Source organism: Notolepis coatsorum (genome assembly GCF_963971535.1).
Source record: "Notolepis coatsorum genome assembly, chromosome: 16".
NCBI lineage: Eukaryota > Metazoa > Chordata > Actinopteri > Aulopiformes > Paralepididae > Notolepis > Notolepis coatsorum.
The window spans coordinates 83797555-83869643 of NC_140180.1; the positions used below are offsets into that span (position 1 = coordinate 83797555).

The 72089-nt window shown below is 43.8% G+C and overlaps 1 protein-coding gene across 1 annotated transcript; it reads left to right on the top strand.

Annotated features, from left to right (window-relative positions):
* Positions 1–2454: 2454 nt before the first annotated feature.
* On the top strand, positions 2455–58077 carry mchr2b (melanin concentrating hormone receptor 2b). The gene is made up of 2 exons (XM_084331237.1): positions 2455–3193; positions 57386–58077. The coding sequence occupies exons 1-2, from the start codon at positions 2787–2789 to the stop codon at positions 58017–58019; spliced, it is 1041 nt and encodes a 346-aa protein (XP_084187363.1). The 5' UTR covers positions 2455–2786; the 3' UTR covers positions 58020–58077.
* Positions 58078–72089: the final 14012 nt, after the last annotated feature.

Sequence of the window (72089 nt, forward strand, 5' to 3'; positions counted from 1 at the left end):
AGGTGTGCAACGTGTTGTGTCATTCAGCCACATGGTGACGCTGTTCACAAAATTACAACTCTCTGTGACAACTACGAGTTGACCAAATGGTGAAGTGGCTTTGAAAAGCCATTACTTGTACACCATACATCCGACTGACGCAACACATTGTACACATATTCAAGTATTCTTGGTCAACAGCAGTGACTCTCAGCCTGGGACGTCGCCAGGTGATTTGGGTGGGTTGTGAAAAGCTAAACAAACAAACGGCTTCCTGCTGCTCGTCCCAGACAGCATGGAGGGAACGTTGTCTGGTGTTTTTTATTAGAATTCACCATTGATGTGTTTCGGGTTCTCGACGTGCATATAGCGCTGGCCCTGGGTGCTTTCAATGTGGAACCACATTATGGGCTGGCGCGCCTTGGTTGCCCAATTCATAGAAACAGCGTTTTTTATGCGGGCGGCTGGGAAGGAGATTTTATCTCTACCGAGCACCAGTGCACTAGGTTAGACTTGACGGCTCAAGTACATCTCCGGGGGGAGATGACGGAGTAGATCAATACATTGGCGGAGGGGTCTCACGCCCGTGAGGTGGGCCACCAGGAGCAGTGCATTCGCGTACTGACCGTCTTGGTGGCGCCCTCTGTGATGTTGAATCAAAACGCGTACCTACCCCCCTCTTAGGACTGGGGATGGCTGCGTGACTAGGACGCGGGACTGGTTCTGGTCGCGCCGGACCAGGTCAGTTAACCCGTTGTCCGCCGGGGGGCAGATCTGCTGTTCTGGTACCCCGAAGGACTTTGTGCTTTTCCGGGGGGGAAATGCCGGGTCAGCCCGGGCGTCACGGGGATTGATGTTGTGGATGTGTGTGTCATATGTATGCCACTACGAGTTGCCCTTAACAGTGACGTGCTTGGTCCATACTGTGTTGTACCTTGCGCTGTGTTAGGGGGCCTGGTCCTTTTCCATTTGTTTCACCCCTCCCTCCCCCTGCTGGGCGGGGATGGGAGGGGGCTGTCTGGGAGGTTGCTGTCAACCCCTCTAGGCATCCCTGTGTAGGTCCCGGTCCACCAGGCCCAGGTCCGAACTCGTTCTCGTCGACCTGTTGGCCTGGGTTAACCCTTTGAAAATTGAAACACTTGTACTGCTTGTATAGCCTGTGTATAAGGGGGAAGGGGGGAAGGGCCTGCTCTTGATTTGGGCCCTGTCCGATACGCTGGCGATGTGGGGGGTGATGTCACCAGTGACTGTCTGGTGGGGTCCTGATGCTGCAGCCTCGTTGGCCTCACCAGGCCCATTTTTTCAGGGGGTCCTAGCCCACAGGTTGTCCTGGGGCTGGACCTCCTCCGCACTCTGCTGCTGCAGCCTTGCCACAGGGTTGGGTTCTTGACCTTCGACCCCGTGATGTTGGGGGCTGTGACGGGGGTGTTTTGCTTCCCGTCCGTTCCCTGGTGGCATGTGGGATGTGCGCCCGAGTGGTCGCGGGTCCTTCTGAACGAAGGTAAGTCCCACGTCTGCTCACCCTGTGCGTTTGAGGTGCTAAACCCTCTTCGCACAGTCGGATCCGAACTCCCTCCCGTCCTCCACTAGGGAGGACCGGGGGGCTCGGGTCCTCCCCGGTTCTGATGGTTGTAGGGGGCCTCAGCGGGTACATCTGTCGAGCTTTTCGCTCTGCTCAGCTCCTGTGTTCCAATAGAGCAGAGCGTAAAGCTATACGATCTATAACGTAAGGTTATCCTATAACCCTAGTTATATGAATATAGCGAGCGCTCTGAGGACCCCATGGTCTTCGCCTTCGGTGGTGAAAGACTTGGAAAGGAGCTGATTGTGTGGCCACGACCCGCTTGTGGGTGTGGCCAGGCGGAGGTAAATAGGTGTGTATACATGTGGAGAACGTTTTTCATTGTTAGAATGGATAAAGGGATAGTTCCAATATAGGCGCTTGCTAAACTCATATAACTAGGGTTATAGGATAAGCTTACGATATGAGTGCTTTCCTGGAGCCACATTGGTCACAGCTCATTATGAATCTTGGCTTATTTTATTCTTATTAATGTATTATTATTATTATTATTATTATTATTAAGTTACATTTATTTTACATTTAAGTTAAAGTTAATGCTTATTATTAGGCCTGTTATTATTAATAATTATATCAATATATTATTAGTATTAGTATTAGTATTAGTATTATTATTATTATTATTATTATTATTATTATTATTATTATTATTATTATTATTATTATTATTATTATTATTATTATATTTACTTAATTATCCAATGTTAAACCGCCTCTTTGACCACATCAAGCGCCTCAGACATTTACTCGTGTGTGTCTTTAAGTTCCATCAAGTGAAAGAGGAGTGATCTTTGAAGGGAGGACCTTACACTTAAGAAGACTCGACGCTGTATGTTATATTGATAACGCGCACGGCGCAATAGTAATAAGTTATTGTGTCACATCCATCGATAAATAGCTATGCGTCAAGACGTCTTATTTCGCTTTCATGGTCGGACCTACAGTGGTGTCAGGTGGCCTCTCTCTCCCTATTTAATGATCGAATCTAGTTCAAAATAATCTCACGTGATATAATTGACTAAACCAAGGAGAGGATCCGTGCGTCCTTGGAGTGAGGAGCGCGTCTGGAGAGGATCCGTGCGTCCTTGGAGTGAGGAGGAGCGCGTCTGGGTTACTTGGAGAACTTTGGAGAAAATACGCTCCAGTTCGGCGGCGCCAGTGCGCATAATCGGTGGCTGCATTGTTGCAGGTTCGTTCTCAATTAAGGCGATAATACGATTTAAAGATGAACGATACAGACGTATATTGCAAACATGAAGACATCGACAATTTGACGAACCCGTTGTGTTCGAACAGAACCGTGTCACCCTACAACAGCCACATCGACATAGCGACTTTTATGCACATATTGCCATCGATCTACGGCCTCATTTGTTCGGTTGGAGTTCTGACCAACGGACTGGTTATCTATGCCGTGGCCACGTGTAAGAAGAAGATGGTCTCGGACATTTACGTGCTGAACTTGGCCATAGCCGACATGCTGTTCGTGCTGGTGATGCCCTTCAACATCCACCAGCTGGTCAGGGACAGACAGTGGGTCTTCGGGAACTTCATGTGCAAGGCGGTCGTGGTGGTGGATGTGAGCAATCAGTTCACCACGGTGGGCATCGTTACCGTCTTGTGCATTGATAGGTGAGTCGCTCTCTGCAGAATGCATTATCTGTTGTCAATTTAATTAAAGTTATAGCCTGCAACAGATACATTTACATTTAGTAATTTTTTTAGCTGACGCTTTTAACCAAAGCGACTTACAAGTTCTGTACGACAAGTCATCAAGTCAGATGTTATGTTTGTCATTGTACTAATACTACAACTCTGTACATAAATATATTACCATTACACTTTACCGTTACATTTGCACTCTGGTTGGATGTCAAACTTATTTTCGTTGTACACTTATGCTGTTACTGTATGATGGCAAACAATACATTTGAATCGAATCGAATTAAAGTTGTAGCCTGCAACACTGGCTGCAAATGTTATTAAGATTAAATGAACATATTTCAGTATGTTTTGAGAACATCGTTTAAAGCAATTAGATTAGATACCTACTCTGATGCAGGCAAATTATTTAGACATTTTGGTAAGGCCATTGTGAATTATTGTGTTCGCCTTCTACAACACAATTGATTAGATGGTATGGTGACATCATGCATAGATGTCTCCTTGTGCCAAGTGCACTATATTCATAAAACTGAAATCCATGTTTCTTGGATTATTTTATGTGGCCAGGCCACGTGATGAATGTCATCCACACACCTTCAGAACTAGTGTGTCTATAGGACCTATGTCTTCTGTGGCTTATTGAGTCGTTTTTGCTCATTTTCAATGATTCCATTTTCGATTATGTTTCATGTTTCCTTTTAAATGACTTAATCGTATTGTAAATCAATATGAATGTCAAGTCAAAGTTTGCGTGTAAGAAACATTGCATTATCTATTGATCCCTCGTTGTTCTTGTGTGTTGATGAACACTTTGTTGTGAAGGAACGCGACAGCTGCAGCAAAAGAACGTTTGAAACGTGTGACCTGAGAAGTATCTTCTTTTTTCCAGCACGTCGACTAACAGTAATTCAGTTAAAATCAAATCAAATCAAATTTATTTGTAAGGCCCGACAACACACGTTAATGTCCCCATGGGCCGTACACTTCTTCTTTAAACAAGTCAAGAAGAAACATCACAATAAGTCAAGAACAAAACAAGAACACCATAAGGTCCAAACATTTTAAAATAAATGCAAAATAAATAAATGCAACACTCCCAGACATACCCCACACGAAGGTAAGGAAAAACTCACTAAAACCTATCAATAGGAGGGGGTTAGAGAGTTCCCATGTTTGTAGTGGGCGGAGATGGAGCAATAAATACATGTAGTGAGCATATGCATACATGGTGACATAGAATCATAGTATATAAGAAAATTGTGAAATAGAGTAATAGATAGAACTACTGCAAGCATATGGATACAGGATGAGATACAAGACAATAGCTCAGGGCCGTATGCCCCGTGGGGGCAGGAGAAGTCACTCAGAGGGTTCAGCACTGCAGGCCAGACAGAAGACGGTATGAAGCTGTTCCATGGGACCGGTTGAGACAGAGGTTAAAAGGTTCTCCTATGTCTGCAGAAAAGCAGACAAGGGAGCAAATAGACATCCTAACTAAACTAGACAGATTAATCTAAGGGTCAGTCCCCGACCAGGAGAGATCAGGGTAGGTTGAAGGAGAGAGAGAAAAGATGGGTAATTTGTTCCACAGGTAGGGAGCGCGGTAGACAAAGGCTCTGTGGCCGGTGGATTTCTTTTTAACCCTAGGAATCGATAGAAGCCCCACATTTTGTGAGCGCAGAGCACGAGCGGGCGAGTATCGAGAGATGAGATCGGATAGATAGAGCGGTGCAAGCCCATTTAAAATTTTGTAGGTGAGGAGTAGCACTTTAAAGTCAGATCGGGCTTGAATAGGAAGCCAGTGTAGGGTGGACAAAACTGGTGTGATGTGATAAAATGTTCTAGTTTTAGTTAGTATCTGTGCAGCCGCATTTTGCACGAGTTGAAGATTTTTTATGCTTGAATTAGGTAGGCCTGAAAAAAGTGCATTACAGTAGTCTAGACGTGATGAGACAAAAGCATGAATTAGTGTTTCAGCATCAGCCAGAGTTAAAATGGGGCGAATTTTTGCGATATTACAAAGATGGAAGAAGACAATTTTGGTGAAATTGTTTATATGTGCATTAAATTAGAGGGATGAATCAAACATGACTCTGAGGTTTTCTTATGGTGGAGCTCTGGGATACATGACGAGTATCAAAGTTGAGGGAGATGTCCTGAAACAGGCCTCTGTGGTTTGGGGGGCCAACAATTAACATCTCAGTTTTATCTGCATTAAGGAGTAGAAAGTTTTGCGACATCCATTTTTTGACGGCAAGCAGGCAAGCCTCAAGATTTTGTAATTGGGAGGAATCATTTGGCTCAATAGGTATATATAATTGGGTGTCATCAGCGTAAAAATTTAAGTTTATGCCAAATTTGCGTATGATATTGCAGATGGGTAGCATGTAAATCGAAAATAGCAAAGGGCCCAGGACAGAGCCTTGTGGGACACCGCATTGCACTGGGAGGGTCTCAGATGTTAAATCATTATAGACCACGCAGTGTGTTCTATCAGTTAAATAAGATTTAAACCAAGCAAGTGTGTGACCCCGAATGCCAACATGATTCTCAAGCCGACCTAGAAGAATCGAATGATCGATAGTATCAAAGGCTGCACTGAGATCAAGCAATAAGAGCACAGAAGTTAGGTTTGAGTCAAGAGAGAGCAGTAAGTCATTTGTGACTTTGGTAACCGCCGTTTCGGTGGAGTGTAAGGCTCTAAAGCCAGATTGAAAAGATTCATTAAGATTATTGTTTGATTATTGTTCAAACCTTTATTTATTCTCGAAAGGACAATTGAGGTCACCCTCATTTCCAATGTCGTCGAGACATACAGATTATTCAACAAGTTAATAATAAACATTGATATATTCAAATAATAATAAAATATAAATACATTGATAAAGTGCAGAATAATGGGTAAAAAGACTAAAAACAATTGCAAATTGTTGCAGGCAGATCAGCAATTACATTTCTAAATCTCCCATAGGATATACTGTATGCATTACTCTTCATAATTAATCTTCCCTCCTCCTGGGTTGACTGACAGCTCCATGCTTCAGAAAGCAGCGGTCCCCATGCAAGATGAAGTCAGGGAATAGAAAGCTGTTATATTGCAATATATTATATTACTAATGTACATAACTAAAATATCTATGTATGGGGAGGTAGAGCGATTCTGATTCGATACCGGCTCCTCCTTCCGGCAGCGCGTCCGAAGTGTTCTTGAGCAATATACAAGACACCTAAGCCCTTACTGCTCCCGATGAGCACAGGTTTCCACCTTGCATTGTTGTCTCTGCTGTTGGTGTGTGAATGTGTGAATGAATGGGTGAATGTGAGGTATAAGTTGTAAAGCGCTTTGGATAAAAGCAGTTATATAAATTAGGGATGCACCGAATGGGAAATTCTTGGCCGAAACCGATACCGAAAATAGGAAACAGTTGGCCGAAAACCGAATGCCGAAAGGCCGAAAATGATTAATATAAATTGTTACAAAGGATCAGATTAAACCGAATATATATATTTATTTATTGATATATATTGCATAGTATTTGTATATCGTTTGATATCCCTTGTATATTCCTTGTACATATACACGGAATATCCCTTTAGTCCAGCCCATAATATTTCATTCTCCTATTGGACAGTGGTCCACCGGCGCCAGGGAATGGCCCCCGGAGCCAAGTTCAAAGTCACCGACACGACATGTCTGTACTTGCACGGCCCTTGCCCAGGGATACGGCGACAGAAATGAGAGTGGCACTATTTGTTCACCGTGCGTATAAATACGGCGCAGGTGAATGTAGAAGCCCCTTAGCCAGGCACGTGCACACATAGGGGTGAAGGGGTGCCCGGGCACCTGCCTTTTTCATTTTTCATTAGAAAGTGCCCTTTTTATGCCACCCTCTTTTTTTTTTTTTTTTTTTTTCTGTTGCACATATAGATATACTGCCCTGCCCTTCCAAATGAAAGATGTCACGATAGCATCTAAATATTAGGTAAAGAAAGAGAGAGAAATGCCACCCCTCTCGTAAATAATACGTCCTTCCAGCCTGGATTCGTTCTGACGGAGAAACAGAATAATTTTGATTGACAGTCGAGTCTGCCAATTACGTCACACCGCTTGTACCCGCCCTGCTGTTCTTAGCACCAATCGGCAAGCATTATCTTTTTTGACTTCCTGAATGTCCCATGTGCTGTAACCTCGTTCCCAGCTTTATCTCAAGAGATAATGTGTGCTGACAACAACAAAGCTACAGTGCTAACAATAAGCGATTTGGCTGGATGCAGTCTGGAGTCACAGTGGATAAACATCAAGACAACAGTCTGTGACTGTGGCCTGTGGGACAGTGGACATAATACTTCATCAAGCCCTGCTGACCTGGACCACGTTTCAACTAACAAGTGAGTTAATGCGGTCTCTCTCTCGCTCTCTCTCTCTCTCTGTCTCTCTCGCTCTCTCTCTCTCTCTCTCTCTCTCTCTCTCTCTCTCTCTCGCTCTCTCTCTCTCTCTCTCTCTCGCTGTCTCTCTCGCTCTCGCTCTCTCTCTCTCGCTCTCGCTCTCTCTCTCGCTCTCTCTCTCTCTCTCTCTTGCTCTCTCAACACAGCGCGCCCGCATGAATGAATGAATGAATGAAAACTGTATTAACAGATTGCAGAATGGGTACAGTACAGTACAGCTCAATACATACAATTGTTAAGGGGATGCAGACCAGAGAAAGACTTTCGTCTTGTTTACATCAGGGTCCCCCATTTTCAATTCATCGTAACATATATGACATACATGACATACATATAGACAGTACTGCTACTGCGCAGCTGTTGGTCTGGAGCGCATATTGTGTTATTAAAGGGACACTATGTAGTTTTGGTGACATCGGTGAAACTGAATGTACCATAGACTTGTATTAACCAAAAAAATCGGGCTCGCGCGCTTTGCGCGCTCGCATTTCATTTTATAAAATATGCCCTTTTCAACTTTTCAGGCACCTGCCTTTCTAAAGTCCTGTGCACGTCCCTGCCCTTAGCCCCTTACCTCCGTACCCTTCGTGCACTTAGCATGTTACCGATAAGTTGAAGCCTCACCCACGATACAACGTGCGGTGAAGTATGGCCTGTTTGGCCTCAGAATAGAGTATCGAGACCGTGTGCGAATTAATAACTGAATTGTCAGAGTTTGGCACTATACCGTCGAGTGCGACATATTTCTATTGAGTCTTTAATAGTCTATTTGTGTATAGTGTATCGTGCGGTTAGAATTCTATAGTGACCAGCATCTCCAACGCTTTCTCGTATTAGCTAGAGTTCTTATCCAGGCTGGGCCGACCGCATGGCGCCTTCACCCGAGGAGACCTAGGCGAGAACCGTGTGGACATGTACACTGGATTAATCTACCCGACGACTGCATAGCCTTTGCGGCTGGAATATATTTGCTTTGGTCCTATGATTTATGGAGCGGATAATCGCCGACGCCTGCACGTGTTGGATTTACCCCGAGAGGAGTCAAGTCGAGTCGGCGCTCAGAGAGCCTGAGGCCGCCTAGCTTTCTTCACTGTAGAGCTACAGTCTACAAGAGAACCAAGCTGTATTCGTCTGTGGATCAAGAGACTACTGCACCGGCTTCTGTACCTGAAGTCTCCCTAGTCATCGTTGACCAGACGTCCTACTACCGACAGATCTTCTACCCCCCTTGCTGGCTTACAACCAGTGGGAACCCCTTCCAGTATCTCCCGCTATCACTAGTGTACCATAGATATAATTCCTTAAGATTCAGGTTGTATAATTACCTCCTGCGTAACCAGAGAATGGACATTCGTTATTGATTTGCCTACGCATACTCCTTTGCCTTACAAGTGCATTCAAAGAATAATGTAAAGTATCCTATGTACCTTTTGCTCCATTAAATACTTGATTAATACCTTTGACTGGAACCGATTTCATTGTGGGAAGTGTTCATCATATTCATATATCGTGTACTGTATGGCCAGTAATTAAAGTACATAAAGCGGTAGTGGTTTAATGATACCATACTTATCAATACAGTCAGGGAATTGTACCCCTCAGTTACAATTGGTCCTTCGAGCCGGAGAATAACTAGTGTAATATTAATATAGTGGTATTAATATTGACATGGCCTATGATGAACACTCCACAAAACGGTTCTCCTAAGCTAGATCGCCCGCAGCGCAGACGGCAGCCACCTCCCTATCTAGAGGCATACACTGTCAGTCCAATACCTAGCTTTAAAGGGAAGTTAAATACGGATAAAGTAACTAAAGCGGATAGTAAAATTATGTCCGACCCTATCGCCCAGGCTACCCCGCCAGTAGAGACCCTAGTGGGTTCTAACGTAACTGACCAAGCTCACGGTAGGGACCAGGAGGGACCTGACACGACTTTACCCCCCGCCAAGACCGAAGAAGTAGTCCCCGGAGAGCTCCAGGATAAAGAAAGCCCTCCAGGGATGGAACCCGACCCACCACAAGAAGAGACGCGCACCCAGGAGATGGATCTCCTCGGTACGCGACAGGAGAACGGATCTCCAACGAGTACTGCCGGGAGCCGATCGCCTCGACCGGCGTCTTCCCCCAGCGAGGCGGACAAGATGCTGGCGCAGGCACTCATCGCCACCCTGGCAGCCTCCACCGAACGCGATCGACTCCAAGCACAGACGCTTAGTGAGCGCGAACATTCCTCCAGGGAAAGAGAACGCCTTCAGGCGCAGCAACGGAGCGACGAAGATCGCATAAGACTGGAGACCAGACGCCTTCAGACGGAAGAGAACATAGAAAGAAGCCGCGCCGATGCACAGCACGCCGCCGCCAATGCACAGCGCGACGTCGCAAATGCACAGCTCCACGCCGCCCATGCCAGCGCCAATGCCCAGCGCGACGCCGCCAACGCACAGCGCGACGCCGCCCAGGCCAGCGCCAATGCGCAGCGCGACGCCGCCAACGGACAGCGCGACGCCGCCCAGGCCAGCGCCAATGCGCAGCGCGACGCCGCCAATACCCAGCGCGAAGCAGCGCGCGACGCAGCCCATGCCCAGCGCGAGGCAGAGCGCGACCGGCTGCAGGCGCAGCTGATGGACAAATTGGTTGCCATGGCGACACCCCCTCTCTCCGCACGGAGCTCCCAGAGATCGTCACGACACGGGTCTAGGACGCATTCCCCTACCCGACCAAGCAACCCGGGACCCCGCCAACAGGAGGATCCTGTCCACGTCTCCGAACCCCTTCCCCGACCGGTCCATACGAGACCCAGCAACCGGGAAGAACCGGACCACGCCGAGAGACTGAACAGAAGACTCCAGGTCCTCGCAGAGGAAGAGGAGGAGGAAGAGGAGGAATGTCAAGCCGACCAGCAGCAACGTACTCTGGACCAGGAGGCCCAGTACAGCCCCGACCAGCAGCAACGTACTCTGGACCAGGAGGCCCAGTACAGCCCCGACCAGCAGCAACGTACTCTGGACCAGGAGGTCCAGTACAGCCCAGAAGTCAGCCCCGAGGCACTGCGCTACAAACCCCCGACTCAACTCACGGGTGAGTTTGACGCACCGCCAGCCCAGAGGAACAGCACCTGGGTACCAGGCCCTTGGTACCCACCAAGTACCAGCCCAAGACGACACGTAAGAGGAGACTCGCCTAGGAGGCCTCTCCCCCAACGCTCACCGATGTGCCAGTCATCCATGGCATCGTACCTTGGCGCACCGACGTTCCCGGACTTCACACACGAGAACAGAGCACAGTACACAGAGCTACGAATGTGCTTAGAGACAATGATGTCCGATGTAGTTGATGAACCGTACAAATATGCTATCCTACTGAAGCACCTCAAGGTGCCCCGAGCGCACAATATAGCGCTGGCCTATGCCACCTCTACTACCCCATACACCGCGGCTCTAGCAGCACTCGACCAAAGATATGGACGCATATGGGACTACGTAATACAAGAGATAAGGCATATTGACCGCCTACCCCCAGCCACAGACAATCGCTCACTAGATGACCTGTCTATCAAGGTACAATCCCTGGTAGGGATGCTGGGGGCGCAAAGAGAAAAGGGTATGCACGAACTGTACGCAAACTCTAATGTCGAGAGGATTTTAGAGAAGCTTCCGCCCGCCCGACAAGAGCGCTTCAGGCGGCAAAGAGACCACCGTGATCCTAACGGTCCCGAGCCATCCCTCCTAGACCTAGCCGACTTCCTGGCGAGAGAAGTCAACAGCCTACGGTTGGATACGTTCATGCGGAGCACACCAAGCTCCAGAGAGGGACCTAGGGGAGCAAACGATGGCCGCAGATTGGTGACCGTCATGCACCAATCAGAATCAGTACCGAGCAGCAAGAACCACAGTACCCCCTCGACGAAAGAGGACCAGTGGAAGATTGAGTGCCAGTACTGTGAGGGAGAACATCGGCTGTATCAGTGCGAAGATTTCAAGAAGCTGACCACGGATGATGTGAGTCAGTGGGTCAAGGACCACCGCCGCTGCTTCCGCTGCGCGCGCAGCCACCTAGCAGCTGAGTGCCGCTTGAAAAAGAAATGCAGCAGGTGCGGTGGCACCCACTTGGAGGTCCTGCATGACATCAACAGGCGTCAGCCAGGACAACAGAGTGGGCCCGTCGCGGTAATGTACCATGCCGAGGCGGTGGCACCAGCACCAGAGTTCCACCAGACCGCTCCCTGGTGTCCCGACTGCTACAGCAGACACTGGGAGTCGCGGTGCGACTCGCACCATATAGATTCTATGTCACCACCAACAGGAGTGCTCCACATTGACCAGCATAGCGGGACCCCCCGAGTGCTCCTCAAAGTGGTCAGAGTGCTCCTGAGCTACGAGGACAAGGTCCTGGACACTTACGCCGTCCTGGACGATGGGTCTGAAAAGACTCTCCTCCTCGCTTCCGCCACAGCCCAGTTGGGCCTGCGGGGTGTCAAAGATACCATGACCATACGCACCATCAGAAGGGACCAGAAGACCATAAAAGGTGAAAAGGTCTCCTTCAAGATAGCAGCGGTGGACCAGCCCGAGAAGCAGTATAATATAACCAACGTCTTCACCAGCCACGACATAGGCCTGTCCCAGTACACCTACCCCATCCCACAGCTGATGGAGAAGTATGTGCACCTACGTCAACTACCTATACCGCTTATCGACGGCGCCACACCGACCCTGCTCATCGGCTCCGACCACGCGGACCTCATTCTCCCAATTGGGGCGGCCCACATCGGACCCAAAGGATGCCCAGTCGCGGTTCAGACCTGACTAGGATGGACGCTCCAGGGCCCCCTCTACGGACTTGACAGTCAACCCACGTCTACACGCTGCCTACACACAAAGGCGAGCGACACCGGCCACTCCCTCGTACAGCAGAGGCTATTGACATTAAGCGAGAGGCCCGTGAGAGAACCGTGGGCACCAGAGGGAGTTCGGAACTCCACCCCCCTCAGCTGCGATTCAGACGTAGCTGACCTCGAACCCAGCACCCCAAGCGACTCCTTGACGGGGCGGCCAGGACCGGCCCCTCCTCAGACGGGGTACAGAGCAAACAAGAGAAACAGACGGAGGAGGAGGAGGCACAGCCAAGCACAGATCAAAGCAGTCTCAGGCCCGCTTCCTCCTAAGCCCCCCTTCATCCCGTCCAGTCGTCATGACCACAGACCAGTCACTACCCCGAGCTGCGTGGCCGGCCGGCCGCGTAAGCAAAGTGACCACTGGTGCCGACGGAAAGGTCAGAGTGGCAGAAGTGCTCGTCCAAGGGCGGACCTACAACCGACCCGTGGCGAGGCTGATAGAGTCGCCAAGGCTCCCCGACTCGCTCGATGACGACCATGACCCCATGACTGTGAACTGACTGACCCTCACAGCAGACATTGAGTAGTGGACAGTGCGGTTAATCTGTCTCTGCTTAGCTAATTAGGTGGGACTAATTAGGGGGCGGCTGTTACAAAGGATCAGATTAAACCGAATATATATATTTATTTATTGATATATATTGCATAGTATTTGTATATCGTTTGATATCCCTTGTATATTCCTTGTACATATACACGGAATATCCCTTTAGTCCAGCCCATAATATTTCATTCTCCTATTGGACAGTGGTCCACCGGCGCCAGGGAACGGCCCCCGGAGCCAAGTTCAAAGTCACCGACACGACATGTCTGTACTTGCCCGGCCCTTGCCCAGGGATACGGCGACAGAAATGAGAGTGGCACTATTTGTTCACCGTGCGTATAAATACGGCGCAGGTGAATGTAGAAGCCCCTTACCTCCGTACCCTTCGTGCACTTAGCATGTTACCGATAAGTTGAAGCCTCACCCACGATACAACGTGCAGTGAAGTATGGCCTGTTTGGCCTCAGAATAGAGTATCGAGACCGTGTGCGAATTAATAACTGAATTGTCAGAGTTTGGCACTATACCGTCGAGTGCGACATATTTCTATTGAGTCTTTAATAGTCTATTTGTGTATAGTGTATCGTGCGGTTAGAATTCTATAGTGACCAGCATCTCCAACGCTTTCTCGTATTAGCTAGAGTTCTTATCCAGGCTGGGCCGACCGCATGGCGCCTTCACCCGAGGAGACCTAGGCGAGAACCGTGTGGACATGTACACTGGATTAATCTACCTGACGACTGCATAGCCTTTGCGGCTGGAATATATTTGCTTTGGTCCTATGATTTATGGAGCGGATAATCGCCGACGCCTGCACGTGTTGGATTTACCCCGAGAGGAGTCAAGTCGAGTCGGCGCTCAGAGAGCCTGAGGCCGCCTAGCTTTCTTCACTGTAGAGCTACAGTCTACAAGAGAACCAAGCTGTATTCGTCTGTGGATCAAGAGACTACTGCACCGGCTTCTGTACCTGAAGTCTCCCTAGTCATCGTTGACCAGACGTCCTACTACCGACAGATCTTCTACCCCCCTTGCTGGCTTACAACCAGTGGGAACCCCTTCCAGTATCTCCCGCTATCACTAGTGTACCATAGATATAATTCCTTAAGATTCAGGTTGTATAATTACCTCCTGCGTAACCAGAGAATGGACATTCGTTATTGATTTGCCTACGCATACTCCTTTGCCTTACAAGTGCATTCAAAGAATAATGTAAAGTATCCTATGTACCTTTTGCTCCATTAAATACTTGATTAATACCTTTGACTGGAACCGATTTCATTGTGGGAAGTGTTCATCATATTCATATATCGTGTACTGTATGGCCAGTAATTAAAGTACATAAAGTGGTAGTGGTTTAATGATACCATACTTATCAATACAGTCAGGGAATTGTACCCCTCAGTTACATAAATATATATATGTTTTTTTTTTTTTTTTTTAGCTACCTGATTATGGCAAAAGACATGATTATGGCTAAACTTAACTTAAATAATATTAATAATCACTATTATGGGCCCATAAAACATTTATTCAGCACTTTTGAATGCATACATTAATTCCAGACTGTTAAGACTAAAAGACTACAACGATTGATGACGACTTCCTGTCCTCGCATTTCCATTTCCGGTTTAACGATACATTTTCAACAACAGATTGCTGCTAATTAAACACTTCATTTAAACGGAGTAACGTTAACGTTATGTCGAGTTCATACGTGTAGTGTAGTATGAACTCGTCATAACGTTAACATTACTCAGTGTCCACTGTTGCTGCCACCGTTGCGTCGCAGATGGATGGTACACTGTTAGCTCCGTAGCTAATCCGCTCCTAGACTACTGATAGCAGTACCGTTAACGTCGGAGCTGATCAATACTCCGGTTTTTTCTAATTTAGTTTAGAACCGGGTTTCGGGGGGCATCCCTACTCCCAAGAGGAGTTAGTTATCACAGGCTGTAGAATGCAGGAAGAGCTGCCAAGCTGCTCACGTTACATGTTGCGCATGCTACCGGTATGTCTGTAGTCGCGTTTTGATGACGTCATCACAACAACACGTTATTTGACTTTCGGTGATATATTTTCGGTGCTAAAACCCTTTCGGCCGAAAGCCGAAAGAGCAGTTTTAACCATTTTCGGCCGATAATTTTCGGTAGCCGAATTTTCAGTGCATCCCTAATATAAATGCCATTTACCATTTCTATTTACCATGTTAACTACACCTATAGACATAGTTAAGCATTACATCACGAGACAGAGTGGGTTATAGAAATTAGATCACGCCTATGGGTGGTTGTTAGGCCAGAGGCACAGCCGAGGGTCGTTAGACCCCCATAGGCATGATCTAATTTATATAACACACTCTGTCGTGTGATGTAATGCTTTTATACAATTGCCGAATTCATCCAACCTTATTGCTATACAATAAACACACATTAATTGAAGATTTATTGACAAAACCATCCGCAGAAAAAGTAGTTAAAATTTAAATTTTTTTATTAAAAGTGGCCTCCATGTGGAAGCAGCCCGGAGGTGCGCTGTTTCAAGGCAAGAATGCAGTGAGCGCAAATTTTATTAATGTCCGCCTTGTTTCGAACTGTTAAGAACTTCATTCTTAGATGCTTCTATAGAAAGTAGGTTAAAAAAAATATATATATATATTATTTGCCCTATATGAGGCAATCTTTTTTAACCTACTTTCTATAGAAGCAGCTGGGAGGTGCACTGTTTTAAGTGAGCGTGGGTTATTGAATTGATTGATTGAACATTTTATTAATGTCTGCCTTGTTTCGAACTGGTTATGCTTAAGCCCTCTTTCGAAGTCGCCCTCTTTCAAAGTCGGTTATGCTTAGAGTTTGGAATCAGGGCTGGTGGTCTATCGCTCTGCTCTAAAGATAAACTCTAAGCATAACCGACTTCGAAAGAGGGCGACTTCGAAAGAGGGCCTAAGCCTAACCAGTTTGAAACAAGGCGGACATTAATACAATTTCCAATCAATCAATCAATTCAATAACCCACGTGTTGTGTACTGATGTGCCACACTGTTACGTGGTTACGTCATAGGAGCTGACGCTGTGCGTGCACTCCAGAGAATGCATACCAAGAGCGAGTCTAGTGCGCGGGCACTAGACCGGAGAATGGAAATAAAGACTATTGTTTAAATACGGAGTTGATTCTTAAATGAAGTACTACTTAATATCTAACAAGGATAAACTCCGAAGTTGAATCTGTATAGAGTTATCACGTTGTTGAGACGAGAACATGGACAACTTGCCGAAGTTTGAATGCTACAATGAGCCGGCTACACTGGGACCAAGGTGGACCAGGTGACTAATGGCGTTTGAGCTTTACGCTGACGGGAAAGGGTTGATTCTGTCTGTCGGTGTGGACGCCACGGTGAGACAGAGAAGAAGGGCTATGCTCTTACATCATGCAGGTACGGACGTACAAGATGTATTCTCTACACTGCCCGACGGGGGAGGACCGACGGACTATGCTAAAGCTGTTAAGGCGCTAAATGACTACTTTGTGCTGCAGGTAAACACTGCATTTGCGCGCCAAGCTTTCTACCAAGTATCACAGAAACCGGGTGAAACTGTACAGCAGTTTGTGACGAGGCTTCGTCAGGCTGCCAGAGACTGTGCGTTTGCTGCGGACATTAGCAATCAAATAAGAGATGCGGTGCTGAGCAGGTGCACGTCAGACTATGTACGGAGAAAGTTGCTGGAGGAACCGCAACTGATGCTGCCGCACGCTTTGGCAATAGCGTCACAGTGTGAACGAGTGGAGACGCAAATGGCGGCGATGAAGATGAGTGACAGAGACGGCGCTGAGGGGAGAGAGACGTGAACCGTGTCTTCAAGAAGGAGGGACAATTCCAGAAGTGGAAACCATCGCCTCGTGGAGATTGTGGAGAAGGAAAAGAGAAATCCAAATCCGACAAAGTGTGCTACAGATGTGGACACAGGGATCATCTGGCCAATGATTCTGCATGCCCAGCAAAAGGACAGACATGCAGGAAGTGTAATGGAAAAGGCCATTACGTGAAAGTCTGTAAATCAAAAGGTAAAGAAAGACAGACTGTGAGATGTGTTGAAACTGATGACAAGAACACTGGGAACAGAGACTATGCATTTGTGGTTGAGGATGATTCAAATACTGAGAGGGTCACATTTGATGTTGGGGGAGTAGATCTACTTATGCTAATCGATTCAGGTGCATCAAGTAACATTGTAGATGAGAACACATGGGAAATGCTTAAGAGTAAAAAGATTAAATGTGTTTCTACCAAGGCAGCTAACAAACCGCTGTATACATACTCTTCCAAGGTGCCTCTTCCAGTAATGGGTGTATTCAAATGTCATGTTAAGGTGGGAAAGTGTGACACTGAAGCAGAGTTCACTGTAATACAGGGACGGGGGGAGCCACTGCTTGGCAGGAAGACTGCTATTGAGCTAGGTGTACTGAGGGTGGGTACAAACATAGCAGCAGTGACAGATGTTAAATCTGAAATACAGAGGCAATACCCCAAACTGTTTAAAGGTGTTGGTAAACTAAACACAAAGCAAATCAGTTTGCATATTGATGAGAGTGTAACACCAGTGGCACAACCCCTGAGGAGGGTGCCATTTCACCTAAGGGAAGCAGTAGAGAAGAAAGTAAATCAGCTGCTGGACATGGACATTATTGAGAAGGTTGAGGGACCTACACCATGGGTGAACCCTGTTGTAGTTGCACCAAAAGCAAATGAGGATGACATCAGGATGTGTTTAGATATGAGAAGAGCTAATGCAGCTATCATCAGAGGGAGATATCCAATACCCACAGTGGATGAGCTCTTACAGGGAATGAACGGGTCTGTCATTTTCAGTAAACTGGATTTGAAATGGGGATACCACCAATTAGAGCTCACACCAGAGTCCAGAGGTATCACTACGTTTGCAGTACACACAGGTACATACAGGTACAAGAGACTCATATTTGGAGTGTCATCAGCTAGTGAACAGTATCAGCATGAGATTGCCACAGCTACAGCGGGCATTGAGGGGGTAGAAAATATCTCCGATGACATAATTGTTCATGCCCCAGATCAGGAGACTCATGAAAAACGACTCCATGCAGTTCTGAAGAGATTAGAGGACTGTGGGCTGACTCTAAACAAAGAAAAGTGTCAGTTTAACATGGACAAGTTGATTTTCATGGGCATGTTACTCTCACAGAAGGGCATAGGCCCCACCACAGAAAGAGTGAGAGCAGTAGCAGAGGCACGAGAGCCTGAGAACGCCTCTGAGACCCGTAGTTTTCTGGGCCTAGCGGGGTATAGTAGCCGTTTTATACCACAGTTTGCTAGCATATCAGAGCCACTGCGGAGGCTGACCAAGAAAGACACAGCTTTCATATTCGGGCCAGAGCAAAAACAGGCATTTAGAACGCTGAAAGAAAAGCTAGCTGAGGCCGGCACTCTGGCATATTTTGACAAAGATGCTCCTACTAAAGTCATAGCGGATGCAGGACCAGTAGGAATAGGAGCAGTCCTAGTACAACAACAGCAGCAGGAAATGGTGCCCATATGTTATGCGAGTAGGAGCCTGACTGATTGTGAAACAAGATATTCACAAACTGAACGAGCAGCTCTCGCCTTAGTTTGGGCGTGCGAGAGGCTGCACCCATACATATATGGGAAAACGTTCGACCTAGTAACAGACCAAAAGGCTCTGGAAGCCATCTACAGTCCGACCTCTAAGCCATGTGCATTGAACGGTGGGTGCTGCGGCTCCAACCATAATGAGTTCAGAGTAATCCACATACCTGGAAAGGACAACATTGCAGATCCCCTGTCGCGACTGCTGGGAGAAAGCACGACAGACGGAAACCACAAGCACGGAGCGGAGGAATACGTGCGGTTTGTAGCCACACACGCTACGCCACGAGCACTGACCACCAGAGAGGTAGAGGAAGTCTCTGCAACAGATGAGGAACTCAGTGACCTGAGAATTGCAATACAGAGTGGATGTTTTGACAAATGCCAAGTGTATGCACGCATTGCATATGAACTGTGTGTAATTGGACAGTTGGTGTTAAGGGGGACACGCATTGTACTGCCACATGCACTCAGAGACAGAGCCCTGGAGTTGGCTCATGAGGGACACTTGGGGGTTGTAGGCACGAAGCAGCACCTCAGGAGTAAAGTGTGGTGGCCAGGTATAGATAAGGCAGCAGAGAAGTATGTGAGGTCATGTCACGGATGCCAAATAGTGTCAAGGCCTGATGTGCCTGAATCTTTGAGACCTACAGCACTTCCAGATGGGCCGTGGCAGGACTTAGCCACTGACCTACTAGGCCCATTACCGACAGGACACTCGATATTAGTTGTAATAGACTACTACAGCCGTTATTACGAGTACGATATCCTGCAGTCGACCACTGCTGAAAAGGTCATTAACAGCCTGGAGAATATCTTCAGCAGACATGGACTACCTATTTCCATACGGTCAGACTGTGGACCACAGTATATGTCTGCCCAGTTTCAAGCATTCTGCCACGGGAACGGAATTGAGCATGTGAAAACCACACCCAAGTGGGCACAAGCCAATGGGGAGGTGGAGAGACAAAACGCTTCACTGATGAAGAGGATTTGCATCGCACAGTCTGAGGGGCTGGACTTGAAGAAGGAGCTACGCAAGTATGTGACCATCTACCGGTCTATTGATCACTCCACAACAGGGAAAAGTCCTGCAGAGCTCCTGTTCAAGAGAAAGATCAGAGGAAAGCTTCCGGACATCACAACACCACAAAGAGACCTGGAGGTCAGAGACACTGACACAGAGAGAAGACAACAAGAACAGAGCAAAATACTCTGATGTGTCAGTGGGAGACCAAGTCTTACTAAAACAAGACAAAACAGACAAGTTTACAACAACCTTTGACAAGACACCACACAAGGTTATCAGTAAAGATGGTAACAATGTGGTTGTCCAATCACCAAGTGGAGCAACCTATTCTAGGAACACGACATTCGTCAAGAGATACTACACAGAGGATCCCGCTCCACAATCATCCAGCAAGACGCAAATGACATGGACTGAGGGTGAGGAGAAAGAAAACACACCTGACACAGAGTCCGATGCAGAGACTCACACTAGGGTGTCCACACCCAAGGCCACACCGCCACAGGCAGACCAAAATGCCTCAGAGATTGACGGATTTTGTCATTAAGTAAGAGGAGCCTGTCTGGCACACACACACACAAAAAAAAGAGAGTGAGTGCCAGATATTGTTATGCATTATTAGTCATGTTCAATGATGTTTACATGCATTTACTATTTTCAAGGGGGAGTTTTGTTCATGGTGAACCTTTGTTTATTTTTGATAACAGGGAGACATAGTGGGGAAAAAAGAATTGAAGTGTATTCTGTATGTGAAAAAAAAGTAATTGAATTCACTGATATTTCTGTACATGGTACATTGGAGTTTATGTCCTAGTAAGGAGGGGATGTTGTGTACTGACGTGCCACACTGTTACGTGGTTACGTCATAGGAGCTGACGCTGTGTGTGCACTCCAGAGAATGCATACTGAGAGCGAGTCTAGTGCGCGGGCACTAGACCGGAGAATGGAAATAAAGACTATTGTTTCAATACGGAGTTGATTCTTAAATGAAGTACTACTTAATATCTAACACCACGCTCACTTAAAACAGCGCACCTCCCAGCTGCTTCTATAGAAAGTAAAGTAAAAAAATATCTGCCTCCTATAGTGCAAAGAAAACGTTTTTTTTTCTTTTTTTACCTACTTTCTATATAAGCATCTAAAAATGAAGTTCTTAACAGTTCTTAACCAGTTCGAAACAAGGCGGACATTAATAAAATGTTCAATCAATCAATCAATCAATTCAATAACCCACGCTCACTTACAACAGCGCACCTCCGCGTGAGCGAGTGTTATTGGTTTGATTGATTGCTTGAAAATTGTATTAACAGTGAAATGAATGTCCTTTTGACAAATGGCAGACTTCCTGCGATTTATATTTTGTTCCACAATTACTCATGACCCACCAATTACATAATCCAACATTGTGTAAGAAACTGACACATTCGCCGTGACAGAATCGTTTTTGATTTAGTCGTTACGACTAGGGATGCTCGATATTGGCTTTTTTACCGATACCGATATAACGATATTGTCCAACTCTTAATTTCCGATACCGATATCAACCGATACCGATATATGCAGGGTTTCCCCCCCAAAAAACTTAATAATTTCAGGTAATTAACATTACATATCTCTTGTTGTGGAATTAACACAACATTATGCATACTTTTGACAATAAATAAAATCAGAATTTGTTCTTACTTGTTTGCCTGGGTAAATAAAGGTTATAGAAATGTAAAAAGAATATATATATATATATTTTCTTTTGAAAAACCGATACAGATATTTTCCGATATCACATTTAATGCCAATATCGGCCGATAATATCGGACATCCCTAGTTACGACGCTTTCAACATATCCATTCGTAAAGATTATTGTCCGCCATCTTGCTTTCATTTCTAAAACCACGAACGGCGGAGTGATTGTAATTCGGTTGTGGGCGGGTTCTGGGACCACGAGCGGGGGTTATAAGAAATAACCACGAGTAACTTGACTGTTTCAGCCAATCAGAATCGAGAAATTTGCATGCCATTGTATAATAGCCATTTAGCCTAACATTTAAATTAGGATCATGAAACTATTTAGATAGTATTATGATAGCTGTAAAAAAGCTGTCATCATAGATTTAAAAAGGGGAACAAGATACAAGATTATTGCCACACAACCAGGTTGGTGGTATTTGTGTTCGGTACAGAGTGTTTGAAGCTCTTGATATACAAACAGGAACATGGATACACTGTCCTAACTGGGGTGGGTAGTTCATTCCACCATTGTGGGGCAAGGACAGTTTGAGGTGGTTGGTCGTCATCCAGGCGGAGATGTCGGACAGACAGGCCGAGATCCGCTCAGAGACGTGGATATCTGAGGGAGGGAAGGAGAGGAAGAGTTGAGTATCGTCGGCATAACAATGATAGGAGAAGCCATGAGACGTGATAATGTTACCCAGTGATTTAGTGTAGAGGGAGAAGAGAAGGGGGCGGGTGGCCGACAGGGTCCCTCTCCATGACACTTGGTAAATAGGGAGGAGTCGTGCCATTGAGTGATTTAAAAACATTTAGGGCTAATTTAAAATCTATCCTGAACCGAACAGGCAGCCAGTGGAGCGAGGCCAGAACTGGGCTGATGTGCTTGTGTGTTTTTTTGTTTTGGTGAGGAGGCACGCGGCTGCACCAGCTGTAGGCGGCAGAGCAGGGATTTGTCAATGCCTGTGTAGAGGGCATTGCAGCCGTCTCTAGGTTGTTTTGAGAGAGGTATGCCTTTGTCTTCGCCAGGAGTCTGAGGTGGTAAAAGCTATTTTTGACTACGGTGCTGACCTGTTTATCGAATTAAAAATGGCTGTCAAAAATAACTCAGAGGTTCCTGACAGAGGTGGAGAGGTTTGGACCCAAGGGACCAAGTGCGTCGATGAGGGGGGCCGGGGGGGCACTATTAAAAACAATGACCTCTGTTTTCCCTTCGTTCAGTGTCAGGGAGTTTTCAGACATCCAGCACTTGATCTCTGCCAGGCAATCAAGTAGTGGTTGTATGGATGTTTTTCCCTTGGGTGGATTTTAGGGGGAGGTAGACCTGCACATCATCGGCGAAGCAATGGAAAGAGATGTTGTGTTTTGCCAAGATCTGGCCTAGGGGGAGTATAAGAGGAAGAGGGTGGGACCCAATATCGAGCCTTGGGGCACCCCACAGGTGAGGGGGGCCACAGAGGAGGTGAAGTCACCAAGTTGGACAGAGAAGGTCCGGTTGCTTAAATACGACCGGAACCAATCTAAGGCGGGGCCCCTAAGGCCTACGTGATGCTCGAGGCGAGCTAAAAGGATTTTAAGTTATTGTTGATGTGGGTGCCGAGGAATTTGAGTGTGTCCGTCAGGGTTATGGATTGGTCAGAGATTGATAGTGGGAGTTTGGGTGTTTTTTTGGCAGTCCTGAAATCAATGGCTATTTCTGTGGTTTTGGAGGTGTTGAGCAGGAGGTTGTTGATGGAGCACCATCTCGCTGCTCTGTCCACCTCTCGCCGGTATGAGGACTCATTGTTGTCTTTGATCACAGAGGATGGTGGTGTCGTCTGCATATTGAACATTTTGACTGAGCTGTCCAGGGAGATGAGTTGGTTAGTGTAGAGGGAGAAGAGCCAAGGGGAGAGGACACAGCCCTGGGGGGCACCAGTGCAGAGTGTCAGGGAGCGGGATGTGAGATTGTTCACCTTGACTTTTTGGGTTCTGTTGCTGAGGAAGTCAAGGATCCAGTAGTTTATGGCCGGGTTGATGTTCATGTCCTGTAGCTTGGAGAATAGCTTATTGGGGGAGATGGTATTAACGGCTGAGCTGAAGTCGATAAACAGGATGCGTGCGTACTGTAGGTGTTTCCAGGTGTAGGAGTGTGTGGAGGAGTGCCAAGCTAATGGCATCCTCTACTGACCTGTTGGCATGGTAAGCAAATTGGTATGGGTCTAGTTGGGATGATATTGAGGATTTGAGGTAGTCTAGGACCATATCAAGAATTCCAATATGTTACCGTGTTACCCAGTGGTAGGGCTGGGCAATATAGCCTATAAATGATATCGCAATATTTTTTGGCTATATCACGATACACGATATCGCAATATTTTGACATTTCCTCTAAAGCACTTAAAAATGCTTGATATACAGTCACACCAATCTGATGATTATAATAGTCCCTGCAACATATACATTAAACCATGAAGATGCTTTAAAAAATAATTAAATGAAGTTTAAAAAAAAGTGACTACTGACTCTCCCCCTCCCCCCCCCCCCCTCCTCAGTGTAGCTGGTCATCATAGCAAGGGTGCCGTGACGTCATCTTCAAATCTTCAACGCGACACACAGAGACAATAGAGGATTTCGAAGCTAGCTATGCAGCTATGAAACCAGTGCCTTATTAGTTAATGTAGGCTAGCCGCAATGCTAACGGTTATAATGGGAAATCCCAGTCACATTAGCACAAAAGCTAACACAATTTGCTATCTTATTTTTAGACTAAACTCTTTGTTCTTGGTGGCAAATTGTGTTGCTGTTGGTTTTGTTTCATCAATAAATAAGGCAGAATACACTGTGATTGTATCTTCTTTCATTTATTGCACTTTGTTCTTGCTGCAAACAAATAATGCTAATTCTAATGTTTAGTAGTCGCGAGGCTACTATTTTTTGGAACCAGTTCGTTCCGCCTCGGCGCCTCCCTATTCCATTGCCGTTTCTGAATAAAACACATAGGGCTAACTATATGCCCCAAACGATCGGCCAGCGATCGGCTGATATTCAGTATAAATATGAGATCGGTGAATTCCGATAATGCTTTATTTTCGCCGATCGTGAAAACTGATCGATGACACGCGCGAAAAACATGATCCAATTCTCAGCGGAGTTCTCACTCGCTGTCTCCTCTCACAGGAACACACAGCTGCTGCTTCTGCAGCAGTGCACGCCTCCCCCCCTCAGAGACCCATGTCAACAAATGCTCCGGGCTCCGGCAAGAGTCGAGTTGAGTGCAGCTCCTCTTTCAACATAACAAGCATTAAAGGCCAACTTGCAGGTTGTATTTTTGTTCAATAAACAATGTGGACTAGGCCAACGGTGACTTTCATGAAGAAGAAAAAAATATATATTGAAATTGACCCAGTTTTAACGTTTTTATCAAACATTTTGTCTGCCCAACACCATCACCACGCACATGGATATTTTAATCAATGGTTCATAACGTGCGCGTGTAATCGAAATTATGTCATCACGGCAGGTGCAGGGCACCTGAGAGTCTCACACACACACAGAGAGTCTGAGAGTCACACACAGCTAGTGGCAGGCAGAGAGCCTTGCTACTACTAGCCGAGGAGTAATGAATGAAAATGTATCTGTTTCACCTAACAACACTATTGCTCCCTGATCATAGCCATCCATCTCTAAAGCTAACCACTATTTGTAAAAGCCACAACCATGTTACCATATTTGTACTAATGAAAATCATTGTGTCGTTGTACATATTGTGTATACACCGTTAGAAGCTAGCTAAGTTAGCTAACGTAGCTTAGCTTAGCTTGGTAGCCGAAACTCATAACATCACCCGATTTAAAATGGTTCTCTCCTCTTTGTATAACTTTGTCATCACAAGTATTCTGCCAAGGAACTTATGGACACGACAATAGTAGTAGTTATAAGGTGTTTGAGCTTGTAGCGTTAGTTAGCTCATAGCTATAGTCACTGATGCACCGAGTGCAGCTAAAGGGGCTACTATCGTATCAACATGCCGGGGCGCATAGCTTGCTAGCCGGCAGGATGTGTGTGCAGCAGTGCTTTGCCTCACAGGTCTGAGAAGAGGACCTACACATTTTACTCGTTCCCAAAACTCTTTTACATGCACGACAGTAGACATAATGCTAACGTTAGCGGGGTAACGTTAGCCAGAGCCATATAGCCAGCTTGATACTATGACCCGGGGATAAGGCGACAGCCCACAGACCAGTAGCGCTGCTGTACTGAACAACCGGCTGCCTAGTGGTAAATGTAGTTCTTTTTTACGACATTAAAAACATTATAACTACCTTTGTTTCAACCAGTTGTAGCTGGTCCATCAAAGTCTCCCGACGATTAAACCCATTTGCGTCTTGTAAGGCGTCCATTTGGATCAAGGAAATAGCTTTCTGCACTCGTCAAAACTCCTTGTAGTGGATCAGAAGTAGGGGAAAGATACCTGACGTGACGTCATGGCCCTGATAGCTCTGATAAGCTTTTTTGATTCGTGCGTGCATGTTATTTGTGCATGGACCTTTTTACCCCTTTCGGAGTGGCATTTCCGGCGTCAAATGAAAAAAAAAAAAATTAAATTAGATACCAATGATGTAAACTACCCATAATTGAAGAGTAGGGTTTAACCTGCAAGTTGGGCTTTAAACAAAATGGTCCAGTCAACTATTCACTTTAGTTTAATGCATGAGGCGTTGTCTAATGCTATCTAGCTACTGATAGCTCCTGATATCAATGTCTGATATCATCAGTTTGGCATTTGTTTTCGCAGTTGTTGGCTAACTAGCTATTGTTCCGTGAGCTAACATTAGCTACCTAGCTAACGTTACTGTTTAAACAAAATGATCCAGTAAACTATTCACTTTAGTTTAATACATGAGGCGTTGTCTAACGTTATCTAGCCGGCTAGCAGTAGTTACAGATAGCTCCTGATATCAATGTCTTTTGACATCATTCATTTTTGCAGCTGTTGGCTAATTAGCTATCGTGCTTCATAGCTGTAACTGAACACTGAGAACATCTTATAAGTTTCAGTTCATAGGAAAATACTTTGACTATAATGGTCAGAAGTAAATTAACTTAGATACTGTTATGCTTAACACCCAGTACTATTCACTTTACTTAATTTCTAAGATTAGATTAGATAATTTAGACCGGACTTTGAGAATGCCTGTGTTAGACCTACATACCAGCTGCTATAAGAAAACCAAAAACGATCGGTATCGGCAGTGTATCGGCCGATATGACTCATAGACGATCGGTGATCGGTATCGGTGGCAAAAAACGTGATCAGGGCATCCCTAGGGCTAACGCTTAAACTCGCTAAACCCTCTTCACTTCTTTCACGCTCTCATATCCTCTTTCCTCCAAACAATAACAAACATGCACGCTGACTTGGCACCACCTCTCGTGCATATACGTGACGTAAATTGGGCGAGTGTGTGTGAGTTTCTTTTCTGTGTCTGAGAGGGAGAGAGGAAAGCGCTGCACTAAAGAAAGACTCATCTCAGCTGCGGCAGTTTAGAATCTGACGTGACAACATACTCGATGGGGAAAATAATGGAAAAGGCTTACAATAACATCCAAATACAGGGTTTGTGCAAAACATCGCGATGTCCACGATACATTTCAGAAGTGTATCGTTAATGCAACTGTACCCGATATTTATTTAATATTGTCATATCGCCCACCCCTACCCAGTGGTGGAAAGTAGAGATGTCCAATATTATCGGCCTACTGATATTTTATTATCGGCTGATATCGGCATTAAAATGTAATATCGGAAATGATCTGTATCATTTATTTTTATTCTTTTATTTTTTATTGAACCTTTATTTACCCAGGCAAGCAAGTAAGAATACATTTGTATATACAAAAGCAGCCTGACCAAAAAGCAAAAGCCTTTTGATGGAAGGGGGGCTGCAACAAAAACAAGGTTATGTACATGCATAAAAGTAAATAAATAAAAAAGAATTACAGTAGAAATAGTATACAAGGAAAATTACAATAAATAAGGGAGAGAGAAGGAAAGAGAGCGAGGGAAAAAGAGAAAGGTAGAGTGAGAACCAGAGGGAGAGAGAGAAGAAAAGGAGAGATGCACAGATAATGTTTACATTTAGAAGGCCTTGTTGAATGCATCCAGTGAAACTAACACATCAATGCATACTTTTATTGTAAAAAGTATGCATAATGTTGTGTTAATTCCATGACAAGAGATATGCAATGTTCGTTACCTGAAATTAATTCGTTTCTTTGGGGGGGGGGGGGGGGGACCCTGCATATATCGGTATCGGTTGATATCGGTATTGGAAATAAAAAGTTGGACAATATCGGTATATCGGATATAAAATTTAAAAAAGCCAATATCGAACATCCCTTGTGGAAAGTATTTTTATTCAAGTACTGTACTTAAGTACAATTTCAAGCTACTTGTACTGTATTTCTATTTTAGGGAACTTTTACTCCACTACATTTCAAGGGAAATATTGTACTTTTGACTTATTTATCTGAACCCATCAGTTACCAGTTACTTTGAAGAAAAGGATTTTGCACAGAAAACGGTGGTTATCCTATAACCCTAGTTATACGACTACTGGCAGAGCGTCTCACTCTGCCTATTGGACTACACTCCTGTGCCTATTGCACTCGCCTGAAAAAAATCATGCACCTTACATCTACCATAGCCACGCCTACCTCCGGTCGTTTATAGCCCAGTGTAGTGGCCATGCTCACCCTTCCGAGTCTGAATTTCACGTGAAAACAGCCAAGGGTCCTCAGGGCCGAAAAGCGAGACGCTCTGCCAGTGTCGTATAACTAGGGTTATAGGATAACCACTATTATACTTCCTACAGGCTTCGCATCTCGCTCCGCCTATTGGACTAAATGGGCGGAGCAGAGTGTGTAGCCATGATAAATGTACCCCCTAAGGTCCCTTATGACCATCAAAGCGGGGAGGGTCCTATCCCCACACTCGTCCTAACGAGGAGCGGGAGGATAGGACTCCGATACTATGCGTAATAGGGCGCCCTATTAGGGCTGTGTACGTTTAAGATATATCGCAGGCGCACGAATGGGACACAATAGGTGAAGGTAGGGCTGGGCGATATGGCCAAAAACGTTATCGCGATAAAATTATAAAATTATTTTCATATAACTCGATATCGATAATTATCGTCGATATAATGTCTGTCAAGTTTAATTAACTTCTTATGCCCGGCGCCGATGGACGGGCTATTAATAGACTTGTTTTGCTGCTGCGAATGTCTCGAGTTGATGTCGTCATCAGTCCGCGCACGTTAGCAGTTAGCCAGAGCAAGCGGTGTATCCCATGACAATGTACTAAATATGACCCTAAAATACTCATTTCCGCCCCAATACATTGCAACGACGTCCACCGCATACCCCACACTACTCTAACCGTGGCCTCAGAATTCACGCCACACACCCACTCGGCACGTAAACTATAAAATAGCGCCGTGCAAGCTAATTATCCTAGCCAGCCTTCTTCCAATGTACTAAATATCACCCTAAAATACTCTGTTCCGCCCCAATACATTGCAACAACGTCCACCGTATACCCCACACTACTATAACCGTGGTCTCAGAATTCACGCCACACACCCACTCGGCACGTAAACTATAAAATAGCGCTGTGCAAGCTAATTATCCTAGCCAGCCTTGTTTACTACTTGAGTCCTACCTCTCTACCCAGAGGTCTCCTTCCGCTGTCGGCCATCTCCTTCACTGATTGGTTGTTAGTGCGTGTGCTCATATCCAAGCTTGGAAAATCGATATATCGAAACTTTGCGACCACGTTTCATGTTTATTTCGAGGAAATAATTTATTGCGATAGTTATCGTTATCGTTTTATCGCCCAGCCCTAGGTGAAGGCTCCTTTCCACCTCACCTGCGTGAGGGGGAGGGTGAAAAGCCTTTAGCACAATATCCCTGGAGCGATAAGAGCTCCGGATATTTTTTGGCACAAAGGCTGGATTGGGCCTCAGAGTAACGCTGCTATTATCCCCCTATATATACAAGACACTCGGGCCGAACCGAAAGCGCGCATTATTCACCCGCGCGTTTAGCGGAGGTGACAACTGCACCCATGGGGGACCCCGACAGAAGGGGAGGGTTTTGAACCAGGGGAACACCCAACGTCATCTCTTTTTTATTACTTGTCCCAGAGGGATGATGATGCTGTTCCCCCTTTGAGCTGTGTCCCATCTTCGTGACACACTGGGGATCACCTGCTCTGCCGCTTGACATAAGGCACAGTGTAATCTTTTTAATCGTGATTACTTTTACACTGTAACCCTGCGATGGTATTACTATCATCCAAATTACGAGTGCCCCAAACTGAGCTGGGGGAACCCACACTGTGCCACAACATCGTGGTGACGCGGCCGGGGGTTCCCTCTCTGACAAGCGTAGTCAGGGAGACTCGCTCAGTCATCATGTGTTACGTCAGGAAGATTATGGCTTGCAGGGATCCCTGCGTCTAATGCAGACGGATAAGGATTATTAGCCTTACTCAAACTACCAGCCTTGTGTAAACGCACCCTACAAGGCTCATTGGGACACCGAGAAGTGGCACAAGCTCTGGGTCCATTATCACCAGAAACACACAATGTGCGTGTGTCAGAGGACGCAGACCCCGCTGGTCGCTGTCATCTCTGGGCTACGCTGTGTACACAGGAGCCGACATGAGAACCATTCAACTTCACAAGGGGGGGGGTCACCAGAAAGTGCCTCACTCTCACGGACAACCCCGGTCCCTGCAAGGACCTGGGTATGGCCCGCCGCCATGAGAGGTGATTTGTCGGACCACTTATGTTTTCTGTCAGAGATAGTAACGCGGCCCAACGCCAGATGGGGAACAGAGCCCCTATCGTATAGAACAGTGGTTCCCAAAGTCGGGGTCGCGACCCAAAGGTGGGCCGCGAACAGCCACAGGAGGGCCGCGAGATGATTGTCAGGCCACTGAACTTAGAAGCAAGCCAGGACAGTGTTTCTAGTTGTATTCTAAAATTCTATTCTATTGTATTCTAAAATGTGACTATATGGTTTTATATTAACTTAATGGAGGGCTCTGAACGGCATGACCAGTGTGTGGAAATCCAACCTCCCCCGTCAAATCAAGCTCAACTTCTTTCATGCAACAGTTGAGTCTGTCCTTTTGTATGGCAGTGAATGCTGGACCTTGAAGCCCACCCTGCAGAAGTCCTTGGATGGGTGCTACATCAGAATGATGCGTGTGGTGCTCAACATCAACAGGGATGAGCATGTCACTAATGCAAACTTGTATGGGGGGGTGCTAAAGGTGAGCGATAAAGTGGCAGTCAGGAGAATGAGGCTGGCAGGTCACTGCCAGAGACACCATGAGATGCCAACCAGCAAACTTGTGCTGTGAGAACCAACACACGGGCATCGATCACGAGGACGTCCCACGTTAACCTACGTGGATGTACTCAGGAGAGATGTGGGAACAGAAAGCACCGGCGAGCTAGCCAGATGCATGGAGGATCGGGATGACTGGAAGCACCGATGGAGGGCCCGTCCGAGGACGACCTAGATAGAGATAGATAGATAATAAATAAACAAAAACGAAAAATCTACTTATTTCAACGAACATTTCAAACTAAATAACAGATTATGCACATAAAACGCTGAAAACAACCGAAGCAACAATAGTATTTTAATGAGGCTATTATTATTATCATTATTATTTTGCAACAAGTTAGCCCTCTCATAAATATCACATATAAATGAATAACTAACTTGAACTAACTTAATAGGATTGAAGTGATATTTGGCTTAAAAAATCGGTCGCCTGGCAAAAAATAATAATAAAAGCCTGACGATGTGCATTGGGCCGCGGCTCTCTGACGCCTTATTTTCTGGGTCCCGGCCTGAAAAGTTTGGGAACCCCTGGTATAGAATACTAGGGGATGAACAATGAGCAGACACAACAGAATGAAGGCGCTGGTCTAATCCCTGGGTCCGTCTGTATTTCTGGCCCCTTTGCACGCCAGGGTGCCCTGGGGGGCAGGGGTCTTAGCGCCGCCGGTCGGAGGTCTTGCAGCAGCCGCTGATGAGACAGGGCTCTCCCCTCTGGTTGTGGGGCGGCGGGTCTCATAGGCCGCCGACATCTCCTCGGCGGATGAACCAAACAGTCCATCCTCGGAGAGGGGGGCCATGAGGAGAGGAATCTTCCTCCCTTCCTACAGGGACGACTGCTCCAGCCACAGATGTCTGTGGATCAGGGTTGTAAGTGTCGTCACCTTCCCAGAGGCTATAGCTTGCAGCTGTGTCAGGTGCAGTATAACCTCAGATGCCTGGGCAAGGGTCATGGCATCGTCTGGACCCAAGACCCCTCTGCCCGTCACCACCTTAGACATGAAAGCAGCTAGTTGAGCAAGGTTAGTCGCCGCTGCCCGGTTCTGTACCGCGGCGGTGTAGGCTTCATCAGCCCACACCCCCACCCCCACCTTCCGGGCCGAATCGCCTCTCGGCGTCGGCTTCTGGTCGGGGTGCCACTCCAATATTTCCAGGCAAAGGACAGAGGCGAGCAGCTTGTCTAAGCACGGTACGCTGGTCCTAAGCCCTCTGACCTGGCCTTCCACCTGTGTAAAGGGCAGATAGGCCTTGGTCAGGCCCTTGACACCGCCTGTCCTTTAGTGCCATAAGGGTTGATTGGGGGAAAACCCGGACACAGCAGGCCCTGTGCTGTGAGCTGTCCCCGGGCTCCAGCAATCTTCCGGAGAAGTATTGCCTGTCTGAGGACACTCTATGACGAGCGGCGGACGCCCAACGCTTCTCTTTCTGAACACGCTGGGGGAGTCCTAACAAGGACTTTGGTGGAATATCCATCTCTAACTAAAAAATAAAACAACCGTGCTCTCAGCGCTGCAGGTGCTTCTGAGTGGCCTTTTCGTGTGAAAAAACGAGGAAGAGTGAGCATGGCCACTACACCAGGCTATAATCGACCGGAGGTAGGCGTGGCTATGGTAGATGTAAGGTGTATGATTGTTTTTTTCAGGCGAGTGCAATAGGCACACGTGTAGTCCAATAGGCGGAGCGAGATTCGAAGCCAGTAGGAAGTATAACATAATATTATCACTCCCTCCAGGTAACACACAACGCCATGGTTCTTCAGTTACTGGTGGATTTATTTTCTGTTCAATAATCTCCAATCCACATGTAAAACTGTACAAAAAGTGCATACACAATGTAACATACACAAATAATACAAGTACATCTGTAGACAGTGGCATGCCAATATGCTATTATACATGATGCAAATAAAAGTAAGACATACCTTGCTGGCCGCACATAACCGTGAGGGAATTTCACTTGAGGAAAACAAAAACTCTCCAAAAACACAATAAAAAACGATCACCAAACGACATAATTATTGTCACATCTTCATGCATCTTCCTCTCAGACCAGAGTTGAGCCAAACAAATTAGCAACAGGTGTGTGCCTCTAGTGAGCCCCACCTGTGCAGGTGTTCGTGTGCAACATTTAAAAATTTCCATGTACAACACAAACTAAAATAAACTTTCCACACAAACAAAATAAATATTAAAGTAAATTATGGAAAAATATATAAACAAAGAAAATGCATGAAACAATGCCATACAATATTTGTGGCAGTTAAACTCCCACAAAATCACAATTATTGCGATTTCATCTCACAATTACATTTTCACTTAGGGTAAACATCCCTTTTAAGCCCACCACAACCCATTTGCAGACATTTTAAATATATACTGCCACAATTTAATGAAGACAATTCTAGATGAAATGAAACATAAATCTCTCATTTGAAGTTTTTCAATAATATATTTATACCACTTTTTAAAGTTTTTATTATTTAATTCAAGAAAATATGTCCAAAGTCTGGCATGGGCTTAATGTGTGTTCCAAATAAGCACACTTCATGATGTATTGATCAATATATATTTTTTTTAAATGTAACAATACAAACTTTATTCAAATCTGTAATATCTTGCCTCTCAATAGCCGTTTTCATTTAGTCTCCACTCTTATCCTATGGCCTGTAAATGGTATTTGAAATAGGTGTGACCAGCCTATTTGCTGTGTTGTCAACATCTTACAACATGTCTTCATTGGAGAGTACTATATTCATGCGAAATCAAAACCACGTGGAAATTACTCTTCAATACTTAATCTTTCAATATGTGGTGTCATTTTGTCTGCACAGTATATCCTATGGCCTACTGCTGGCATTTGAAATCGCCCAAAATGTCTGGTCCAGCCAAGATTTCTGAAGACAATATGCTGGTTCAGTGCTAATGTTCCATGCATAGTAAATTACTCAATTTCATGATGTAGAATTAAACAATAACATTTATTTGATTTTTAGGCCAATCACATTTCATTTAGCCTAATTAATTTCACTTTCATTTCTCAACTGTTTTGATTTCCGGACGCTTAACTCCTGATGGTCCTGCATGAAGGGTTCGTACCACTTCCGGCCGAGTCTTCCATCCTTGAATGGTGTTTCAAGCCTCTTGCATTTACATATTCTTGAATGAGATCAAGCAAGTCAGTATACGTGTGAAGCCCCAGCCCCACTGGCAAAGGATCTGAAGGGATGAGGAATGACAAAGCATTATTATATTAGTCTTGGACATTACACATTAGATCATCACATTGCTAAACACATATCTAGGCCTGCTTAACCTCATAATAGGCTACCCACTGCTACAAACTGTAGTTTTTCCGTGCTTTAGTCATCTGCTCTGAAAAGTAAAGATTAACGGAATGGACCTACAGTAATGGAGAATGGACCTACAGTATGCACTCACTGCATACGGGTATCCATTATCTGAATTATGGATCTGAATTTGTCAGATGAGGACAAAATTAGAAGGGAAAAGGGTTCAAATGTCAGAAGGGAGAACATCCCCATTGAGACACAGTCAACTGGGCTTAAAGGGAACAGGTGGGTTTAAAGGGAACACCCGTGATTTAATGGTCAAAAGACAGAATATTTGATTATACATACATGATGTAAAAAACAATGGTATGAGATAAACCTATATATGGCGCTAACATGACATGAAGTTAAAATGTATCATGCCCATTTACATCCACCCCAAGATTGTTTGCTAGTGTCCCATTTAGGCCCACCTGATCAAAATGTGAATTTACAAAAAGATTAAGATAAATATGCACATTTATTGACCATTGAACTGTATAATAAATATAAACTATACAAAAATGTAAACTATGCATGTGTATCATGCTTTACTCCATTGCAATGAACCATACTATGCAGCTACTGTATGCTAGCACCATGTGGTCAGTTAGATAGCGTGTTAAAACTCGTATTTTGATTTCAAACGAAATAATATTAATACTTCAAGTAATATTCTAACATACGTCTTCAAAACATCAATCTCTTAATTTTTTATTACAAATGAGTACTTAACAAAAATGAGTCGAAATATGTAGAAAAAGTGTTGGCTTGAGGATCCCCCCAGGACCCAAGTTTTTAGGCAACTTCTTCACAGCTCAGCTGGCACATGTCACATGTGCGCTTCAATAACTCAAGGTCAGTTAATCTGATAGGCTTACAAAAAAAACTGGCATGTAGGCAAGAAGCAGCTTCATTGGAAGGAATATTACACAGCACAAAATTATGATGCAGTCTTTTTCAATTTGACTAAAAAGTTGCAAGTGGGCTTATATGGTATGTGGGCTTAAACACTTTGATTTCAATTTCACACAAAGACACTTTGATTTCAATCTCACATGAATAACTGAATATGTATGAAAACAAAAAACCATAATAGGCTGCTTAATCTGCTTTGAGTAGTAGAACAGTCTTTTGTACGTTTCCCTTGATTGTCTAGGGTGGAGTCGCTGATTAACAGCTTGACCTTTCGGACTCTTCCATCAGTGCTAGGATACACCTCTGTTACTCTTGCCAATCTCCATCAACTTCAGGGGGAATAGTCCTCTTGAAGGATGACAATGTCATTAATCTTTGTGTTTCTCTTGTCCTTTTGCCATATTTGTCAGTGCTGAGGATTCAGGAGGTACTCCTTCCGCCTTGTCCAAAATCGATTTGCCAAAAACTGTACCTGGTGCCATCTTTTGCGAAGGTATATATCCTGATTCACAAATTCACCTGGAGGGGGAGATATTATACTTGACTTGGTGATGAGAATGTGATTGGGCGTGAGAGGTTCGAGACTTCATCAACCATTTCTACTATATGGCTCTAGAGCACATACAGGTGAAAAGACTTCAGCTCCTTTCTTCCATCTTTCACATAGAACGGTCCAAAACTATCGATGCCACAATATGTGAACGGAGGTGTCATTTCCACTCTTTCTTCCTTTCCCATCACTAGCGAGCAGTGGACATCTCCATTGGCGTTGATTGGCACCTCTGTGGTCATGAAATGCTTTGAGAGGCTGGTCAAGGACCACATCTGTGCCTCTCTCCCTAGTAACATGGACCCACTGCAGTTTGCATATACAGTAGGACAAACAGGTCCACTAACGATGCGGTCTCCCAAGTACTACACAACACACTATCTCACCTTGACAGTCAGAAGGGGGGCTATGTGAGATTTCTGTTCATTGACTATAGTTCAGCTTTCAACACCATAGTCCCCACCAGACTGGTTGACAAGCTGATCGATCTGGGTCTGAGCTCCGCCATGAGCGCCTGGATCCTGGACTTTCTAAGTGACAGGCCCCAGGCGGTCAGGGTGGGGGGTCATACCTCCAGCAAAATCACCCTGAGTATCGGGTCCCCCCAGGGCTGCGTTCTGAGCCCCTTTCTGTATTCACTGTACACACATGACTGTGTGGCCAGGTTCAGCTCCAACTCCATAGTGAAGTTTGTGGACGACACAGTGGTGGTGGGGCTGATCTCTAACAATGACGAGAAGGCCTATCGGGAGGAGGTTGATGAACTGGCACGCTGGTGCCGGGATAACAGCCTACTCCTGAACATTGGTAAAGACATTGGTAGGAGAATACAGCAGGGGACACGCACGCCACTGTGGATAAACGGGGCTATCGTGGACAGGGTGAGCAGTTTCAAGTACCTGGGAGTCCACATCACAGAGGACCTGACATGGTCAACACAGATTCTGTGGTGAAAAAGGCAAAACAGCGCCTCTATCACCTGAGACAGCTAAGGAAGTTCAGAGTGTCAGGGAAGATACTCCACTCCTTCTATTCTGGGGCTGTAGAGAGCATTCTGACTGGAAACATCTCTGCCTGGTTTGGAAACAGCACGGCACAGGACAGGAAGTCACTCCAGAGCATACTACGGGTATTGCACTACCACCCCTGCAGGACTTATATAACAGGAGGTGCAAATCCAGAGCCTGAAGAATAATGAAAGACCCCCACCACCCCAACAACAGCCTGTTCAAGCTGCTGCGGTCAGGCAAGCGCCTACGTACACACGCTGTGAGAACAGAGAGACTCCGGCTCAGCTTCTTTCCCCAGGCCATCAGAACACTGAACTCTCCACTCACAAGTAGACATGAGCACACACAGACACAGACACAGACACACTCATGCAGCAACCGCTAAAACAATCACTTTAAACAAAATGTCACTTTAAATAATGGAAAAGTCACTTTAAAGGAAGGAGGTATTGTATAGTATAGTTTAGATACATTAAGAGTTAAAATTGTAAACTGTATATTGTATAGTAGTCGTAGTGTACATAGGAACCAGTTTCTAAGGAACTTAGCATGTCTTTTTTTATCATGCATATCTTGTGTCTTACCTATTTTCTTTTTTTTCTATGCCTATTTTTATTATTGTATTTTGCACAATCAATGCGGGCATGACCACCCGCATTTCACTGTATGCCCTGGTATGTATGTGACAAATAAACCTCTTGATTCTTGATTCTTGATTGCTCTGAGAAAGCTACACTCCCCATAACCGGGGATGCTGGCATCTGAGAAGTGGTGAAGGTTATACTGATTGACATCTTGAATTATTTGGAAATTATATTTACCCAATTAACTTATCTCACATGAGCAGTATATTAACACTTTGACTGCCGGGAACCGTCTTTAGACGTCTTTGCTGGCCATGCTAAAGTTGCCGGAGGACGTGTTACGTCGTCCTTATATCAATATTTCAAAAATCTGCGATCGGATTCATATGTCCCCTCCGCTGGCCTGAGATCCACCAGCAGGACCCACTGAGCTCTCTGGCGGTTCAGGAGCGCCATCTGGTGGCCGATCGGCGCAATCGCCAAACAGGATGTTGCATAGAGGTTGTCCTAGACGTCCGTAGTACTTCCGGGCACTCGCTATAGGTCATGGGACTCTGGCTCGTCACGCTACACGGTGATCGATTGGCAATAACTCGATAAACAACATGATTTGGACGTATATACCATTATACAAGCTGGAGATGGACCGGGTAAAAATATATCCCATAATGATAAGATTTCTACTCTACGATGATCGCCCAACGGCGCGCGGAGACTGGGGTGAGTTTCAGCGTGTAACGTTACCGTCTTCGATACTACAGTAACTGCTATTATCAACATTTGACCCACATTAGATGATTGGTATAACGCTGCCCACGGAATTATAAACGCCCCCTCGCCCATCCGGTCAACATCAGATGACGTGTAGTAACTTCTAGAAGTACGTCTAGTTGGAATTTTTTATATCGCGTTGATTGCCATCAAACTGTATTTCATCATCAATATAATGCATTTGGGGCTATATATCACATTCTGGAGAAAGCTGCAGAAAGAGATGAAAACATACTTATACATTAGACCATACTTTACTATGAATATGTGAATGAAAAAGTTTAACGTTGCTACACAATGAACAATACATATAGGACTTTGAATGGGCCCTAATAATGGCAATGTAGCAATAGAATTTAAAAAGTTATAGCCCTGCAAAGAAGGGGACTTTCTCCATAGACAAATAGCGCTGGCAATCTATGGTATATCATGAATTTAACCTTAGGCAGCCAAAGTGTTAACAAACACTTTTCACAAAATATTAAAATGAATAGGTTAAACTAAATTAGGTAATTGTCTTCTTTTTTTTATCAACCCTATCAGGAGTATACATTGTAAAGGCATGACATATTAGAGTTACACACTTAAATGAGCTTGCATAGAAAAATATTGAACCATAAACAAAACGTTGTTCCAATATAAACTTATTTATTAAATGTACAGAAAATATATATATATATATATTTTCCAGATAAATCACTTATCTTTCTTCAATTAAATAATGAATGAGCAATATGAACCAAGTACTAATACCAACTCATTCAATGTCATTTTTAACTTGTGAAACACAAGTCCTCTAAAACTTTGTCTTAAGCTACACACAGTCACTTTTTGTTTTTCATCCTTGTGTCACCTTCAGAACACAAACTTTAGTGTCTGGCTTATGGACGTCTTCATGAAAAAACTGATGAACGTGTGTGTGGCTTATCTTAGTTCACATCTTGACGAGCTGTCGGCATGAGTAGGGTAGGTAAGGTAGGTATGGTTCACGAACTTCACGCAGGTGCAAGTTTGACTATCACTCCCAGTATCTGGTTCTTCAGATACTGGTGGATTTATTTTCTCTTCAATAATGTCCAATCCACACGACAAACTGTACAAAAAGTATATACACAATGTAACATACACAAATAATACAAGTACATCTGTAGACAGTGGCATGCCAATATGCCATACACATGATGCAAATAAAAGTAAGACATACCTCGCTGGCCGCACATAACCGTGAGGGAATGAGCTTATGAGTCCACTTGAGGAAAACACAAACTCCACAAAAACACAATAAAAAATGATCATCAAATGACTAATTAGTGTAGTGTCACATCTTCATGCATTTTCCTCTCAGACCAGAGTTGAGCCAAACAAATGAGCAACAGGTGTGCCTTTAGTGTGAGCCCCACCTGTGCAGGTGTTCGTGTGCAACATCTAGAAATGTCCCTGTGCAACACAAACTAAAATAAATTTTCTGCACAAACAAAATAAATATTACAGAAAGTAAGTTATGGAAAGATATATAAACAAAGAAAATGCATGAAACAATACCATACAATATTTATGGCTGTTAAAATATATACAAAATAAAAAATGGATGAAGATTATATACTCTCACATTTGAAGCCCATCAACTTCAAGAGGACGTAATCAGAATGTGTACTTTTACTTTAGATACTTACCGTAAATCCTCTAATAGTGGAGGGTATTCAAATAGAGGACGGGCCTCTAATAATGGACGGGGTTTGATACATGCAGACAAATACAGGCCTGCTTCCAATACAAGGTCGCAATTTTTCGTGCCGTGATATAGAATGAGATAAACTCTTGCCAATGCAAATTAAGTGCTGCCTCTCTCTACCGTTCCCTACTCTCACTTTGTTGGCGTTAGCGTTAGCTAACGTTGTCATAGCTAGATCTGTGGTGTCGGCTGGATGACGTTGGCTTTGTTTTGCAAACGTTAGTTAACGTTTGCTATCTATATGGCGTTGGCAGGCTGGGCTGGCGTTGTCCAGTTGACATTACATATCATGATGGCTATGATAGCGTTAGCTAAAGCTACTGCATGTTATCAACTCGATTTGACTCAGGTAGAGTCGAGAAGGTACCACACACACTAAATTGTCCATGTGGGCCCCGCAACCTATAGACGGTTCCAACTTCAGTGTGTGAATTACGTTAATCCACCACAGTTTCACAATTACAATTGGCCAGTTTGTGAAATTAAGGCAGCTGAGGTAAATACAAGACCCGTCCAATATTAGAGGATTTACGGTAAGTACATTTACGGTAAGTACATTCAATAGCAAATATTTCTCTACTTTTACTTAAGTATAATTTGAATGGAGGACTCTCCATATGGGTAATATGCTGCTCTCACTGTCTATCTATCTACACTTGATAACCCTGGCGATGTGCTGCTCTCACTGCCTATCTATCTACACTTGATAACCCTGGCGATGTGCTGCTCTCACTGCCTATCTATCTACACTTGATAACCCTGGTGATATGCTGCTCTCGCTGCCTACTGTATATCTACACTTGATAACCCTGGTGATGTGCTGCTGTCACTGCCTATATATCTACAAGTTTCAAGTTCAAGTTTCTTTAATAGTTGTCATACAGAAGTACAGAATACTTTTATACAAAATGCTTCTTACTGTTACGCTCCAGAGACTGCTAGACAAGATAAGTATGAAATAACATAGTATAGCATGTAAATTAGAAGTAAAAAATGAGGTCACAGTGTTCAGTATAGACATATGTACAATGTTCGATGCAGAATAGACGTAACTGAGTTACCATATAATATACAATATTCTATGCAGTGTACTAATATACAATACTATATAGTTCAAAGCAGAAACGGGATGAGGTACAATTTAGGTACAATTTACAGTAAGGTGTATGAGTTGTAGTGCAAATCCTTTATCAATAAATATAAAGTGTGTTTAGGTGATCTAAAGTGTGGAGATTGGGTGCTGCAGTGTGTTTGTTTGTTTAAAGTGAGTGTGTGCGTGTGGATGTGTGTGCTGTGTGCATTTGATGGTTGTTGTGTAGTGTTTATTGTTCGTTGAGCAGCCTGATGGCCTGGGGATAGAAGCTTCTTCTGAGTCTTTCTGTGCTCGCCTTGAGACTCCGGTATCGCTTGCCTGACCGCAACAGTTCAAAGAGGCAGTTTTTTCGGGTGGCTGGAGTCCTTGATGATTCTCTTAGCCTTACCCCTGCACCGCTTGTTGTAAATGTTCTGGATGGTGGGGAGCCCCCCTCCAATTGTGCGTTCGGCTGAACGTGTCACTCTTTGTAGTCTGCTTCGGTCTTGTGCAGTGCTATTCCCAAACCAGGAGGTGATGTTGCCAGTCAGTATGCTCTCTATTGTACATGAGTAGAAGTTCTTAAGGATCTTCTGACTGACTTGGAACTTCCTTAGGCGCTTGAGGAAGTAGAGGCGTTGTCGTGCCTTCTTCACAACACTGTCAATGTGTGTGGTCCATGTCAAGTCCTCGGATATGTGGGCTCCGAGGTACTTAAAGCTGTTCACTCTCTCAACCGGTGCCCCGTCGATGCTGAGGGGGCTGTAGTCCCCGACCTTCTGAAGTCCACAATCATCTCCTTTGTTTTGCTGACGTTCAGGGAGAGGCTGTTCTCCTGGCACCATCCCGCCAGTACCTTGACCTCTTCCAGGTAGGCCCTCTCGTCGTTTGCAGAGATCAGGCCCACCACTACTGTGTCGTCAGCAAATTTGATGATTGTGTTGTTGCTCCGCTGTGCCACACAGTCGTGTGTGTACAGGGTGTAGAGGAGGGGACTCAGAACACAGCCCTGGGGGGCCCCTATGTTGAGGGTGATGGATGAGGAGGTGCAGTTGCCTGCTCTCACCACCTGGGGTCTGCCCGTCAGGAAGTCCAAGACCCACTGGCAGAGGTCATAGTTCAAGCCCAGGTCCCTGAGCTTGGCTATGAGTTTGGAGGGGACTATGGTATTGAATGCCGAGCTGTAGTCGATGAATAGCATTCTCACATAGTTCCCCTGCCTCTTGTCCAGGTGTGATGCTGCTGTGTGCAGCACATGGGCTATGGCGTCCTCCGTGGACCTGTTGGGGCGGTATGCAAATTGCAGGGGGTCCAGGTTGATGGGGAGGGAGGAGCAGATGTAGCCCTTTACTAGCTTCTCAAAGCACTTCATGGCTATGGAGGTGAGAGCTACAGGGCGGTAGTCGTTGAGGCAAGCAGGCTTGGATTTTTTAGGTACAGGGATAATAGTGGACTTCTTCAGGCAGGTGGGGATGACAGCCTGTTCTAAGGACAGGTTAAATATGTCAGTGAATACCGGGGCCAGTTGGTCGGCACAGACTTTTAGGACGCGGCCGGGGATGCCGTCCGGTCCTGCTGCCTTCCTGATATTCACTTTTTTAAAGGTCCGCCTCACCTCATGCTCTGTTACCCTGAACACTGAGCCTCCATCAGCAGACCCCCCCCCCCCCATTTCCGTGGCTTGTAGGCTGGTGTTGTTATTACCAGCCTCAAACCTCGCACTTGATAACCCTGGTGATATGCTGGCTCTCGCTGCCTACCTATCTACACTTGATAACCCTGGTGATGTGCTGGCTCTGGCTGCCTACCTATCTACATGTTGGGTCGTGGTGGCCATTAGGGGCCATGCGGTAGGGTATGTAGCATCGGTATTACCTGGAGCTCACATTTCAACCATTTCCTCCTGCACCGTTATCCTAAACCGGGTTCGTAGTTCAAAGACAGCTGACAGGAGGGAATAGAACCCACCATGGCTGGCATGGGTCAGTACCCCATTACAGCGGTGACGCAGACTGTAAACAGTTTTTCTGCACCCCAAAAATGCTATGACAAATAATGAAAAATACTGTGAGAAAGAGTCTGTGAGAGCAGGGGCAAAAGATGACTCACAGGCAGATTACACGTTTACAGACCATGGAACAGATGAGACTATGAGTTGGATCAGATCTAGAACCATAGAGAGCAGCACTATAGTAAGATGAATGCATCAGTGGAGGGCAGGGGTGGAGCAGTAGAGGGAAAGCAGCTCCAGATCTGTTCTTGTGGCAGAACGTAACAACAGGAAAATACCTCAGAATAAGTAACACCAGGGAAGGAAGAAGTGCTTGGTAGAGGGAGTGCGGGTTTGTCCCCATGGATCAGTACTTCTTCAGAAGTCAGTCAAGTCAGTCAGTTGAAGTCCAGCAACAGGTAGAAAACAACAGTTTGCAGGATATCAGTAACCCTGTCACTGAGGAGGAGATGTAGGAGGGGATTTAGATGGTACTGAGGCCAGCCTGCCGGTCAGAGAGAAGAGCTGTAGGCAAAAAGCTGAATGGCGTTAAATGGAGTAAAAGAGTTTAATGGCCTAGGGCAAACTAGGGCTTCTTCTGATGGGCTTAAAGGAACAGTGGTAAATACATTAGAGAAGATGGAAGACGTTATTTATGAATATGGTCATCCAGAAGGCAGAAAGAAATAGAGAAATTCATGAAGGAGAGGAGGCAGCTAAGAAAGCAGTGGAGAAAGTAGGGATGGGAATTGATAAGATTTTATCGATACAATTCCATTATCGATTCTGCTTATCGCTCCGATTTATTATCGATTCTCTTATCGATTCCTGCTACATTTATGATTTAAATACATAAATTGGAAATGCAACAGAACTAAGCTGGTTAGAATAACAACATGCAACTTGACATTTCTGATTGTCATTTATCATTTATTGTTGAGCCCCCATGTCAGAAAAATACAAAAACTGTAAAAATGTATTAACTATACACTTATAAATATATAAAATTAAATAATGTATTTGAGAACTAATTTAATCTATTGAACTGTAGTTGCATTCAACAGGTCGTTATTGCAAAAGAAAATTTGTTAGCAATAACCTACCTCAGTGTTCTCTCTCTGTCTCTCTCTGCAATGAGCATGGCTATTTAGCTAGCTAGCGGCTAACGTTACTTTACCATGTAAATGAATGACTAGGATGCAAAGCACTTTCAGTTTTCACTGCACACACAAGACGGTCACAATATTGAGCCCTTTAGGTTTTCCTACTCAAGGAATCAAATAGTCTGCTATGGCTGCATGCGTGGCGCTAACGTTATTGTTTTTAAATGCGCAACTGTCGTAAAACATGGCATCGATAAGAGGAATCGATAGTCACGGAGGCATGCAATTCCAGGAATCGGACAATTAATAAATAATAATAATAATAATAATAGATCAAATTTATATAGCACCTTTCATAGAACCCAAGGTCGCTTCACAATCAGGACAAAAAATAGGGCTAGGGGAATAGGGGGGGAAAAAGGGGATGAGGGAAGTTAAGGGATAATGGATAATGGACCTAATCTAATCTAAACTAACTGATGGGGAAAAGCCTTGGTGAAGAGGTGTGTTTTTAGAGCAGATTTGAAGGTGTCCAGGGTTGGGGCGTTGCGGATTTCGGGGGGGAGAGAGTTCCAGAGGGTAGGGGACGCCATGCTGAAGGCTCTGTCCCCAAAAGTCTGTAACCTGGTGCGAGGGATGGAGAGGAGACCTAGATCAGAGGATCGTAGGTTCCGGGATGGAGTGTGCTGGTGGAGGAGATCAGACAGGTATCGGGGGGCGAGGGCATGGAGGGACTTGTAGGTGAGGAGCAGGAGTTTGAAGGTGATGCAGAACTTGACTGGGAGCCAGTGGAGGTGGATGAGGGTGGGGGTGATGTGCTGCCAGGGCTTGGTGTGAGTGAGAACCCTGGCAGCTGAGTTCTGAACATACTGGAGTGGAGCCTGTCCAGGGCTTTGCTGGGTACCCCGAACAGGACTCCGTTACAGTAGTCCAACCGGGAGGTGATGAATGAGTGGATCAGGGTCTCAGCCACAGAGTCTGAGAGTGAGGGTCGGAGACAGGAGATGATTTTGAGGTGGTAGAAGGCAGAATTGGTGACGGATTTTATGTGGGAGTGAAATGAAAGTGTGGAGTCAAGGGTGACGCCCAGGTTACGGACTTCGAGAGACGGGGAGATGGAACAGCCGTCAACGTGGAGGAGGAGATCTCCAACCTTCCCGAGCAGTGCCCTGGGGGCCACAACCATGAGCTCTGTCTTTTTGCTCTTCAGTTTCATAATTTGGTTGACATCCAGGTTTTTATGGCATGGAGGCAGTTGACTACATACTGTGGGGGGAGCTGGGAGGATGGTGAGGTGCTGATATAGAGCTGAGTATAATCAGCATAACAATGAAAATTGAGTCCGTAGTGACGTATAATCTGACCGAGGGGGAGCATGTAAATGGTGAATAGTAGGGGACCCAGCACGGAGCCTTGGGGGACACTGTGGTTGACTGGGGCCGGGGGGGAGGATGAGCCGCTGACGCTGACAAACTGAGATCTATTTGTGAGATATGAATGAAACCAAGACAGAGCTGTACCGGTGATGCCAAGGTTGTCGGAGAGGCATTTGAGGAGGCAATTAGGAACCGGTTCCCAATCGATTCCGATTCTCGATTCCCATCCCTAGGAGAAAGGCATCAGTGGATGAGAAAGAAGGAATTCATGTTTTGCAGGGAGAACTAAGAAATTGATTAGCAGTACTCAGGAAGGCAGAACAACTTAGGAGGAAGAGAACAAAGAAGGAGCGAGTCATGACATCCTTTTATTGGGATCCATTTAAGTTTGTTAAAGAAATGTTCAGCCAAGGAAAGGCAGGGAAACTCAAAGCTTCAAAGCAAGAGGTGATGGAAGTAATTATTAGAGCCTCAACGTGGGTGGTAGGTGGGGAAAGGTGGTAGTGTAATTGTGTGTACAATAGTTTAATATAGTGTCAGTGTGTACTAGTGTGCTAGTGTAATAGTGTACTAGCATGCTAGTGTAATAGTGTGTAATAGTGCAATAGTGTGTCAGTGTAATAGTTTGTAATAGTGTAATAGAAATACTGCAAGGAGATCTGCTTGCATTGGTCTATTTATCCTGCCCCTGTTTGTGAAGAAATGTGCACTCACTCACACAGAAATGTCCACACACTCACACAAAAATTTGCACAAACTCAACATGTTGCTTTTTCCCATGACCATACGCTCTGTGATAGTTTAACTTAATTAACAGCCATTTTTTACTGGAAAAAAATCTGATTAGATCCATGACGTCACAGTAATTGAAATAAAAACAAAACAGCCATTCATACATTTCTAGTAAAAACCTGAACTATTTGTTTAAAACTTGACCCCATGGAGACTGACCTAAGATGGTCTTTCTGAGACGAGTTTGTCTCCCTAAGAGATGAAGATAATCTGTCCCAGACCGTTCCTAAACAAGACCTCTGTGGCTGAACCACATAAAGAACAGACTCACTGTGACGTGTGACGTGGACATAAAAGCTCACAGTTTCTTGTCCTGAATCGATTGCAGAGCCTCAGCGGAGATACTGTGTACAGATCAGTCAGGAGCAGGCTAACAGCTGGTCATAACATCAAGCTAACAGCTGGTCATAACATCAAGCTAACAGCTGGTCATAGCATCAAGCTAACAACTGGTCATAGCATCAAGCTAACAGCTGGTCATAGCATAAAGCTAACAGCTGGTCATAGCATCAAACTAACAGCTGGTCATAACATCAAGGTAACAGCTGGTCATAGCATCAAGCTAACAGCTGGTCATAGCATAAAGCTAACAGCTGGTCATAGCATCAAACTAACAGCTGGTCATAACATCAAGGTAACAGCTGGTCATAGCATCAAGCTAACAGCTGGTCATAGCATCAAGCTAACAACTGGTCATAGCATCATGCCATCTTTACATTTCCATTTAGATTCAGATATACGACCTGTATGGCTATTGAGGTTTGTCCTCAATAACTGGACCACAATAAACATCACCAGCAAAGACAAAGACGAACAGAGAACTTATGTGATAGTACTTATGTGATAGTGTTGCTGGTCATAGTACGTATGTGATAGTGTTGCAGGTCATAGTAGGCCTACTTGTGTAATATTATTGCAGGTCATACATGTATCTACATTAGGGCTGGGCGATATGACGATATTATATAAATATCGGGTACAGTTCATTAACGATACACTTTTTAAACGTATCGTGGATATCGTGATATTTTGCCCTTGCGTTCTGGTTAGAGGATTGTGTCGCGTCAATCTGGTCCACACGTTCAAACCTGCACAACCCCGCCCCCACGCTACTGCATCAAAGTTACTTATGATTAACAAAGGCATTTGTTTTGTGGCATTAACGTTATAGTTACACGTTCAATAACATCAGCATATTTACCCGACCATAGCTAGCATTGTTTTGGTTGGTCATTCATAGCTCAGTTCCTTCCTTTGCTCAGAGAGCACGTACTGAATTGTACCCATTCTGCAATCTGTTAATAAAGTTTTCAATCAGACAAATGTATATAAAAGCTTTTATTATAACATTCGTTGCAGTAAAATCATTATGCCTCGTTTAGTACTCCTGCGGAGCGCTGGTAGCCTACTCGTGGGCCGCAGGGAGCTAACGTTATTAGCCACGGTAGGTTTGTTGTGGTTTTCTGTCCGTGTAGATCAATGGCGGACTTACCGAAGTTAAAAACGAATAAGCGCTTGCCGATTGGTGCTAAGAACAGCAGGGAGGGTGCAAGCGGTGTGACGTAATTGGCAGAATCGACTGTCAATCAAAATGATTCTGTTGCCGTCTGAATGAATGAATGAATGAAAACTTTATTAACAGATTGCAGAATGGGTACAGTACAGCTCAATACAACAACAGTGGACTGGAGGATGAAGACCAGAAAAAGACTTTCGGCTTTTTTCCACAAGGGTCCTCCATTTTCAATTCATCAACACATTTAGAGACATACAAATATACAGTAACAGTAGTTTCATAAAAATGCTAAAATGCTATTTATTGATTGATTGATTGATTGATTGATTGATTGATTGATTGATTGATTGATTGATTGATTGATTGAAAACTTTATTAACAGATTGCAGAATGGGTAGAGTACAGCTCAATACATACAATTGTTAACGGGATGCAGACCAGAGAAATACTTTCATCTTGTTTACATCAGGGTCCCCATTTTCAATTCATCATATTTCATATCTAAATCATATAATATCTCATTGCTAAATATATGCAATATATAATCTAATAATCCAATAATCTAAATCTAATATATAATATAAAAATGCTAAATGCATGGGTATTTTGTCTTTAATGTTAGCTTGCAAACTCAAATACTGTCTTGGTAAGCCTCATAATGAATTGTTTGGGGAAAAAAAGAAAAACATTGTGATGTGTATCGTGTATCGCCGAAAGGTCAGAAAATATCGTGATATCATATTTAGGCCATATCGCCCAGCCCTAATCTACATGCACATAGACATATTACTGTACATAGACCTTACATAGGGTGACCAAACGTCCTCTTTTGCCCGGACATGTCCTCTTTTCACGCCCTGTCCGGGGCGTCCGGGGGGGGTTTATAAATTCATGAAAATGTCAGGGTTTTTCAGTTTCAGTTTCACAGCATTTTGCGAGCGTCTGAAGGCTCGGGCTGCATTTCTCGCCAAACATATAAATTACCGAATTAAAGCACTATTTGTTGCCGTTCGAATGCCATCTCACTTGACAAAATCCGTTCATCGGTTCTCGAGTTACATGCCTATGTCAGGCGAGCGTCTTTTTACGCCAGTTTATCACCCCGGACTCCCGAGGCTCCAGAAGTCAATCATCCGCCGATTGCGAAAATGATTGGTCAGCGTTGTAATTTGTAGTCAACAATGAGTGTATAGCTTTCCAGTGATATCCCATGTTGGGGTGTGCAAATCAGGGATCTACTGTAGGTGAACATTTACAAACGAAGACAGGATCAAGTGATACAAATTCCGAATGAATTTACTTGGATTAGGAAATGGAGAGATGGAAAGCTTTTTTCTTGGCACACGGTTTACCCGGATGTCTCCTAGAAGACTAATTTCTGAATGGATTTTTATAAAATATGGACCTGTACTACATAAGACTTCAGGCTATGGATTTGCTGTGTTTTCCAGCTTATACAAATATATATATATATATATAATATATATTATTTTGGAATATTGCAACTACTACACAAAAACGTGAGTACACAAGTTCAAGTTCAACTCAAGTTCAGCCATATGTTACTCATTAGCACTAAAAGTGATTTTTCTTTTTCTTCTTCTTGTGTAAGAAACGTCAGAATGTTATCTTTCAAAAGAGACCAGGCTTATGCGTGTTAGGGATGGGTACCGAATTCTGTACTTTTGAGGCACCGAACCGAAACACGTCGGTACTACCGAGTATCGAATCAAGTGAGAAACCGGGAAAAAAAAAAAAAAATTGTTTTTATTATTATTATTTTTTTTTTTTTTTTTTACTTTTAACTTTTTTCTTTTCATGTCAACGTTCACACGCACAATATATGCTTACCTAGGATTTGACTTGATTCAACAACAAAGCAGTCGGAGCAATGACAAGCCGAAAACTGTCGAAATTGTAGTTATTTGAAGTTTGGATTATTTTTTTACGACTGAGGTAAGTAAATTAAATTTCTGGAGACTAAAGTACCGAAAAAAGGTACCGTTGGGTACCGGTATCGATTCACAGGTACCGGTATCGGTTCAAATGTGAAAGGTACCCATCCCGAATGCGTGTGCTAAGCATAAAGTATAAAGATAAGCTTTGCAATAAAAGTATGCAGTCCTCAAGTTCAAGTAAAAAAAAAATTGCACTTTTCTGGGCGCATGTTATGTGGTTAAATTTGGGATATTGCAACCACTACAGAAAAATGTGAGTACACAAGTTCAAGTTCAACTCAAGTTCAGACATATATGCTACTCTATTTCATTAGCACTAAAAGTGATTTTCCTTTTTTGCATTAGTAACTTCAGAATGTTATCTTTCAAAAGAGACCAGGCTTATGCATGTGCTATAGGGAGGTGTAGTCTGACGTCACTTTGGACCGCCCGCACGGTCCACCCGTTTAGGGATTTATCATTGGGAAAATGTATTATCGGCTATTGTAATAATTCTGCCTCATGAACATTGGCAAGCTTTCCATTTTTGCACAAAATGTGTTCCCTTCTATCACTAACATTATTGTTTAAGCTTTTTTGGTTGAAATAAAATTCAACGTAATTAGTTTACGATTAATTGCTAATTGTTTCATGTTGAGCTATAGATTGTGGATGAATACACACAGAAAGGTACACCATGCCAATGTTCATGCTTTATTTGTTTTAAATTAGACGATTTACAAATGTGTCCATTGGAACATTTACAGTGCAATTTCAAGCGAGGTGGACCAGCCGGAAACAACAATGACGTAACCACTACACCTCCCTAGCTATAAGCATAAAGTATAAAGATAAGCTTTGCAAAAAAAAAAAAGTAAAAAAAATTTCCACTTTTCTGGGTGCATGTTAAGACGGTTTTATTTTATTTTATTATACTTTTATTATACCTTATTGTCTAATCAGTGTTGTGTTAGTTTATGTTCTTGGATGTCTTTTATGTATTATTGTTATTATTGTGTTGTGAGTTGTGTTGTTTCATGTCTGAAAATAGAAAATAAAAAAACAATAAGGCATCTTTGAGTAAACTTTGAGTAGAGATTCAAGATTCAAGAGGTTTATTCATTACATACATACACAAGACATATAGTGAAATGAAGGTGGCCATGCCCACTTCGATTGTGCAAAGTATCTCGAGGATGGGGCCAGCATGTCCTCTTTTTTGAAAATCAAAATATGGTCACCCTACCTTACATATACATAGACCACCTTACTGTACCGACATTACATAGACCATCTTACTGTACATATACCCAGGGCCTTCGCTAGGGGCGTGCGAGCAGTGCGGTCGCACAGGGCCTCGCGAGAAGGGGGGCCTCGCAATTTATTTTTTGTATATTTTTTTATAAAAATAAAACGAATGTTAACAATCACTTTCCATCACAGACCTAAAATCTAGTTTTGCTTACATGCTTATATATTTCACATTAGACACGTTTGTAGAATAGTGTTCCGAGCTCTGCGGCTCTGCAGATATACTATTGGTTTTATTCAATGACCTGTTTACTTTTGTGCAAAGCATCGTGGGCGGACTAACACTAGACTAACACTGGTTGGCGTCGGTCTGGTAGTCTGTAGAGAGAAGTGAAGAAGACTGGTATTATCCACGAGGGGAGGGGGTACAGGTACAGGGTCTATTCGGCGCTATCCACGGGAGCGAGTGGATGTCTTGGCCAAGAGCATCCTACTTTTGAAAACCAAATGTGCAGCATTGGAGCAGAAGAAATAACGCTGCATGCCGTAAACTTATCAATACCAAGTATAGTGATTAGGTTATGCCAAGATGAAGAGGACATTCGGCAGATGGACTGAAGATGAAAGTTGTTGCGTGTTAGAACGTTCAGTCAGGCTAAACATGTCGGCTAGTAGCTTAGCTAAAGGCAGGGACAGCTAACTAGTGTTAGCTAACCTAGCTAGCTAGTTAGCTTTAGCTACGTTATCGAGTGCTAATGCACTGTTCTGCTGCCTGGATATTACTGCTCAACATGATCACTCCAGCTTTACAAGTTGCTCTCTGGGAACATTTCACACTGTGCTCGTGCAGTTTGTGACGTGTGTACTAAGCTTATAGAGTTCGATTCAAATAAGGCAAAACTGCAAATCTGCATGTCGTGCTTGAAACATTTACCTGGCTTTAAGCTTGTTTATCAGGTTCCAGGGGTGTTTTATGCATTTTCCCTGTTACTGCCAGGTGTACGACTGTACAGGTGCATTGCCACTAAGCCTCGGGCAGCGCTATTATTTAAGAATATGTTGACTGTATCATATGCCCAGCCTCCGGCAGCGCTATTATTTAAGAATACGTTGACTGTATGCCCAGCCTCTGGCAGCGCTATTATTTAAGAATATGTTGACTATGCAAAAAATAATAATAATAATAATTAAAAATATATATATATATATTATATTACATTTTATTTTTTTACCTTTAGGGGGGGGGCCTTGCGTTTAAATCTCGCACAGGGCCTCGCATTTCTCCCAGACAGCACTGCATATACCTTACATGTACAAAGAGCATCTTACTGTACATAGACCTCACATGCACATAGACCACCTTCCTGTACATAGACCTTACATATACATAGACCATCTTACTGTACATATACCTTACATGTACATAGACCATCTTACTGTACATATACCTTACATGTACACCAACCATCCTACTGTACATACACTGTACCTCACATGCACATAGACCATCTTACTGTACATAGACCTCACATGCACATATACCACCTTACTGTACATAGACCTTACATAGACCATCTTACTGTACATATGTTACACCCGCTAAGTTCCTAGCTTTAAGAAAGATACAAGAGTGTAGGTTAATTTAACAATAGTATTTATTACATAAAAAGGGGTGGACAAAAATACTATAAGCCCTATTATTGCCCTTTGTACACCACTTTGAGGAGAGCTTTATTTGAAAAAATTCAAATTGTAAACCCAGATTTGTTTTGGCAGTCTGAGAGCTGTATGTTGAGTTGTTTTTTTGTGGAGGACATCTTTGGTTTTGCAGGATTTTTGGAGAAGGCATGGCACCTGAGACAAAACACACTGTATCCTATATAATTGTATTTGAATTCACCTTGTTTTTCTGTTTATTTACATTGAGTACAGCTTGTGTTATATTACGTTTTATTGTATTTTCTTGTATTTTTTTTATGGCCATCTTGGTCTATGACATTTGTTAAGTAATTGGTAAAGTATATTATTATATACTTATTGTTATGTGTCTTGTAAGCCCATATGGGCTGGGCATACATCTGTATGTAAGACACGAAAATAAAAAATATCAAATCAAATCAAAATAAGCCCACTTCAACCTCATGTCAGGAACCCCAATCTGCCTTGACCGGGCAGGGTTTGATTCACGGCAACCTGGTGATACTTCACACAATGAAGGAGAACGATATCAAATGTCAATAAATAGCACTTCATACGATATCAAATGTCAATAAATAGCACTTCATACGATATCAAATGTCAATAAATAGCACTTCACACAATGAAGGAAACTTTATCACACATCAATAAATACCACTTCAAGAACTGTATAAAAAGAGATATCAAACTTCTCACAATGAAGTAAACGGATATCATACCACTCAGTGATTCAACTTTATCAAACATTGGCACATGTGTGCATAACCACGGCATCCATATAATAATGGCACACTAGGCCTGCCCGTATTCACGTCTGAGAGAGGTACCTGGTACATGGGTTGGTGTTATGGTGGGGGGGGGGAAACGGACACACCAATAAACAAACAAACGTAGATAAAGAAAACTAATCCGCCCCAAGGGAAAGACCCAATTATTTTTGCCCGTCTACCGGCCCACTGGCCCGGGCGGATTAGACATAATTATAACTACCAAACAATAACTAAAAACGTGTTTCACGACAAGAGCAGCTGGACCACTGGTGCTCTGCCGGGAAACAAACACAACAGTATTAAAACACTTTATTATTAAAACAATAACACACATAATTATTAGACAACATTACATGCTAAAACAAAGTGCTACATTAAAATACCTGGTCCGTCGGTGGTCCTATTATCCTACCGACTACCTTCAATCCCGCTGGGAACAAGGCAAGTGATCTGGAACAAACACTCCATGTCACACATATTGCACAGCACCTATTAACACTTTGTATGCCACGCCGGGTTTTCCTTTTTACCCCCTTGATGCCACGGTCCACGGCCAATGTTAACGTTAATATCGCCTAATCTATGTTTTAAATTATGTGTCTAATCTGCCCGTCGCTTATGAAAGAATCATTTTCCAGTCAATGTTGTCATGGCAGATTGTTTTTTTATCGCTTCACTTCCGTTTGATAGCATTTTGAAAAGCACCCGTTTTCAGGTGAAAAACAGCCCATTCTGTGATAATCGCCTTTTACTGGAATATTCCAGAACGTTGATATTTGTCGGCCTATTTATGAATCGTTTTCAAATAAACGCTAGATGATCGATAGTATATGTGCACGCACGCACGTTCGAGCCGCGCGCTGATAATAGCTGCTTTCATTTCCTCATGGCTTTTACAGTGAAAACAGATAGAGCACATATTACAAAAAAGCTTATATCTCTGTGAAAACGAGTCTGATTATCCTAACACTGATAACATAGATTCCTTACCTGACATCAGATGGTATCCAAATGGTATATTCCAATTTCTGATCACCATTATCGAAAAAGTGTATAGATCTAACGTGTATACAGTAGAACTCATGATCCGCGGGGCTCAGAGGCTCCAGAATGAACTCTGGTAACTCCGGCTGCATCAGTGGACTGGAAAATGTGGACTGGAATATTTTTTTCCCCCATCCATTTTCATTGAGTCCATTCCAAAAGGGTGATTTACCATCTGGGAGACGATAGGGGCGCTTTTTTCACATCTGAGCGGCGGTCCCTGGGTAGGCGAGGGTAGGCTCGTGTGATGCAATATGATTTCAGATCGCTAATAAAAAAATAAAATAAAAATCCAGAGAAAAGCCGTGAGTGGCTTTCAACGTCACAATCGTAAACCCGAGATTAGCCGTGAGTGGCATACAAAGTGTTAAAACCCGCTATTCCTAAACCATAATACTACCAATGCCTACCGTAGTGTGTACCTGGAAGAGGTAGAGAACCTGTCACAGTGGTGTCAGGAGAACTGCCTCTCCCTGAACGTCAGCAAAACAAAAGGGATGATTGTGGACTTCAGGAGGTCGGGGGTCAAGGACTACAGCCCCCTCAGCATCGACGGGGCACCGGTTGAGAGAGTGAACAGTTTCAAGTACCTCGGAGCCCACATATCCGAGGATTTGACATGGACCACACACATTGATAGTGTTGTGAAGAAGGCACGACAACGCCTCTACTTCCTCAGGCGCCTAAGGAAGTTCCAAGTCAGTCAGAAGATCCTTAGGAACTTCTACTCATGTACAATAGAGAGCATCCTGACTGGCAACATCACCTCCTGGTTTGGGAATAGCACTGCACAAGACCGTAGCAGACTACAAAGAGTGACACGTTCAGCCGAACGCACAATTGGAGGGGGGCTTCCCACCCTCCAGAACATTTACAACAAGCGGTGCAAGGGGAAGGCTAAGAGAATTATTAAGGACTCGAGCCACCCGAACAACTGCCTCTTTGAACTGCTGCGGTCAGGCAAGCGATACCGGAGTCTTAAGGCGAGCACAGAAAGACTCAGAAGAAGCTTCTATCCCCAGGCCATCAGGCTGCTAAACGAACAATAAACACTATGCAACAACCATCAAATGCACACAGCACACACACCCACACGCACACACTCACTTAAACAAACAACACACTGCAGCACCCACTCTCCACACTTTAGATCACACAAACACACTTTATATTTATTGATAAAGCATTTGCACTACAACTCGTACACCTACTGTAAATTGTACCTAAATTGCACCTCATCCCATTTATGCCTTGCACTATATAGTATTGTATATTAGTACACTGCACAGTATTGTATATTATATGGTAACTCAGTTACGTCTATTCTGCATCGAACATTGTACATATGTCTAAACTGAACACTGTGACCTCATTTTTTTTTTACTTCTAATTTACATGCTATACTATGTTATTTTATTTCATACTTATCTTGTCTTGCACAGTCTCTCGAGCGTAACAGTAAGAAGCATTTTGTATAAAAGTATTCTGTACTTCTGTATGACAACTATTACAGAAACTTGAAACTTGAAACTAATGTTCGTTCCTGCATCCCGGAGTGAGGTGTGCACCTACCTCACTGCACCGGCCGCCACAAACAATTCCAACTAATGTTCCTCCCGCAGGTAGCCCCCTATAACGGAACCTGGCTCATTGAGGCCCCTCCTCCTTTCTCATTAATGCCACCCGCCACACATATACCTCACATGCACATAGAGCATCTTACTGTACATAGACCATCTTACTGTACATAGATATCACATGTACATAGACCATCTTACTGTACATATACCTTACATGTACATATACCATCTTACTGTACATAGACCATCTTACTGTACCATTTTATAGGGAATTATGGGGTTAGGGATTCCAGTGGGGATATTATTGTTTTGGATTTAAGGTCAAGGTCATGTGTAAAGGTCAAGTCATTCTTGCCCCCAGGATAGACCACTGCAACACTTCCGGTATTCTGAAATCATGGGAGAGAGAGCGAGGGGAGAAAATGAATGAATGTGGATGAGAGCCTTGACATTAAGTGGTTGTAGCTACTGCTGTGGGGGTGCTGGAGACATGATCCAATCTGCGCATTGCGGAGTTCGGGAGTAGGTGCGGAAAAGTTACTATAGCTCGGCAGAGACAGTGCAGATCGACTTGGGATTTGGTCTCTCTGTGTTCAGGAGACTCAGGCGTGTAAAAGTATATTGGATCATGTCTCCAGCACCCCCACAGCCGTAGCTACAACCACTTAATGTCAAGGCTCTCATCCACATTCATTCATTTTCTCCCCCCGCTCTCTCTCCCATGAGCTCCATGTAACGTGGAAGTGCATGTGGTCTCTACAGAATAGACCATGTTGTAAGACCACTGCTTGTGAATGTCTGTCTGTATCTGCACGGGAATCTAAAATTGGGTACTTTCTTCTCACAGACAGAATGGAACAGCAGGTATTCATCTCCTCACACATCAGCTATCAACTACAATCAGCTACAATCCTGTCTCTTTCATCTTCCTAATCTAATTGTCTCCACCGGTTGCACACATACCTTGTGCAGACACCATGCTCCTTCTGTCTCATAGTGTATCTCTGGAGAACAAATCTATGCACCCTTGTTCACGTGTGTGTGTGTGTGTGTGTGTGTGTGTGTGTGTGTGTGTGTGTGTGTGTGTGTGTGTGTGTGTGTGTGTGTGTGTGTGTGTGTGTGTGTGTGTGTGTGTGTGTGTGTGTGTGTGTGTGTGTGTGTGTGTGTGTGTGTGTGTGTGTGTGTATGTATACCTCCACACTGCTGCATCACATTTTGTACTTTCTATCTATTATTTTATTGGCATGTATAGTACTGTACTTGTGGTGTAATCATTTGGATCATTTCATTATTCATTATTCTCCTTCCCTTATGTGACTCGCACAGCTTGCCAGGGAGGGAGGATTATCTACAACAGATCCTCAGCCAGGGTTTACCTAAGCTGTTATCCCTGTTAATCCTGTTCACCTCTGCCGCCCGTCTCTAATAAGTGCTTATGAATTCCCACTGCCCCCCTCCCAGGTACATCGCCATCGTCCACCCCACGTCAGAGAGGAGAACCATCCAATGGACCGTGGTCATCAACATCCTGGTGTGGGTGGGAAGCTTCCTGCTGACCGTGCCCGTCATGATGTACGCCAAGGTGCTGCGCAAGCACCAGATGGAGATCTGCATGATATTCCTGGACGGGCCCGAGGACATGTACTGGTACACCCTCTACCAGTCCATCCTGGGCTTCATCCTGCCCCTCATCTTCATCATCACCTTTTACTCCCTCACCCTCTACCACGTCTTCAGCTCCATCCGCCGTGTCAAGCGCAAGCAGTCGCCCTGGGCCAAGCGGGCCACCAAGACGGTGGTGATGGTCATCGTCCTCTTCCTGGTCTGCTGGTCGCCGTACCACATCATCCAGGTGATCAACCTGAGCAACAACACGCCCACCAGCGCGTTCGTCTACGCCTACAACGTGAGCATCTGCCTCAGCTACTCCCACAGCTGCATCAACCCACTGATGTTGCTCATCTTCGCCCAGAACTACCGCGAGCGCATCTGCCGCAGGGGCGCGCAGCACAGCTCCCAGCTCTCCTCCAAGACCACCAAGACTGACGGCTCTAGTACAGCCAACGAGCCCAACCAGCGTTGCACTCTTATCTGAACAGAAGACTGTCCCTATATGTAATAGACTATACTGTATTATTATGTGAATGGGAAGCTGCAGCAATGGACTGTTTTACTCTTACTTATAAAGTGCAACACTTGTATCAAGCGCTCGTTCCACAGTACGTCAATCCTTCATGGCTCCTTTAGCCTCCTGGATATATATTGTCAGGAAGGGGGCTAAACAATGCTGCAAAATAGGCAAAATCTTTGCAAGGGAAGACATGTCATTTTCAAAGGGGTCCTGTGACCTTTCACCTCAACATATCTGAATGATCTGAATGAAAAGGGTTCTGTGGATATCCTAGAGTCCCCCCTTTACGGACATGCCCAATTTATGCTAATCCCATGTGGTTTTGGGGGAAAAGCATGCATCTTTCTGGATGTAGTACAAAAAGTATGTATGTGCGTATACTCTGCATACTGTGGTCTTGGAATTGCATAATTGGGTATGACTGGAAATCGGAGACTCTTGTGGATAGTGGAATAGTTTGATACCAAATCACTGCATGAATTTTAGTTAATGGTTACATGTTGCACCAAATCTGTGTATGGAATGGTATCAACCCAGAGAATTGCTGCAACAACAAAATAATTGTGCACGACAATGGTTATCATTAGGCATAGATATAATGTCCCAAGCCTTTATAACGGGGATATTCAGTTGGAGAACAATTCCTCAAGCAAAGGTCGGGAAGATCATAATGTCTAACTTGCATTATGATTCAGTGCCATATATTGAAGTAGCCTACAGTAGTAGTTGTATCAATGTCTGTATGTAGTGGGCAACTGACTGTCAAATCAAATAAAGAAAGTACAATTCAATAATATTTCAACAATATCTATTGGCGATTCTCACTTTGAACTGGAGGGATTATAAATAATAAGCACTCTAATAATACATAAATAAAAAGTAATTTTCTCATTTCAAGTAAAATATAATAAAATTTAATCAAATAAAATACATAACAGCTTTTGATAAAGTGCTTAATTGTAGAACAATTTGATAAAAGGTGTAGCTTAAGTTTCCCTATCTCTTCTTTTTCGTTAGCTCCATTTCACATCTTAAAGCTGCAGTAGGACACTTCTGAAAAATGTGAGGTGGTCATGTTCCTCATCAAAGACCACCTGTCGATCAGAGGCTGGGAAATATTCTTTGATATTATTATTCAGCTTAAAGCTGCTGACTGGGAGTCTGTGGAAAACCATTGTTGAAAAGTGATTTCAGAGCTTGTTCTATTTCTGCTGGACAGGTAAACTCACTCTTGAAAAGTGATGCAGAGCTTGCTATATTTCTGTTGGGCAGGTAAACTCCCTCTTGAAAAGTGATGCAGAGCTTGCTCTATTTCTGCTGGGCAGGTAAACTCACTCTTGCTAATTTCTCAGAAGTTGCCTACTGCAGCTTTAACAGTCTTAACCGATTTTATAATAAACAATCTCAACACTTAACAATTGAAAAGCTTTAACAGCTCCTTCTCTCTCTTTCCCTCCTATATCCTACTCCTCCACTTTCTCTTCCTCGAGGTTTCAGCTACCACACTCCTCGATGACCCCTCCATCAGTCAGTGGTTTTATAATCCAAGCAACTTTAAGGGAACATTTGTTAGCATGCTATTGGACAGTGGATTGATCATATTGGGCTCTTATTATCTGTGTCCTCAATTCAGATTTGAGTGAGTATGTTTTCTCAAAAGATGTGTGCTATGTCTTTGGCACTTCACATTGCTGCTTTAAATAATCACCACAGTCTCAGAACATTTTATTCATACTGGTTTTGAACATAATATGAGACATACTGGTTTTGAACATATGAGTCATACTTGTTTTGAACATATATCATACTGGTTTTGACCATATGAGTCATACTGGTTTTGAACATATGAGACATACTGGTTTTGAACATATGAGTCATACTGGTTTTGAACATATGAGACATACTGGTTTCGAACATATGAGATAAACTGGTTTTGAACATATGAGTCATACTGGTTTTGAACATATGAGACATACTGGTTTTGAACATATGAGATAAACTGGTTTTGAACATATGAGTCATACTGGTTTTGAACATAATGAGACATACTGGTTTTGAACTTCCCATGGGAAGGATGAACATGTAATAGTGTTTATTCTTGATTAAAAGCTCTATTTTCTGTCCACTTTTCTCTTTTTAGAGCGTGCCATGTGAAATTACTTTTCTATTGACTCACTTATTTATCCGACTGTTGTCTCTCACCTCGTCTCTCCCCTGTGTGTGTGTGACTGTGTGTGTGTGTGTGTGTGTGTGTGTGCGTGCGTGCGTGCGTGCGTGCGTGTATCTCACTGACTTGAACTAGAAACAGTGGGGGCCTGCAAGCCACTTGGGGAACTGGATGCTCCTGAATGCCTGTCTGGACCTGGTTATAGTATAGGTCCTGATTTGGATTTCAGTGACCTGTGCTCTATACACTCAGGATTTTAATCATTTGATTGGGTGAGATTCAAAACATGTTTATTGCATACTAATATACATGGAATATTGACATACAGTGTTGAGCTGCTTCTGGAACGATGCCGTAGGGTCCCAGCTTCCCAGTGGTGTATGACACCTGTATGTGGCGCCTACTGTTGACCTTGACCCCTTATGAGCGTCTGTTTTTTTTTCAGTCCTAGTAGGGTTCCCCACTCTCTGAAGATAGCTGTTCATGTTCGCAAATCAAATCAAATTTATTTATAGGGCCCGACAACACACGTTAATGTCCCCATGGGCCGTACAGATCTTCTTTAAACAAGTCAAGAAGAAAACATAACAATAAGTCAAGAACAGAACAAGAACACCATAAGGTGCAAACATTTTTAGATGGATGCAAATAAATGAAAGAATGCAAGCACTCCCAGACATACCCCACGCGAAGGTAAGGAAAAACTCACTAAAACCTAACAATAGGGGGGGGAAAAAAACTCCACAGGCAGTGTGGAGGAGAGAAACCTTAGAAGGGCCATTCAAGGGGGGATCTCCCTTCTTAGATGTTGGTGATAGTAGTGTTGCAGACGGACAGTTGGTAAGCATGCACTCATGTGTGTAGTGGAACACAGATGAGTGCATGCAATAGCAACTGTACATTTTGAAAAATTAAAGATAGAGCTAATAGCGATAGCAACTGAACATTTTGAAAGATTAAAGATAGAGCTGATAGCAATCTATTTGAGGCACAGGGGCGGCGCAAAGAGGGTCACGTCCTCCCCGTCTTAGTCAAGGGACATTTAACACAAATAACAGCAATAATAAAAAAAAGAATAGCCTAACGTGCAAATTCTCATTTTAAACGTGTCTCTGTTCCCCCGTCAGAGCTCACAGGAGACGAGCATTCAGAGGCACGAGCCCCGGCTGAGCCCCTTTTACTCTGGCGACGCCCCTGTGGTAATGTGGTGGAGATGAAAGTAGACCTTCACAGGCAACGTCCGTCTCCCCCCAACGTTTTCATGAACGTATATCTTTGAGATGCTGCCGCAGACAGCATTATGACATCTGTCGTAAACACAACCATATAAATGTATATATCGTAGAAACAACTTTCACAGGTGACGTCCGTTTCATCCCGTTTCATAAAAGTATATCTCAAGTAGTGCAGCGAAATGACAGCATTATGATCTGTCTTAAACACAACCATATAAATGTATATATTGTAGAAACAGCAGTCAAGATATTAACTACTTCTATACATCATGTCCTCTCTCTCTCTGTGTATCTTTCTGTTTCTCTCTCTCAACAGCAAACTAAGACCACCATTGCGTTCCTTGTCGTAAAATACACGCAATGTGCAAAACCACCTGCCGATCAGAGGCCAGGAAATAATCTTTATTTATTTGTATTATTTTTGTATTCAGCTGAAAGCTGCTGGTGCCTCCGGGAGTCTTTGTAGTGCATCATGCATGGGCTTCTATAGTGATGCAGAGCTTGCTCTATTTCAGCTGGGCATGGGCAGGTAAACTCACTCTTGAAAAGTGATGTAGAGAAGGGCGGCTACGTGGTGCAGTGGGCAAGGCGCTCACCACGAATACTGGAGACGCTGGGTTCGCCTGTTCGAGCCCAGCGCTTCACATTGCTTTCAGCTTAGCTGGTCGTCCGTACTAATACACATTGGCAGTATTAGGGGGTGGGAAACTGATGGGTGGGGATCGGGCGTTGTGGACAGCGACTCCTACAGGTCGGTTGGTGCGCCTGCGCAGTAGAATCAGGAAGCGATGGGGGCGGCGCCCCTCCAAAGCGCAGACCCCAGACGCTGAAAGATTGCGCCGCGCAGGTGAAAAGATGCGACTGCTGTTACCTCGAGTATCGGAGGGGACTCGTGCTAAGTATGACTTAGTCCACATTGCAGCCGGCTTGTGGGAGGCAAAGAAACAACGTTCGAGACAGGGGAGGGTTGAATTGGATGATACGAAATTGGGATGAGAGAAAAATAGAAAATGGGAGAAAAAGTGGATACAAAAAAAAAAAAGTGATGTAGAGCTTGCTCTGTTTCTGCTGGGCCGGTAAACTCACTCATGCTAATTTCTCAGAAGTTGCCTACTGCAGCTTTAACAAGCAGTCTCAACCAATTTTATAATAATAAACAATCTCAACACATCAAGGACGTGTCGGCACCTCCAATATGGACAAGGAGCATAAGAAACATCTCTACCTTCAGAAAGCTTTATAGGAAACATATAGTTATGCCTTCTGATATCATTACCTTCCTCATCTCTGTTTTTTATACTGTTATAAAGTCATACATGTAGATTTAAATATGTTTTTGCAGGTTTTTGGTCGACTATATAAAAACATTCCATCACTGCTCAAGTCCAAGTCCAGTCACAAGTTCCTTCATTCCGACAGCCATCAGACTTTACATCTCTGTGCCTCACTGCATCTTCCTGGACTTTTACATCAATATCACACTTAATGTAGATCTCTGTATTTTTTACTGTATATTTTATATTATATTATATATTTATATTATATTAGAGGAAATGTGAATCCCGGACCGTTTATTATTATTATTATTATTATTATTATTATTATTATTATTATTATTATTATTATTATTATTATTATTATTATTATTATTATTATTATTATTATTATTATTATTATTATTATTATTATTATTATTATTATTATTATTATTATTATTATTATTATTATTATTATTATTATTATTATTATTATTATTATTATTATTATTATTATTATTATTATTATTATTATTATTATTATTATTATTATTATTATTATTATTATTATTATTATTATTATTATTATTATTATTATTATTATTATGTTATTCTTGCATATTTTATTCCTTATTCTTAGGCAATGTTTTGTTATTCTTATTCGTGATTTGTTTTGTCTACTTAAATGTTTACTGAGCGATTTGTAGTGCCAAATTTCCCTCATTATGATTAAAGTATTTCTATTCTATTCTAATATAAGTCCTATATTAGAGTCCTACAACACTGGTCACAGCAGAGAGGAGTGAACGTCTCTGTGAACGTCTCTGTTCCTGCCTCCTCTAGCAGCAGCAGCAGCAACATACAGTAGTACAAAAAGAAACAATGAAATAATGTAAATAAAACATTTATAATAAAAAAATTATCAGCAATAGCATTCATTTACAATATAATAATCAAAATGTAGTAGTCACAGTGTGGGTGTGGCGGGTTCAGTTCGGTTCATTTTATTCACAAATCAATTACAAATTAATACAAGTACAATCAACATAAAACATAACAGATATTGTGTGGAATCGGACACCCTGACAATCTATCTGGAGCTTAACCCTCTAAAGCCTACATAGACATAGGTTTGCCTGGACATACAGTAGTGTTATATTTTTGCCAATTCTGAGCTTGTTCTTTGAGTCGGTGTGTTATACCTTTTATGATTCAGGGGAACCTACCCTTCATTTCTAGTGCAGTGTAAAGTCAACATCATACATTACCTTTGTGTGAGCATACAATATTTGACATAAAAAAAAACACCCAGTGAAAAAGACCAAGTGTTTTGTTGAATAACACCATAGCTTACCAGGGAATTATTGTTTTGTCAACATGGAAAGTTTTATTTAGGTGTTTTGAACCTCCATATGAAATACACCTTTTCCTCAGTGAGTGACAGCCATTCATTTGAATATTGCTCTGGGTCTTTTTTTGCAGACAATGTGAAAATACATACATTTTGGTGTTGCCTTCATATTTGGACCCCCGCCCCCCCCCCCCTACACACACACACAAAGGCCCCTCCATCATATAGATCTCCTCCTTTTTTGTTGTGGACTCCTATGAATGTCCCTCTCTGCATCTTATTCATATAGCATAGTTACACACATGAATCATCAAAAGGTGATTTTCATTCAAGCTGCACAATAAATTATATAGTTGTCAGACCACTTCAACCATAGCTTCAAACGCATCAAATCCTTCACTATGATTGTCATCACTGTCCCAGCATTCTAGCTCAGAGTCCTTTTCATTTATATTATCTGGATCATCCTCAACATATTTGAACATTATACCTCTTTGTCTTTTTGCCATTGTATTATAAAACCAGGGACAGCACCTCTCTCTATCCTATAGTGATAGCTATAGTGACAGATATAGAGTTCATTCATTCAAACCTTTATTTTTCTCGAAAAGACAATTGAGTTCACCCTCATTTTCAATGTCGTTGAGACTTTGCAGACATTTCAATTCACACATTTCTACAATATAACAATAATAAATATTAATAACTATCTATATAGTACTTTTTTTCACACATGGACCGCAGTCCAGAGTGCCCCACAGCAATTCATATAAATGATAGATAGATACAGCGGATTAGATGCAGTCTGCATTCTAAGAGAAAATGACTGATCTAGATATTTCAAGATTCTATGCCATACTTGCCCGCACTGCCAGGTAGTCTGTGGGCAGAGAGGAGGAGAGAGGAGAATCTCAGATTCAAATGCAATTTAAAGTGAGTCTTTATCACAAACGGTTCCAAAGACATTTAATGTTTTGCAAAACATGTCTAGTGTTTTGCAAAACAACCGGCGACCGTCGGTTGTGTGATAGTAAAGGGTTAACCTTCTGTCGTGTGGCAGTGTTAGTGTTAAAGTGTCTGTCTGCCTGGGGGAAAGACCTGTCCGGGAGTCTGCTGGTCGGGGCCTTAGCCAACTAGAGGCCATCTATCAGAGAGCAAGAGCACACTTTGTGCTGGAAAACAGACAGTATCAGTAAGTTAGTGACACTGAGGTAAATCAACTGGCTGTCACGGTCACACACACACACCCACACACATACACACACATACACTGTTGTGAGCTTCATAACAACACTTGCTGATAGTATTGTCCCCACAAAGAAGGTGCGGGTGTTCCCGAACCAGAAACCGTGAGTGGACAGTACTATCAGAGCAGCTCTGAATACTCACACCACTGCCTACAACCTGGGCAGAGAGACAGGAAACATGGAAGAGTACAAGACTACAGTCTACACTCTGCGCAAGGCTGTTAAACTTGCAAAACGGACGTATGCTGACAAAATGGAGGCACAAATGGCACAGAATGACACAAGGGGCTTATGGCAGGGACTGAGGACGAGAACTGACTACAAAGTCAGCGCCACCCCAATGGGGAGCGACGACGCCTCACTCGTGGACAAACTCAACTCTTTCTACGCTAGGTTTGGTGCAGACAGTGGCGCTGCTAGCTCAACGGCTAGTGACGTCACTGGCGCGCCGGCTGTTGTGGAGGGGGGGGGGGCATCCGCGGGGGGGCGGGGACGCTCTCTCATTGTCGGTACACAGTGTGAGAAGAGCATTTATGCAGGTGAACACCAGAAAATCTGCTGGCCCAGATGGAATAACAGGACGCATACTTACTGTAAGTCCTGTGCTAACCAGCTAGCCCCTGTGTTCACCCAACAGGTCTCAATGACTACAGACCGGTGGCACTCACCTCTGTGGCCATGAAATGTTTCGAGAGGCTGGTCAAGGATCACATTTGTGCCTCCCTCCCCAGTGCTATGGACCCTATGCAATTTGCATACAGGCCAAACAGGTCCACTGATGATGCGGTCTCCCAAGTACTGCACAGCACCCTCACTCACCTAGACCGCCAGAAGGGGGGCTATGTGAGACTGTTGTTCATTGACTACAGCTCAGCGTTCAACACCATAGTCCCCACCAGACTGGTGGACAAGCTGATCGAGCTGGGTCTGAGCTCCGCTCTGAGCGCCTGGATACTGGACTTTCTGAGCGAAAGGCCCCAGGCGGTCAGGGTGGGGGGCCAGACCCCCAACACCATCACCCTGAGCATCGGGTCCCCCCAGGGCTGTGTTCTGAGCCCCCTGCTGTACTCACTATACACACATGACTGTGTGGCCAAGTTCAGCTCCAACTCCATAGTGAAGTTTGCGGACGACACAGTGGTGGTGGGGCTGATCTGGTGCCAGGACAACAGCCTGCTCCTGAACATTGGTAAAACCAAGGAGCTGATTGTGGATTTTAGGAGGAGACAGCAGGAGACACACACACCACTGAGGATAAACGGGGCTACCGTGGACAGGGTGAGCAGCTTCAAGTACCTGGGGGTCCACATCTCAGAGGACCTGACATGGACAACACACATAGACTCAGTCGTAAAAAAGGCGAAGCAGCGCCTCTACCACCTGAGACAGTTACGGAAGTTCAGAGTATCTGGGAAGATACTCCAGTCCTTCTACTCCGGAGCTGTAGAGAGCATCTTGACTGGAAACATCACTGCCTGGTATGGAAACAGCACGGCACAGGACAAGAAGGCCCTACAGAGAGTGGTGCGCTCAGCCGAGCGTACCACGGGTATTGCACTACCAACCCTGCAGGTCCTATACAACAAGAGGTGCAAATCCAGAGCCTGCAGGATAATGAATGACCCTCACCACCCCAACAACAGCCTGTTCATGCTGCTGCGGTCAGGCAAACGCCTGTGAACACCAGTAACTAGGACAGAGAGACTTCGGCTCAGCTTCTTCCCCCAGGCCATCAGAGCCTTGAACACTGAACTCTCCACGCACAAGCACACATGAGCACACACACAACACACACACTGTACACGCTCACACACTAGCAGCCACTTTAACATGAGCACACACACACACTCATGCTGCACACGCTCACACTTATGGTCACTTTACAGAAGGAAAGGTCACTTTAAGAATAGTATAGTATAGCTTGAGATTGTAAAATATAGCATTGTATAGCAGTGTACATAAAGACCCAGTGCCTAACAGTGTATTGTACTACCACAGGACCTAGCATGTCCTACCATGCTCTGTAAATAACTCATGTACAGATACCGATATGCCCTACTTTGTTACTTGTTATTGCACAATGTCGTTCTATTGGATTCTTATTATATATTACTATTGTAATTATGCACATCATTGCGGGCAAGACCCCCCGCATTTCATTGTATACTTGTATGCCGTGACAAATAAAACTCTTGTATCTTGTTATATCACACATGCACACACACACACACATACAAACACACACACAAACACACACACACACACACACACACACACACACACACACACACACACACACACACACACACACACACACACACACACACACACACACACACACACACACACACACACACACACACACACACACACACACACACACACACACACACACACACACACACACACACACACACACACACCAGGTGGTCTAATGAGATAATATTGCTTGGTTTCATTTGCAGTGGATTGTATAATTACATTGATGTTTGGTTTGTTGTGAGATATTGTGTAAGATTGACTTTCCATTTCCACGGGCAGACCATCAATCAGACTCAAGATGCTCAGTAGATATGAGCAGCTGTATAAGCTGTTGGTTTGTTAAAGAAGCTCTTTCACTGGGGACTCAGCAGACCGTATAGACTTTACACCGTCCACCAGTCAAATCCTGGTCATTTTGTCCAAACTATCAGAAACCATTGACAGGTAAACAACTAGATTATTCTAAAAATCTATTTGTCTGTTAGAATATTGAACATGTCATGTGAATCTATGAACCCACCAGCCTCTGTTTCCGACGGATGAAAACAATCGTTTCATGCCCTGCATTAATATCAGAGGATTTAACTAAGGATTTAAGGACTTAAGGTTTGTATGCTAATATATAGAAAAATTGTGCAGAGCATCTGCCGAATTCTGCCTATGGAGAAAAAAGAGCTGCATACTGAAAACCAACGTAAAGGAAACAGATATGTATGATGTTTTGAAGTCAAGTAAAGTCAGAAATATTATGACGTATGTTGACCTGTATATATGTATGTTTGAAGTGTGACCAATAATGCCAATAGTTCACGTGGTACCTTCTGTATCTGAAATGATGATGGTATGTTCTGTGCCTGTCCTGATACATCTCAATGTGAACATATGCAAAATGGTCCACAGCGTGGCATGCAAAACACAGCAAAGCGCAAAGAGTTGTTTTGTTACCTGCCGAAGAGGGCTTACCGGAATGCTACCACCGCAGCTATCAGGGTGGAGTGTTTTGTTACCTGCCCAAGAGGGCTTACCGGTGTGCTACCACCGCAGCTATCAGGGTGGAGTGTTTTGTTACCTGCCCAAGAGGGCTTACCGGTGTGCTACCACCGCAGCTACCAGGGTGGAGTTTTTTGTTACCTGCCGAAGAGGGCTTACCGGAGTGCTACCACCGCAGCTATCAGGGTGGAGTGTTTTGTTAGTGCTACCACCGCAGCTACCAGGGTGGAGTTTTTTGTTACCTGCCAAAGAGGGCTTACTCTTAGTATTAATAATTAATAATACTAATTAGTATTATGATGAATTGGAATACTATACCAAATTATTAGGCAAGAATAAACTTTTTTGTTGAAGTGGGCCCTAAATTAGCTAAGGAAATATGCAGTACTGGGAAGAGCTTCAATGTAGAGGAATGTGGGGAAAGAAACACTAATGCAGTATCCTTGGGAACTATAGAGAAAGAGGAAATTAAGGATGTAGTAAATAATGCATGAATAAAACTTCCACAGATGGGGATGATATTGATATGTCCCTGGTAAAGAATATTATTGATGGAATTGTGGAGCCATTAACTCATATATGCAACTTGTCATTTAAAACTGGAACATTCCCAGAAAAAATGTAAGTTGCTAAAGTTATCCCATTATTTAAAGCTGGAGACAAGCACTCCTTCACCAATTATAGACCGGTATCCTTGTTGTCACAGTTCTCAAAGATACAAAAATTATATGTTACAAGATTGGACAGTTTTGTTGAAAAACATAACCTTCTAATAGACAGCGTGTATGGGTTTTGAACAGCTAGATCTACCTCCATGGCTTTAATGGAGCTAGTGGAAAAATAACTGACCGTATAGAGAGGAAGAAATATGTACTTGGAATATTTATTGATCTAAAAAAAGCTTTTGATACAATAGACCATGGGATATTACTGGAAAGGACAAGCTATATAAGGCAGGCAGCAATTTGTGCAGATGGGCCAAGTCAAAGTGTTTAAACATGGGTCAGTATTAGGACCCAAACTGTCCATCTTATATACATTCTATTTGTAAAGTGTCTGACATTGTTGTCTTTGTGGATGACATAAATATTTTGTGTTCGGGGGATGAAATAAAAATTTTGGTTTCATACAAATAAGTTCTAATTTTTTAACATATACAAGAGAGAGGACTAAGAATAAGAACTGAAGTACCACATATAAATTATTGTCTTTTTTGTCATTTGTAGATTAATATAATATTTAGATTAGGAAAGACTATATTTACTGTAATATATTGTAAGGAAGGGGCAGGACTAGATACGTTTTTACTTCCTCCTGTACCCTCCCGAACATGTTTTTGGCTAATTGCTTTAGGTAAAAGTGTGTATATGTTTTATTTGTATATGTTTGGGATAAATAAATAAATCAAATGTGTTTCTAATATATGTTTGTCCTATGTAGGAGAGAGTGGGGTAAGATTAACCAGTTTTTACATACAATATAAACATAATAAAATATGATCTACCGGTATTCCTTTATCAAATAGACCTGTTTTCTGTATACAAACATACCGTGTTCGAGCCAATCAGCAATAACAACTGAGTCACGTGACTAAGTTGCCTTGGACCTGCGTGAGCTGCTGCGCTAAAATAATACAACGGGGCTCTATGGAGAAACCATGGCACTCCCCTGACTAAAAGTTGTTTCAAATGAAAACGTCTGGATGTAATTTTGCCAAATCAGCATGGCTGTGAGTGTGAGTCTTTCACCTTTTATATATCTAGCTTTGGCATGGATTGATTATTTAGATCGCTAGCATGGCTAACAAAGGCAAATAATATTGTAGTCTGCCCCGTTGTTCTGATCAGGATTACGTTCCTTTCTGCTGCTGTTTTGCGCGCGCACACTGATCTGATGCAGTGGTGCAGTGGTGCAGTGGTGATTTCATAAGGGGTTGCACTGTGTTTTAATGACTGCACGTGCATGCGCACTCCCACGTGTGTGCAGTGGGAGTGAAACCGACGGATTCTCAGTTACAGTGGGTGACAATATTGTCACAAGGAAAGATGAAATTACCTATCTGGGTTCCATCCTAGAGGCTAATCTTTCCTGTGACAAAATGGCATCCAATGTAATAAAAAAAGTCAACAAACGAACTCGATTCTTGTACCGGATCTCCTCTCTGGTAAACAAGAATACCCTGAAGACTCTGGCAGGAGCACTCATTCAAGGGTACTACGACTATGCTTGCACCTCATGGTACCAAAGCACGTCAAAGGCACTAAAAACCAAATTACAAACATCTCAAAACGAACTAGTCAGACTACTGCTTGACCTGACTCCTAGAACCCACCTTACCCCAGCCCACTTTGACAACCTAGGATGGCTTAGAGTAGACGACAGAGTACAGCAACTTGCAATGGGCCTGGTCTACAAGATACACTACACGACCAAGGTACCCATGTACATGTCAAAATACTTCCCAAAGGTCAGTGAATACCACAATCACAACACCAGAGGGAGCTCCACAAATCATGTTAAACCCAGATTTGGCTCAAACAAGGGACTAAACACGTTTCGCAATTATGCCACATCAATGTGGAACGCCCTACCCAAAGCTGTAAAGGAATGTGAATCACTACCCACTTTCAAAAACTATCTCAAAGAACACCTACGGGAGACTGCAATTCAAAACTGGCCCCTACAAATGTCCTAACCCAGTTGTACAGTAAATGACCAAGTATGGCTTTGTCAGTATTCCAATGTACAGTGTACAGTGTCCCCCACCCACCCCCTACCCAACCCCCCCCCCCACCTCCAATGTACAGTCCCCCCCCCACCCGACCCCACCCCACCTACCCAACCTCCTCCAATGTACAGTTTCTACATCAAATGTATATACACTCTTTTCTGGACACTTTTTGTATCACAAACAGTACTGTATTTGCAAATCTGGTATGTCATAAATGTATAGATGTAGCAGTACTGACTATCTGTATGTCGTGTGTCATATATGTTATGATGAATTGAAAATGGGGGACCCTGATGTAAACAAGACGAAAGTCTTTCTCTGGTCTGCTGTATGTATTGAGCTGTACTGTACTGTACCCATTCTGCAATCTGTTAATAAACTTTTCAATCAATCAATCATGAGAGGTTCCACAGCTCAAGCAAACCCCCACCAATTGATACAGGGCTTGTATTTTGGTTTTGCTCTTCTCGTTCTTTGTTATTATTGTTATGCAAAGACAAGTAGCCAGGTAGTTGGTGCACGGCGCGACGAGTCGAGTGAAAGTTGTGGAAAGCATTTTTGTGTGCATGCCCGTGCTTCTGCTCAGAAAGGAGGTGGAACGGCGGGCTACCGCCTCCCATGAGCACTGCACCACTGGTCTGACATATACAGAAAATACATCTGAGCAGCACATTCTCCTTTCTTTTCAAAACAGCCTTATTGACATATTTTACATTTTCATTAAGTTTACTTAACAACATGTTAAAGTGCAACTTCACTGCATTTCTTGGTGTGAGACCATGGACTCTGTCAGTC

Coding starts and splice junctions, on each gene's coding strand:
- mchr2b (XM_084331237.1), top strand. CDS start 2,787: ATGAACGATACAGACGTATATTGCAAACATGAAGACATCGACAATTTG. Junction 3,194..57,385: donor ACCGTCTTGTGCATTGATAG/GTGAGTCGCTCT, acceptor CCCCCCTCCCAG/GTACATCGCCATCGTCCACC.